Raw genomic sequence first — 70,605 nt, forward strand, 5'->3', positions numbered from 1 at the left:
GCTTGCGTAAGCTCGGGGACTGGTCGGATTGAAACTGCACGAAGACAAAATCCGAGTTAGACCTGAATGACAGGAAAGAAAATCACAAAAAGTAAGAACTACTCCGTACCTAGGTTCCCAAACCTAGTGGGAACGTCAAAGAAGGAACGACCTGACTCGTCCTTTACAAGCCATTCCCCAGAAGCGTAGAACCACTTTCTCACCCATCCCTTGATGGAGGTCGGCCCCTTAACTATACCGCCTGTGCCTTTCCTTGCGCACATATAGAACCGATCAGGCTTCTTAGATATCCTTTTTGCTTCGAAGCACGCGAGAAGCTGGTCTACGTCCAACAGTTCGGCCTCTTCACTATCCCGAGCTCGTAGCCAAAAAAGGATGGCCAAAGCGAAAATGACACCCCACCCATTGGGGGCCACTTGAGCTGGAGCCAGCCCAGTTCGGAAAAGAAACTCTTGGACGAAAGGGTGAAGGGGAAGTCTGAGGCCGTACTCAAACATTTTGAAGTAGAGAGTGACCCATCCCTCTGGAGGATTGTCAGCTCTCTCCCCCTCCTCCGGAATCCTAAGGAGGATGTTCTCAGGGATAGCGACGAAGGGATCCGAGGTAGTGCTCAGGTATCCTAGAAGGGTATTCCAAACCCTGACCCGAGGTGGAGGCATCACTATCCTCCCCGTCATCGGAGAACCTAAAGTTTTCTATCTCCTCGAGCTCGGACTCTAACCTACGAGCTAAACCCTCATCGGATCCTAAGTTGCTGCTAAAAGAGGACGACATGACAACTACGTTCGAAAGAGAAAGTGAGGGAAGATACCGACCTACCAAGGGTTCGAGCTACCTTTAGATCGAACTCCAAGAATTCAGGAAACGTAAGGTATGACCTGAAGGGTTGTGGGTATTTATAGCTTGTCGGAAAATTTCCCCACAGTACACGTGTAATCAACGAGCGGCTAGGATCCTCCCGGAGATCCGAAGCGTCGAAATATTTGAATATTCCGATGATAAATCCACCGCAACGGTTATGTTTTCTCACGAATAGGGAGTCGCCACGTGTCCGAAGCAAATCAAATGAACTTCTCTGCCAGGTCGGGATCGGACCAGACAGAGAGGGGGCCAATGTTTGGGGGAAAGAATACCCTGGACACGTGGAGGACAGCCATTGGTGCCCCAAGGTGACCATGAGTCACGCCTCAGCTCGGACTGCCGAGATCACCACCACTAGCGTTGACAGATGTTAAGTATGAGGGCCGAGGTGAACCTGGCCGTGGTCCGACCTACCGGAAAGCTCGGTGGGGGCCCATGTGAGCTACTGTCAGCGGCATGATTATCGGGTATAACCGTCGGTCCCGAGATTATCGGGTGTAACCGTCGCGAGATTAGCGGGACTACCACCCATAAGTAGAGGACTTCACTCCACGATCAGGTACGATGATTTCTGACCTCGAACTAAACTGGGAATTCGACCTATACTGACTTGATCGTCGAAGTGCTCACCTTTTTGTGCAGGTCCGCCCAAGTATTCAGATCGGTCCGGAGGCCGAGTTCGAGCTGCAATCTGAAATACACTGTTGTGCATATCCTTGCATAAACACATTTAATATTTGGTTAATTAGAAGTTTAACTCTAAACTTTCAAGCTCGTTTCTAATAAGTTCCTACATTTTTAAAGTGTTTAATAAATATTTGAACTTTCAATTTTGTATACAGTAAGTTGTTGAATTAAAAAAAAAAGTCTTACAGATCTCTAAACTTTCAATTTTATGTCTAACAGTATTGATCTATTCTACATTTATTAAAATTCGCTTAATTATCGTATACAAAATAATAAATTTATAATTATTTCTATTAAATGAAAAATTGAATTCAATTTTATATCTAATATATTTATTAATTTCAAAAATGTTGAATAGATATAGAAGTTCAAAAAACTATTAAACACTTAAAGTTTGACAAAATTAAAAAGTTTAGAAATTATGAAGATATTTTCCTTTTTTACGTACAAAATAAAACTTTGAGATTAAATTTGTAATCAACGTTAAGGTTTCATGTTTATTCGGAAAAAGGAAATAAGTGAAAAGGACCAAACTACCCCCAAATTTAATTTGGCTGGATCGGCGGCCCGCAGAATTCGCCATTCTAATTTCCGACGTCACATTCTGATCCTCGTTGAAACCAAGCTCCCTTAAACCCTAACAATGGCGATCATAAGCCCCCAGCAGCAGCAACCTCAAATCCACAGATTTCCGCTATTCAAGTACGTCGATGGCGTTCGGTGGCTTCCATCGCTCTCCGCATTTGGTCGCTTTGCTGTCATTGCCACTTTTGACTCCGATTCCGACTCATCCTCCATTGAAATTCACTCCGTGACTCAAAATCTGCTGGATATAGCTCCTCATTCGACTTGGATATCACCTTCAAGAGTCTCTTCCCTTAAAACCTCTCAGACCTACCAAAACCCTCTCGTTTTTGCTTCGACTTATACAGGTTCTCTTCATGTTTTGTCTGTCGAGCCGATGGATGCGTCGCTCGATTCGGAGCTCACGGTACCCGAGAAGACGTTGCACGACGGACCAATTTCTTGCGTCGATGTGATGGATGGCGGCGGTGAATGTCTGACTGTTGCGGAAGATGGGCGGGTGAATTTGGTGAGCGTTGGGGAATCTGGATTGAATTATCGTCGGATATTCGATAGTAATGGGTTGGTGTCGTATACTGCAGCGAAATGGGCATCGCCTACTGAGTTTGCGACTGGAGGTTGTGGGTTTAGCTTGCAATGGTGGGATCAGAGGAAGCCCGGGGGAGCAGTTTCTCAGTTTAAGGGCGACTGGTATGTGAATTTGTTTACCTCGCTTGGCATCCTGTCATATACATGTGAAGATTTAGCATCTAGGACTTGGTAATTAAATGTTGTGGGCTTTATGAGTTTGCCTTGCTACACATCGGTACGGGTTTAGAAAAGTTTTCATGTGATAGTTGCTTGTTTGTGTAGACGAAAGAATAACTAGTTCTTAAAAAATCTCTGGTTTGTCTACAAAAACTAGTAAATGAAATTTGGTCTCTAATCTTGAAAAGAGTAAGGTGCCGAAGTTGATTAACAGGGGTGCTGAATTTCTTCTTCTGTGTCAATATTACAGGGCTTCTGGTATTGTTCACTGCATTGACATCCATCCTTCGCGAAAGCATACCTGTTTGGTAAATCAGTTGCCTTACCTTCTTATCTTTTCATGGTACTCAAGCAATCTTAGTCACGTGCGTTTCTATTAACTCTGTAGAAGATCCATGACTGCAAGCTCACGGTTTCCTTTAAAACTTTGTGTGAGATATTTTCTTTACTTTCTACCATTCAGTTTGGGTTATAGGTGCGACATGAGCCATATGCAATTGCCAAACTCCTATGAAGTCTTTTTCGATCCAACTCTTTTAGTAGATTACTTGGGCAAGTTATTGAATTAATTAATTTAAAGAAACATATAGTTTTTATTTTTTAACTTTTCGGGAGTTTAGGTCATTAGTGAAATTTGTTTTCCAACCTTAATATCATCATATTATAGAATTTTTTAATGTTCTTCTTTTCTTTGTTTAAGGTTATCACCACTTCATGTTGTTTTATCTTTCTTCTTCTGCCCTTATTTATGAGTTATGATATTAGTGTGCTTATTATTCCCCATGTTAGGCAGGAGGCTCTTTTGGAACTGTTTTTGCCTGGGATTTGAGGTGGCAACAGCAGCCTATTATTCTTTCGGGTCTAGAAAGGAGCAAAGCTTCAAATCTTTCGCCATGTGAAAGTGAGGTTTGGGAGGTTCACTATGATCCATATATAAAGTCTTGCAATATAGGTGGCATGTCATCTTCGCAGATTTTACCTGCCATGATTTGCTCTGAGGATGGGATTTTGACTAGTGTCGAGCAAGGTATGAGTTGATGCTGCAAGCCTTGTGGGGTGGAGTGGCTGAGGGCCAATCATCGTGTATTGAAAGTATTTTTGTTGCTTCATATGCTAATACATAAGTAGTTTTACTTTTGTTTCTGTTATCTAATGACTATTGGTTATCTTCTTATTGCAAGAAAAAAAAGTGAAAAAAACTATTGTCTATTCCATATACATAAACTAGCTCAACTTTTCTATTTATGTGGCTTGTAGGCAAGCAGCCTGTGGAATTGCTGGCGGAACCTTGTGCAATTAATGGTTTTGACATTGATCGTCAACACCCATCAGTAAGTTGCCTGTGTACTTTTTTATGCGAACTTGTGTTGTCTACTTATTTTGTTGTGATGGTAAAATATCCAGTTTTGACTGAAATTGTTGTTCCTATCTGTGAAAATTGTCTTTTCTAAAAACTTTGATTCTTGAAAATGAGTGCTGTGAGGGATTTGTAAGTGGGGGGACTATGTTTTAAGGCTCTCTAAATTTGCTATGCAGGAAGTGATATGTAACTTGGAGTGGGAATCCGTGGCCATTCTGTCAAGACCCTGAATTCCAGAAGTCATCCTCTTTTCTAAATCATTTGGTTTCAATGCAGTATATCAATCCCTTAATTGATGTAAGGCTTTCAGTATCTGTAGCGTTTTACTGCGCATTGAGTGCATGGAATTTCTTAGTTTTAAGCTCATATAAGACTGTATTCAGGCTTAGTTACCTCATAATTAGAACTCATTTTTGATATGGGATCACCATACTGGTCTGCAACCATATGAGAGTGATATGTTGTAATTTTGTCTTGTATTTTATATGATATGTTCTCTATTATTCTCCTCAACTTGATGTTTTCACTTTCTAATTCTGTACCAATCAGAATAACGTAACCTTTTTCTCCCTATTTAATATTGCATAACGTAAAGCATTAAGCTATATTGAAGAATTTCTATTGGTATCACTAGTTGTTATGATTGAATTATAGATTGGCAGACGCAACTATTTTGTTGAGTATTATTTTTGACTGAGTACGAAACTTACCTGCTTATTAGTTATGAGAAATAATAACTTATTTATGATATTTCATATTATCATTAGAATAATCATGTACGATATGCATAATCATTGTGCATATGAATAGAAGGAGATTTTGGAGTTATCCTCTGCTTTTGTGTTTCATTATTATTAATATTATTGATTTATAATTATCGCCATTGCGTATTTTATGATATTTTATTTTAAAATTTAAGAATTTTGTGATCTTCAGTTGCTCATTTTATGTTTAATATATTGTTGAAAATAAAATTTCAGTGTTTCTTATATCATGTTTGGTTTCTTTTCAATCTAATTATAACTTGAAATTTGTTTGGGAACACAAATTTATGTTCATCAAATAAAATTCTTAGTTCATTACAGTTTCTATTTTAGATTTTAATAACTTAACTGTTATATAATTATTTGATCATCGTTTTTTATTTTCTATTTTTGAGAGATAAAATAAGTTTTTGGAGGAGCATCATGGGAGATTATGCATGTGGAGAAAACAGCGAGAGTACATGAGAATAGAATTGGTAATAGAGACCTATCATAAAGAACTAGTAGAAGAAAATATAACGAGTGAAATTAAAGTTTCTTTTAAAAGCAAATAATTATGTTTTGTTAGCCAAGTTTCTTAATTATTGAGATATGTTCTTAATTTAATTTTGTTATTTTGATCCCTGCCAAATTTTCTCTGTGAAACCTGAGGTCAGATTAGGGATTTATATATACATCTTTAACACATTTGAAAAAAGGAATCCATGACTTATAATCTTTATAATTAAAAATTGTCATATAGTATTCTTGACTTGGGAAATTCACATGTATTATGCTGTAGAAAAAACATATCATATAAAAGAAAATCAACGATACATTAAACTTACAAGCAAATAAAATTTCATTTCTCAAGGAAAAAAGAGAAGTTGAAAAGCTAATGAGAAGTAGCTGGAGTTTCTTCATCTTGACCGACCACATGATAATCATATGTACAGTATTTGGTAACATTATGGGCTATCAAAATCCAAACATGAGTGATCAATTCACCACCTTGTCTAATGTGTTCTGAATGGTATTCCATTTCACAGTTACTTGCGGCATATCCCAACATCTCAACCCACATACTACCAATTAACTTCCATTTGTCTTCGTTGGTCAGAGTGAGTAAGCTATTTGCAAGTTCATTTACATCTTTCAGCAGATTCCAATTTCCCACAACTACTTTCTCTGCATCTGATGCGGAAATATGTGGTTCCTGTGACTCATTCTTTGCATGAGAGGTACCGTCATAACTCAAAAGATCATTGCAGGCTTTCTTCTTTGAGTTTCGATCTCCAGTTCTTGTGAACTTCCCGAGCTTCACACACGAATGGTCAAATATGATATCTGCAGTTGTTGTCGATAGCACGTGGGATCGAGTCACCAAAAGGTACATCATGTAATTTGATAGATTCATGATAGCATGCATTTTAGTACCTTCAGTAGTATCATGATAATCAGGGTTGTCATAGAAAATATTTGTTGTGATGTGCCATATGAAGATGCTTTTATCAAAAGGTCTCTCGCTTATAGTTGTTGCAAGTTCTTGGATCAATTTGCTTCCTTCATCTAGTCCGAGTTCTTTTTGGTACCTTTTGATTGTCCATTCACCTCTTTTAGTGAATTCTTCTTGTTCTTTGATCTTCTCTACCTCTCTCAGTTCCTTAACCACAAGCTCTTTCACTTTTGAATGGACTTCAACTTGTCCCAAACTCAATTGCTTTCGGAGTTTCATATCCAAGCCCCAGTATCTAAGAATTTTGATTCTGCTATAATTCCGATGCTTGGCTTGCAAGCAGAAATCTAAAAGATTGAACTGCCCCATTGTGTTAGACCACCTTCTCCAAGTTGCTGATTGAGGGGCTAGAGACTGCAATAAACCCCGAAGGATGGGAAAGGTTTTGTAGTGTCTTACCATCTGCACTATTGCCCAATCTGAGAATGGCAGTCTCAAGATCTGATAAACCTCAAGTATCACAGATGTTGTCAACGCAAAATGGATCAAGCCAATACTAACATTATACACAAATGCATCCTTGAACAAGACTGAAAATCCACATATTGTTGCAATCAAGCTGATCAAGCTAATAAAACGAAGAACTAAACCCTTACGAGTATATACAACGGGTGCCTTAGTGTAGAGCGCATCATACATGAAGCCCAATTCAGAATCTGTAATTTTGAACACCTCTTCATACTCACAGTCTTCAATGGATAGTTTTTTATGATCACAGTCGGCTGGAGGATAGTAAAGCCAATTCTCAAGATGAGGTTTGAGGCAGCAAAATCTATAGTATGCTCTTAGGATCAATCTTGCCTGTGGAAGTTCATCGTCTCCCTGTGGTAGTCTTTCAAACAAACTAGCCACTTCATGATATTTGAAGAAATCTGCTATTGTGAAGCCGAAGTTGCCACTGAGTGCTGATTTTAGAGCCCACGAAGTCTCACCATACTTAATTATTCCAGCCAAAGACATAGGAATGTAAAGAAACGAGGTTTTGAAATCTGTCCACGACCTTATAAGAATGTAAAACATAATTGCCACTTGGATCACCATGCTGAAAACTTGCCTCACTCCTAGTTGATTGTCTTCAATTGAGTAGGCTGTGATTGTATCTGGATTTCCTATTTGCATGAACATCAAAGGTGCCAACAATGTTTGAATTTGGGTCTGCGTGTTGCGCTGGGTATGGCCTATGTCAATTGTCGTGAGCTTGCCCAGAACGACGGTTGCAACTTTAGCAGCAAGTAAGTAGGCAAACCAAACAGATAAGCTGAGCCTGTATCCTGGTGTGTGTCTTCTACGACTTCCATTGAAAGTTAAGACAATTTGGAACACCAAGTTTGCCAATACGAGCAACTCAATGCCATAGTTACTCCACAGGGAACTGATTTTTCTTGGTAGGAATTCATGAACTAACTCAGAGAGCATAGTGCCTTCTGTTTATGATCCTTTTATACGTCAAAAAGAAGTGAATAATTCTCGAAAACTGCTGCAAGATAGAACAGATTTCGGTTATTATTTTTGAATCACATCCTTCCTTCATGAATCCCCAACTCCATCCACACACACACACAAACAATGCTTTAAAAGAAATCGAACAAAACATATACTTTCTATCATTGCAGCGAAAAAACTTAAAAAATAAATCCTGTTTGGAAGGTGGGAAAATATTTGAAATGCCAAGAAAGAAGAGAGAAGCTGGATTTGAAGGTCATACCTGAAGATATAGCTTGGAGGCTTCAAAAAGAAGAAAGCTCCATCTCTAAAACCAGAAAAATGTGTACTAGTAAAACAAAGGTCTGAGGAATTTGAAATACAGAAAACAAAAGTCTTATGTAACTGAGATCAAAGTTTAAAAATTCAGAAGGCAATATCACATATATAAAAGAAAGAAGCAATCTTCCCCGACATATGCTTAAATTGCAAGCAAAATCTGCGACCTTTTAGTTTCATGGGGCTTCTGAGCTGCCGATATTTTTTGAGAAGAATAAGAATTGCTTACCTTAGAGACAACTTTTGGCACCTTATTGTGGTCGAGCAGCATAGCTGTAGCTACAGGTATGTGGCCTGAAAGTTTTTTTAAGCCTATTTTCTCTGTACTGTCAAATCCACGTGGGTGCTTGTGAAATAGGAGCATAATGTTATTGTTTTTGCAGTTATTTTACATTTTTCTTATCTTTAAAAAAATTGAAGATCGTTACAAGGAATATGGTATGACACAGAACTATTTAGAGCAAGCACCTCTTTGTAGCATTTGTCATGCAGGAACCGTAATGTCATCTCTTTTTGGGTTACTGAAGAAAATATAATCTATGGAGAAAAGGATAGTTGGATTTTTTCTTTGAAAATAAAGTATGGAACATATGATCGTCTTTACTTTTTTATAGTTCAAAAAAGGGATAGGGTACAGATTCGAACCTCAAGCTCTTAAGAGAGGTTTATAATACCTTAATCAATTGAGTATGTTCAAATGACTTTCATTTGTTTTTCATGTTTTGTTTCTACAATAAGCTATCATTATTGTTTATACCTTATATTTCCATTACCTAGAAGATCAGTCATATTGAATTAAAGCAGCTGAAAACTCCCATAGCCTTGTTTTACAGTTTTCTTTCATATTTTTGCTGTAAAGATTCTTGGCCAGGCTTATACCAAAGCCTACGGAATAAAGGTAAAAGCCAAGTGATTGCTTAAAGCTTGAATGTTTATTGCATAGGGCAAGAAATACCTTGTTCTTCTGATGAAGTACTCGTATTTTAGGGTACGGTTTGACGAGTGTGGTCGGAATGAAAATGACGAGTTGTTTACTAAATTTTAGAAAACACATTTTATGATTATTGTATGTTTACTTGTGAGGGTTGTTTTACTTTTGACCTTTTCTGATACTCTGATTCTCATAATGTTGGGTGAAGTTAAGGATCGTTTTTGAAAACTTGTCTCTGTATCTTTTCTTTTGATTTAGCTTTGCAGAATGTAGGCAAGCAAGCAAGGAAGTTGGAGGTGATTTATGCTATGTTGCTTCGGAAGTAATACCACATCATCAACTTTTAATAATTTGCAAGTGATTGTTATTTCCTATGAGTTTGTGATTCTCTTTTATTTATCTACTAAAATTTCCTTAGATTTCGTATTTATTTATTGGTTTAAATACTATTTTGGTATTCGTACTTTTTGACTTCCGTTTATTTTTGTCATAGTACTTTGAAAACATATATTTTGTTTATTTTAGTCACTACCAGCTTTAAGAAATCACTTGAGATTTTAGGTTCAGTCTCCAATTTTTTTTTTTCATAATTTTCCTTTTTTAGCAAGTATAATGTTATATTGCAATTTTTTTTTCCTTTTAAATAATTTTCACTTCTTAAAATTTCTTTTCTGTCATAAAATACAATAATTGCTATTAAAAAACTATAATTTTTTTAAATAAAAATAAATTAAAAGTACATTAAGTATAGTAATTATAAAAATACTATATGTATATATATCTAAAAAATATATAATTTTTAATTGTAATTATTTTATTCAAGGAGAGAACAGAGATTTTAATAAATAATACTTATTTCAATTTTAATTTGTTTAAAAGGAAAAAATTACCATTTAGAAAGTTTAGGAGAGATTTTTAACAGGTAATATTTATTCAAATCCTAATTATAAAAACATTAATTATAGTTTTTTGTTTTAAAAAATTATAGTTTTTTAATTGTAATTCTTCTTTTATTTAAAGAGATAAGAAAGATTTTATTAAGTAATACTTATTTATATTTAAAAGGGAAAATTTTGATTTAAAAAAATTGCAATATTGCATGGGAAAAAATGCAATATAGATGATGGAGTACATTAATTATAGTTTTCTTAATAGTAATTATTTTATTTAAGGGGATAGGAGAAATTTAGTAAAATTTATTTTAAAGGGAAAAAAATTGCAATATAACATTTATGTCAATTGGTGAGTGAGGGTAGGTGTCATGTGCTATTTGTCTCTAATAATTTGATTCCCGTTAAAGCAAGCATATTTCAACAGTAATTAACCTATATTTCCAACTAAAAGGTTGTGAGTTTGATCTCCTACCCTCGCATGTTGTACGACAAAAAACCATTCTGGCATAAATTGAGGTTTACCTAGGTGCCACGTACCCTTTGTTTATGATAACTTGATTCCTATGCATCGTTGTGATGCTCTAAAGGGGAAAATGGTATGAATCATAAAGAATAAGGGAGACAATAATCTTGAGGGTGAGAGTTTGTCAATGTTTTTAATCCTCATAAGCGTTGTGTAGGAAAATGCAGCTTTTCTTTATTAGAGTTGCTATAATATGGCGAGAGGGGAGAGTTCCAATAGGAGGTTCCCTAATCCTGAGTGAGGACCATTGACATCCTCTGACTCTTACGGTTCTGCAAATTGGAGGTTTAAAGGTATCCTGAGTGATCCCTTGAGGCGTGTAGTAGGTTTGGGTATAGGGCGTTAGCGCTCGGCTTGTTGGCTATCCTTCGTACGGGATATGTAGGAGTGCTCGACACGTGGATTCCTGACTCGGCCTTCATGACTTAGTGAGCTTTTTGACGCATAACTTTTAGTTTTTACCTGATAACACATTCTATTTGCTAACAAAATATATATATGAAAGCATTGGGTAATTGAATCTAAGATCTCAAAATTTATAGAGTGGATATGTAGTCACTCTAATGGGCACAATTATTTAGAAAGGGCATATGTCTAGAAATGACATAATAATTTTTTTTTTGTTAAAAAAAAAATAACGTGGCTAGCATTAGTTTTTGAATAAGTCTTTAATTAATATTGTTTTTAAAATAAGTTAAATAATTAGCAATATTAAAAAAATCTGGTATCCTCTAAGTTTTTGTTAGATCCATTTTGGCCTTGATTCATTCAATAATTTTAGGTTCTGACCATTTAGTTCTTGTATTTTTAAATACCATGAAAAATACTGATGAGATTTAATGGAGCATTTTATATATGTAATCATTAAATTGAGGTAGAACAAAATGTATTTATAGATTACAAAGACTAAATTATTGTATGATAAAAATCATCACTCAATTTTGATATGATTTTCTATGGTAGAGATTAAAGGTTCATTTGGTAGCGTTTCTGTTTCTTCATTTTTAATAAAGAAAAATGAATTGCAGGACCCAAACTTTCATGAATTCAAGTATGATAAAACAATATTTTTATTTATACTTTGTAACAAATTGGAAACGAGAACAAGAAAGAAAAACTTGTTTTGATTGTTTGCAAAATTTTTATACAATTTTGATAATGTTAAAAAAAAAAGATAAACAAAAAACATAATTAATTGTAAAATACTTAGATTTCTTAAGAAAATTAAAAACAAAAATCAAACTTAAATGCTACTAAACAAGCTTTAGATTGTTATAAATTTTAAAGCAACGAGTACTCGTTATTTCAATGAAATCACGTTTTTTAACCCTTATATTTTCATTTGCGTGTATGAGAAAGTCTACTTTTTGTTTTTTTTTTTTAGTTAAAAAGAAAAGTTATTAAATGATTAAACAAAAAAAAAAGGCGAAAGAATGTAGGGTATTCTTATCTTCAATGTAACAAATAGAACATTTCTTGAAGAGGAGCATGGCAAGTTCTTCAAGCGGTCAAAGACGAAGACGGCGACGGCGACGGCGTTTCCACCAGTACGTTGAATCGCTTTTTCTTCTGCTTGATTACGGACGGGAAACTTTTTGAGCGAATGATTTCTTTTTTTTTTTTCTCTCTTTTAATTGAACATTTATCCTGTTTTTGTTTCTTCCATTTCTTAAAAATCGAGATTGATCTTCTGAATGTTTTTTGGGCATTTCAGTGAATGGAAATGTAATTTTCTGCTCATTCTCTGCGTTTTTCTTCTGGGGATGATGTGCTTTTGATTCTTGAATAGTTACGGGAAACTTATTCAATTAGGGGTTTGTCATCAATTGAAATGATTTTGGTTTTTTTGTTTGCCCTTTTTTTTTGTTTTTTTTTGGCAGGATCTTGTCAAACGAGAAGCAACGTGAGCCTAGTTGGATCTAATCCAAATGAAGCTGTCTCAATCAACTGCTAGTTCAAGCGATGTGGCGAATGTGAAAGCTTCAACTCTTCAATAGTAAAGGAAAATAAAGCCACTGCTGACAAGCTGAAGGCATCAAACTTTCCTGCGTCACTTCTGAGAATTGGAGGTTGGGAGGTAAAATTGATCTCCCTTGTGATTCTAATGATTGGAAAATTTTATAGATATCAAGTAACTTAGGTCTTGTTTGTTCACGGTAGAAATCAAGATATGAAGGTGATCTGGATCCAAAAAGTTTTTGGGTTTAGGTAATTGACAAAATTTCAAAACTTTTTTTCTGATTCAAAAAACTTTTTTCTGATATGTTAGCGAAGGTGAAAGTAAAAACTATCCTTACTTTGATGAAAAAGTGTGAGGTATGGAGTAGAAACACATGCAAAAGCGGTCTTTTTTTAATAATGTTTTATTAAAAACTTATTTTTAAAATTATGCTCGTTTAAATAAAATTAAATAAAAAATGCATTTTTTCAAACTTATTTAAAAAATACTGCTTTTGAAATTATTCCGCCGCATGGTCTCTAGAGACGACCATGTCAACGTCAGCACTTGTCTCTTCAAGAGACGACCATAAGACGTGGCACTTTCTTAGTACTACGTCTGTTTTTGACACGCCTCTAGCTGGATGTTGATTTTTAGAAAAAAAAGTAAAATATTATGTTGTATTAAATATTATGCAGTAGTTTTAAAAGCAAGATAACTCTTAGTGGGTCCGAGTTGGGACTCACACATTTTTCCTTTTTTTAACAATTAATAATATATATAAAAAAAAGAAAAGCCATGCAAAAGTGTGAGGTATGGAACAGAAACACATGCAAGTTTTCAAAAAACGCATTTTAAGAAAACTCGCATAGATTTCAAAAGCATTATTTTTGGAATAAGTTTGAAAAAACACATTTTTATTTAATTTTATTTAAACCAAAAATAAGTTAAAAAAACATTATTAAAAAAAAAGCCCTGCAAAAGTGCGAGGTATAGAGCAGAAACACATACAAGTTTGAAGCAAACTCGGGTGAGTTTGAAGAAAACTCGCAAGATGTAAATCTCTGGCAAGGTCAAAGTTTGTAATATATGTATATTAATTGTTATATTTTTTAATGAAGTTTCCCTTAGCTTGGTGGTTCGAAAGTTCGATTCTCCTTGGATGAATAATAGCATAGGAAGAATTGGGAATTGCCCATTGTAGGGATCGAACTCGAGTGCTCTAAGGTCTGCTGGATGCCAACATGCTAAAGAAAACTCTATTAAAGCATATAACAAATAATGTGAGTGTATATATATCTATATTACAAACTGTGACCTTGCTCAGAGCATCCCAAGTTATGAAAACTCACTCTTGAACCAATGGTTCTGGGGCGAATTTCATACCACTTCGGAGAGTTTTTTTCGAACTCGCATGAATTTTGGCATCTATTTTTTCCCACTGCTTTATTTCCTGGGCTAAACTTCCTTGGTTTTCATCAAGAAACCAGAAACCTCTCGTGCAAATTGGAATCACTCTTCATTTTTTTCAAAAATTAGTTACACCACCACATTCAAAAACTGTCTAAACCATAATCCCAACAACCTTTCAACTAAAAGTCATCGTATAATCTTCAGAAACTACTCTATTCACCAAAAAAACAAAGTAGAAGGAAGGGAAGAAGAAAACTCAAGGGGCATAATTGAATAAATAGAAGAAACTAGTTTTTAAACTTGGGTCAATTGTCCATTTGAAAGGTCACATTTTGAAAATAGAAGAAAGGGAAGAAGAAAACACAAGGGGCATAATTGTCCATTCACATTCCTTTACTTTTCAGGAAAAAAAACTTTTTTTTCCTTAGAAAAATTAGTTTTTAGACTTTGGGTGAATTTCCTAAAACCAAAATTTTTTTGGATGGTCAATTTCTCAGTTCTCAAAGTGTTAATTTTGCTAAGCATGAGCTTGTATGGGAAAATCTTGAAGGTGGATTGAAGAGTAGAATAGAATTCCAGTGGTCTGATCTTATGGCCTCAGAAGCTCACTGCCCTGATAATGGACCTGCTTCATTGAATGTGGTGGTACGCACTTCTTATTTGTGTCTTCTCACTGTCTTGCGTCCCTTTGCTTTGTATTAAATATAATTAGAGAGGAAGAAATAGCTGAATTATCAAATTAAGGAAAATGATTAATATTATAAAATCATTTCAACTCTTTCAATAACAAGTTCAAAGCATGTTACCTAAAAAAAATGTCATAGTGCTGAGGTTTGAGTTAAGTGTTTATTTCATCTTTGAAGTTTCAAAATGTCCACTTTTTGTCTCTGAAATTTGAGTTAAGTATCAATTTTGTTTTGAAGTTTCAAAAGTTATACTTCTAGTTTCTAAAGTTTGGAGAATAATTTTAAATGGTCATTGAGTTAAATTAACGGTTAGTTGAATATCGAATGAGAAAAATTGTTTGGAGAATAATTTCAAAAGTTATACTTCTAGTTTCTAAAGTTTGGGGGTTGAAACACTTCTATACCAAATCTACAAATGAGAAAAATTGAGCTCAAATGCCTCCAAGACATGCCACTTGGAAGAAGAAGGAGATCTTATTGACAAATGGGTTAAATTTTGATTATGGGCTAATTGGGTTTCATGAGTCAATATGTTGATAAAACGATAGACAAATTTTTTTATTAACACATTTTAACAATTCTTTTCAATGGAAGGGCCAAGATGAGAACTTTTAGTACATTGAAGGTAAAAATGAGAGTTAAAAAATGTTACCATCAAACCAGAAAAAGATAATGATGCACTAAACTTACAAGAAAATAAAATTTCATCTGTGAAGGAAATAGATAATGTTGAAAATTTAATGAGAAGTAGGTGGTGTTTCTTCATCTTGACCGCCCAGATCATAATCATAATCATTTGATTTTGAACTGTATTTGGGAACTGAAGATATATGAGAAAGTTTTTCTTCTTATTTCTCAGGACTATAGAATGAAAAATATATACAAGTTTACCTTCAATCAAAAACTAGAAATTAGGTATCAATCTAGATCTACAAGGAAAGCCTAAATCACATAGTATACAAGGAAATAAATTTAAAGTAATTTCTCCTAAATTTCAGCTTGATTTTCTACGCTCCCCCTCAAGCTGGATGATATATGCTCGTCATTCCAAGTTTCGAAATCAATCTACTAAGGCTGGTTCGATGCAATGCCTTAGTTAATATATCAGCTGCTTGTTGTTGGGAGGACACATATCTTAGGTTAATTGTCTGCGTCTCAATCTTCTCACTGATGAAGTGACGGTCTATTTCAACATGTTTCATCCGATCATGATGTACTGGATTTCTTGCGATGGCTATGGCAGATTGGTTGTCACATAGTACCTCTATAGTACTTGAGCTCAGTGAGAAGGCGTTTTAACCAAATTCCTTCGCAAATTCCATGTGCTAAGGATCGAAACTCAGCTTCAGCACTGCTTCGGGCTACAACCGGTTGTTTCTTACTGCGCCAGGTTACTAAATTTCCCCATACATATGAACAATATCCTGATGTTGACTTCCGATCAATTGGAGATCCAGCCCAATCTGCAACAGTGTAGACTTCAAGAGCTTGGTTTGTGGTCTTCCTGAACATGAGTCCCTTTCCAGGATCGTGCTTCAGATATCTCAATATTCTATACACAGCTTCCATATGTTCCTTTGAAGGTTTGTTCAGGAATTCACTTACCACACTAACTGCAAAGCTAATGTCTGGTCGCGTATGAGTTAAGTATATGAGCTTCCTAACTAGACGTTGATATCTGCCTCGATCAACTGGTTCATCTTCGAGATTAACTCCAAGTTTTGAGTTTGCATCCATAGGTGTATCTATTGGTTTGCAGCCACTCATCCCTGTTTCTCTTAGGAGATCTAGCGTGTACTTTCTTTGAGTAACACAAATCCCTTTACTAGATCTTGCGACTTCCATTCCTAGGAAATACCTTAGGTGTCCCAAGTCTTTGATCTCAAATTTCTTTGAGAGAAGTTGCTTCAGTCGAATCATCTCCTCAGAAACATTTCCTGTGAGAATTATATCATCAACATATACTATTAATACAGTGATCTTACTTGGTGAAAAATGTTTGATGAAGAGGGTATGGTCGGATTGACACTGAGTATAGCCATCTTGTTTTAACACAGCTGTAAATTTTCCAAACCAAGCCCGAGGTGACTGTTTTAGTCCATAAAGAGACTTCTTGAGTTTACATACCTTTCCTCTGGTATACCTGTTCTCAAATCCATGAGGTATGTCCATGTACACTTCCTCTACTAAATCGCCATTTAGAAATGCATTCTTTACATTTAGTTGAAACAAGGGCCAATCTAGATTTGTCGCAATAGAAAGAAGGACCCGAATAGTATTCAGCTTGGAAACTGGAGCAAACGTTTCCTGATAGTCAATCCCATAAGCTTGGGTGTGAATCCTTTTGCCACAAGACGAGCTTTGAACCGCTCTATACTACCATCTGGTTTGTGTTTGGTTGAAAAAATCCATTTACAACCAACTGTGCGTTTACCTGGGGGTAAGTCCGTAAGGATCCAAGTCCCATTTTTCTCCAGCGCCTGTAGCTCTTCTAGGGTGGCAGCTTTCCATTCAGGTCTCTGTAGAGCTTCTTGAACTGAGTTGGGAATTTGTATCTGATCTAGTGAAGTCACAAAAGCTTTGAAACATGGCGACAAATTAGTGTAAGATAAGTGATATTGTATGGGATGTTGAGTACATGAGCGAACACCTTTCCTTACAGCAATGGGTCTATCATCTTCTGACATGTCGTGTGCTATTTCAAGGAGATTAGGATTTTGGTTTAGATCTTGGCTTTGCTGAACTTGTGTAGGTTGTATCTCAGTCCTCTCAGGTTGTCTCGCTCTTCGCGAATAAACTTGCAATTCAGGCTTAGGGGTAGATAAGGGAGTTGACTCAGAAGATGGTACAAGTGAACTTTCAGATGATAGATTTAAAGTTACCGTAGGAAAATCAGGAGTGCAATCCCAATTTTGTGATTCAAGATCATAATGCTCCCCCTGAATTACAGAATTGGGATAATATGGTTGATTTTCAAAAAATGTGACATCCATGGTATGAAAGAACTTTTGAGATGGAGGATGATAACACTTGTATCATTTTTTATTTGATGAGTATCCAAGGAAGACACATTTTATGGATCTCGCATCAAGTTTACTACGATGCTGAGGATAAATATGAACGAATGCAGTACACCCAAATATTTTTAATGGTAGTTGGGAGACCAGATGGGATGTAGGATAGGTCGTAAGTAAACTTTGCAAGGGTGTGTTGAATTTGAGAATACGGGAGGGCAATCGGTTTATGAGATAGGTTGCAGTGAGAACAGCTTCACCCCAAAAAGATTTTGGAATGTGTGATGTGAGCATTAGGGATCGGGCTACATCGAGAAGATGACGATTCTTGCGTTCAACGACACCATTTTGTTGTGGTGTGTCAACACACGAACTTTGGTGAACAATGCCATGGGATTGGAGATATGTTCCAAGGGATGAGTTGAAAAAGTCACATGCATTGTTAGTTTTCAGGGATATTGACCTGAAACTGATTTTGGATCATTTTATGAAAGGTTGTGAATAATTGGCTAGTTTCAGATTTTTCTTTCATAAGGAATGTCCAACTCAAACGTGTGTGATCATCAACAAACAGAAGAAACCAACGAGCTCCATTGATATTTTTTACCCTTGAAGGTCCCCAAATGTCTCCGTGGATAAGAGAGAAAGGTTGAGACGGAGAATGAATATTAGGTGAATAATGGGCACGTGTGTGGTTGGAGAGTTGACAAATCTCACACTTGAAAAATTGACTCTTTTTATTGATAAATAAAGAAGGAAACAGACGCTCGAGATAGGCAAAATTTGGATGACCAAAACGATAGTGCAACATCATGATACGACTATCTTTATGATTTAAAGACTCAGAAATATAAGCTGACTCACGATTAGACTGAACCACAAGTTTATTGCATTCATGTGTTGGTGGAGGACTAGTTGCTCTCAGAAGATACAATCCAGCACATAGTTCAGCATTGGCAATCATCTTCCCCGATCCCAAGTCCTGAAAAATACAAGAATTTGCAAGGAATTTAGTTTCGCAGTTCAAGTCTCGATTCAACTTACTTACAGATAGCAGATTATACTCCAAAGTTGGCACAAATAAAATTGACTCAAGAATTAGAGAGCTTGATATCTGAATGCTTCCAATACCGGTCACTTTAGCAGGTGTACCGTTAGCAATTCGAATGGAGAAGTTTCCCGTATACAGTGAAAAGGATGAGAATAAGGATCTATCACCTGTCATATGATCTGATGCTCCAGAGTCCACTATCCATTCAGATGGAAGAGTTTGAGTATGGAGAGCAAGGGAATTTTGGTTACCTTGCTGTACATTCCCAGAACCACCTACTGTTGTTGATAGATTTGTTTTGTGCAATAGTTGTTGCAGCATGTTCAACAACTCTTTAGCATGTGGTTGTTGATTGGAAGTTTCAGATACAGCAGCATTCCCCTTAGTTTCTCGATCTGATCTAGTAGTGTTCGGCTTCCAATTTGCTGGTTTCCCATGTAGTTTCCAACAGGTTTCTTTGACATGTCTCACTTTATGACAGTGATCGCACCATGGTCGCCCTTTGCGCTGTCGATTGTCACCATAGGATTGGAAGTTTCCCCGGGCAGCAAGAGCGATTGGATCATTGGGGTGATCTCGTTGGGAAATGAGAGCAGATCCATTTTGAGTAAGAGGATGTTCAGATGATCCCAACATGACTTGCTTTCGACTTTCCTCTCTGCGTACTTCAAAAAAGACTTCTCGGATACTAGGTAATGGCTTAGTTCCGAGAATTCGACCACAAACTTCATCAAGGGATTTATTGAGACCCATTAGGAATTTGAAAATCCTCTTTGTTTCCACAAATTCTCGAAAGAGAGTACGATCGTCAGAACATTTCCAATCAATAGTTTCAAATAGATCTAATTGTTGCCAATAGCGAGATAAAGTGGAGTAGTAGATTGTAACAGATAAATCACCTTGTTTGAGATCTTGGAGAGTAGTCTCTATCTGGAAAATTTCAGCAGTGTTTTCCTTATTGGAGAAAGTATCACGAACAGCTTCCCAAATCTCTTTGGCAGTAGAAAATAGGAGAAAATTTTCTCCAATTTCGGTTGCCATAGAGTTTATTAACCAGCTCATTACTTGATTATTTTCAGCCCTCCATTTGCGAAATTTTGGATCATTAGATTTTGGTGATTCTGCTTTATCCATGATATGGTCCTCCAATCCACGACCATACATGAACATCTTCACTGATTGAGACCACTGAAGATAATTGTGGCCGGTGAGTTTGTGGCATGTTATCTGAGTGTTGCTGCTTTCACGAAAAATTGGGATATTATTCTGAGATTCTGATTCCGAATCTGCCATAGCGAATCGATCTACGAACAAAGGTGTTCTGGAAAAAAAAAAAACCAGAGGACAAAAGAAAACCAAAAAAAAAAAAGCAGATCTGAAGTGAACAAAGATCGAGTATTTCTGCTTCTATGAGGATGGCAGCGGTGGCAGCAGTGGCGGCAGCGGCAGTATGAGCGGCGGCACGAGCAGCGGCGTCAGTAACAGATCTGAGCAGATTTGAAGATAGTGATGTCGGCGAAGAAAGAATCACGAAAGCCGATTGTGCGGGGACGGATCGCGGAGGCCGGCAGATGGAGACTTGCTCACGATGAAGACCGGCTGGATCTATGCAACTGCCGGGATGTTCGCCGGATTGCGGAGGTCGGGATGTGCTGGATCTGTGCGGGATGAGGCTGTCGGGATGTTCTGTTCGCGATGAAGGCCACCGGCGATGGAGAGGCCGTGAAGGACGTCGCGATGGAGAGGATCGACGGCGACGGAGCTGCCGTGAAGAGTTCGCCGGAGGTGGATCTGATGACAGCTTGGGTTTCTGCCGTGAATATTTCCTGACGGCTAGGGTTGGTAAAACTAGGGTTTATTTCCTGACAGCTAGGGTTTTGAAAAAGAAACTTTATTTCTCAAGCTCTGATACCATGAAGATATATGAGAAAGTTTTCTTCTTATTTCTCAAGACTATAGAATGAAAAATATATACAAGTTTATCTTCAATCAAAAACTAGAAATTAGGTATCAATCTAGATCTACAAGGAAAGCCTAAATCACATAGTATACAAGGTGGGCTATCAATAGCCAAACATGAGTGATCAATTCACCAGCTTGTCTGATGTGTTCTGCATGATATTCCATTTCACACTTACTTGCAGCATATCCCAACATCTCAACCCACATACTACCAATTAAATTCCATCTTTTTTCGTTGTTGGGCAGAGTGAGTAAGCTATTTGCAAGTTCATTTACATCTTTCAGCAGATTCCAATTCCCTATAACCTTTTCCTCTTCTGATGTCAGAATTTGTGTAAACTTAGAGTCAGAAGTGGGATGTTGATGTAAACTCAAAATATCATTCAAGACCTCTTATTTTTGCCTTGTCAACCACATTTGGAGCGTCTTGCTGCAATATTGAAATAAGATATCTGCAGTTGTTGTGGATAGCACGTGGGAACGAACAGCCAAAAGGTACATCATGTAATCTGATATACGCATGATAGCAGCCATTTGAGAAGCTTCAGTAGTGTCCTCATAATCGGGGTGGTTACTGAAAATATTTGTTGTGATGAACCATATGACGATGTTTTTATCAAAGGGTCTCTTGGTTATAGTTGTTGTGAGTCGTTGGATCAATCTGCTTCCTTCATTGAGTTCGAGTTCTTTTTGGTACCTTTGGATTGTCCATTCGCCTCCTTTAGTGAATTCGTCTTTGTCTTGTTTTCTGATCTTCTCTACCTCTCTCAGTTCCTTAACCACAAGTTCTTTCACTTTTGGATGGACTTCAATTTGTCCCAAATTTAATTGCTTTCGGAGTTTCATATCCAAGCCCCAATGTCGAAGAATTTTGATTCTGCTAAAGTTCTGATTCTTGCATAAGCAGAAATCTATAAGATTGAACTGTCCCATTTTGTTAGACCACCTTATCCAAGTTGCTGATGTAGGGGCTAGAGACCGCAATAAAGGCCAAAGGATGGGAAAGGTTTCATAGTGCCGTATCATCTGCACTATTGCCCAATCTGAGAATGGTAGTTTCAAGATCTGATAAACCTCAAGTATCACACATGTTATCAACACATAATGGATCATGCCAGCGCCAATATTATAGACAAATCCATCCTTGAACAACACTGAAAATCCACATAGTGTTGTAATCAAGCTGATGAAGCTAATAAAACGAAGAACTAAACCTGGATATACAACGGGTGCCTTAGTGTAGAGCACATCGTACATGAAACCCAATTCAGAATCTGTAATTCTGAACACCTCTTCATACTCACAGTCTTCAATGGATAGTTTTTGGAGATCAACATTCGATGTAGGAGAGGGATGCCAATTCTCAAGATGAGGTTTGAGCCAGCAAAATCTACAATAAGCTCTCAAGATCAATTTTGCATCTGGAAGTTCATTACCTCCCTCTAGTCTTTCTAAAAACTTAACTGCTTCGTCATATTGGAAGAAATCTGCATATGTGAAGCCTGAGTTGCTTTTGAAATCTGTCCACGACCTTCCAAGAATGTAAAACATAATTACCACTTGCATCATCATGCTGAAAACTTGTCTCACTCCTAGATCATTGTCTTCAATTGAGTAGGCTGTGATTGTATCTGCACTTCCTATCTGCATCAACATCAAAGGTGCCAACAATGCTTGAATTTGGGTCAGCGTGTTGCGCTCGGTATAGCCTATATCAATTGTCATGAGCTTGCCCAGAACGATGACCGCAACTTTAGGAACCAGTAAGTAGGCAAGCCAAACAGATAATCTGAGCTTTTTTCCAGCATTTTTCCTTCTACAACATCCATTGAAAGTTAGGATAATTTGGAACACCAAATTTGCCAATGCTAGCAACTCAATGCCATAGTTAAACCATAGGGAACTGATTTTTCTCGGGAGGAATTGCTCAAGTATTGCAGAGAATATATTGCCTTTCATTTATGATCCCTTTATACGTTGAAAAGAAGTGAATAATACACGAAAACTGCTACAAAATAGAACAGATTTCAATTGTTATTTTAGAATCACCACCTTCCTTGATGAATCCCCCCTCCACATACACACCTCCAACACCACAGAGACACACAGCACTTTAAAAGAAATGGAACAAAACTTTAAATATTTGAATGCCAAGAAAGAAGAAAGAAGTTGGATTTGAATGTCATACCTGTAGAGATAGCTTGGAGGCTTGTGAGGCTTCAAAATGAGTGAAATACAGAAAACAAAGTTCTGAAGATTATGTAACTGGGATCAAAGTTAACAAATTCAGAAAGCCAAATCACACATATAAAAGAAAACAAAGAAGCAATCTTCCCCGACATACACTTAAATTGCAAGCAAAATTTGTAACTTTTTAGTTTTAATGGGGGCTTCTGAGAAATATGTATCTTCTTCACTGCCGATCGTTTTTTACAAGAATAAGAACTGCTTACCTTACACACAACTTTTGGTACCTTATTGTGGTCGAGCAGCATAGCAAGAGCTACTATTTTTCCAGTACTGTCAAATCCACGTTGGTGCTTGTGAAATAGGAGCATAATGTCACTGATTTGTACGGTTGTTTTTCATATTTTTTTTCCTTTAAAAAAATTGATCATTACAAGGAATATGGCATGAAACAACTGTTTAGAGCAAGCACCTCTGTAGTATTTGTCATGCAGGAAGATCAGTCATATTGAATGAAGTAAAGCAGCTGAAAACTCCCTTAGCCTTATTTTACAGTTATCTTTTATCTTTTTTCTGTAAAGATTCTTGGCCAGGCTCATACCATACTATTAGTTTCTTCAAAAGCCTATGGAATAAAGGTAATAGCCAAGTGATTGCTTAAAGCTTGAATGCATAGGGGAAAAAATACCTTGTTCTTCTGATTAGGTACCCTTCATAAATCGAGTACATAAAGTTTAGGTTTTATGGTTCGATGAGTGTGGTTGAAATGAAACCGACGAATTGTTTTCTAAATTTTTGAAAGCTTCTTTTATGATTGTTGTAATTGTTGTTTTACTTTTTACCTTTTTCTGATACTCTGATTCATAATGTTTGGAGAAGTTAAGGATTGTTTCTGAAAACTTGTCCTTGTATCTTTTCTTTTGATTTATCTTTGCAGAATGTAGGAGCAAGTTGGAGGTGATTTATATTGTCTTGCTTTGGAAGTAATCTCACATTTTCGAGAGTAATTTAGAGCTTGTTTGGTACGTTCTGGTTTCTTGTCTCTCATTTACAATTTCATTAAGAAACAAATAAATTTCATTAAGAAACCTAAGTTTTTTTTTTAGAAACAGTTTCAAAATTGTAACTACTTAGATGGTAGTAATTATGTTTGTTGTAACTCAAAATTCTCTCGTTTGTTTAAAAAATGTCTCGTTTGTTTAAAAAATGTCTCGTTTGTTTAAAAAATGTCTCTCGTTTGTTTAAAAAATGTCTCTCGTTTCTTGTAACTACTTATGTTTGTTGTTTTTATTTTCTAGAAACAGGTTCAAATTTGTATAAGTTTATTGTTTCTTGTTTCCGTTTCTGTTTCATCGTTCTTGAATCTATGGGTAGTAGGGATCCATGCAATTCTATTTTTCTTTATTAAAATAGAGGAAATAGAAACAAGAAACAAGAACATTATCGAATGGGCCTTTAATAATTTACAATTGATTGATATTTCCTCTAAGTTTGTGATTTTCTTTCATTTATTATACTAAAATTTCGTTCGATTTTGTTTTTATTTATCAATATAAATAATATTTTAGTATATTTACTTTCAGCTTTGGTCCATTTTGGCCCTCGTAATTTCAAAACGTTCATTTTGGTCTCTGTAATTTCTTGAGATATAGTCATAAAGTTGTATTAAAGGGATTCTATTGCGTATAAAATTTATGTTAAAATTTTATAAAAAGAGATCAAAATGACCACTTTTTAAAGGTATAGGGTCCAAAACAAACAATTTGAAAATATAGTGAATTTAAGTTTGGAAGTATTGGGATTAAATAAACTAAAGTTGAAAATACATGGATCCAAAATCCTTATTTGTGAAAGACAAAGTTTAAATCGGAATTAGGAGTTTGGATAATATATATATTAACTTTTGAATGCAACCACATATGTAACATAATCGACTTGTATAGTTGTCTATCAATGATAGTTCACCTACCAAAGTCTAGTTGATTTAACATTTCTTTTGTATAAATTCTCTAAATTATATAGACTATGTTCATATTATATTTTTACAATATAGTTTTTTTTATATAATAATTGCAAGATTGTCTAGCTTACATAATTATAATCACTATGCTACTAGAATACTTTATTTGAGTTCAAATCTTTTTAGACATAAAAAAGTTATCCCTTTGTTTTTTCTTAATATTATTGAAATTTGTTTGAAAAAGTCATAAAAAAATAAGCACATTAACCTCAATACATTATTTAAATATACTTAGAGATTAAGAAATAGCTGAATTAAGGAAAAAGATTCACTATTAAAAATTATTTTAATAACAAGTTCATTTTGTGGTTGCTTTTGTTCTTTTTCTTTGGATCCTCTGCCAAATTTTTTTTTCTAGGCCCTCAAAATTATATTTTCATTCGCGTGAATAAGAGAGTCTATTATTTTTTAAATTAAAAAATAATTAAATGATCAAACAAGAAAGGTGAACGAATGTATTCTTACCTTCAATGAAACAAATAGAATATTTAATTTTGAAAAAAAATGTGTTACATGTGTTGGGTTGCAAAAAAAAAATAAAAAATAAAAACCAATTGTGTTGGATCTTAACTAAAATACACCACCAATTAAGACTACGAGTTTACAGTGAAAGTCTATAGATTTATAGATTCATTAAATTATAGATCACTTTAATCGATCCAATTAATAGCCCAATAATATAATTATATTAATATGTGGTCTATATTTTATTATTAAAATATGTAAATATTCTAACAACATGGTCTTGTAGAATGTTTAAAAGAAAACTATTAAATTCAAGTATTCCATAATCGTTTTGGGTGACCCAATTCTACAAAAGCGAAAATTTTGAGATCAAATGCCACTTGGAGGAAAAAAAATCTTATTGATGGGTGGGTCCAATTTTGATGATGTATAACAAATAACATCTAAATGACATATTATAATATTAAAATATGTTAATAAAACAATAATTCAATTTATTCACAAATTTTAATTTTCTTTTAATGAGAATTTTTAATACAGTGAAGGTAAAAATAAAAAGTTCAAAAAGTAAATTCCATAAAAGAGTAGAGACTAGCTTCAAGTCTTTTTTAAGAGAAGGGTCAAATCTAAGCATGTCATGATTAAGATACCAATAGCTCCTCGATTAAGTTAATAATATTACAAATTTTATGTTCTAAAAAAGATCGTTCATGAGATTTTTTTAGATTTAACTATAGGTACCAAATTGAAACTCTTAAATCTATAAAGAGTAAAATAAAATTCAGTCAAAACTATAAAAACTAAATTGAAACTTCTAAAACCAACAGTAATCAAATTTGTAATTTAACGATAAAGAAATATGGAAAAGTCAATTGAAACTTCTAAAATCATAGTAATTAAATTTGTAATTTAACGATAAAGAAATATGAAAAAGTCAATTTGATCATAGCCCTGCCGGTTGAGAAAAAGACATTTAGTAAATTTCTTTTTCTATCGTTCGGTGTAGGTCCGGGATAATCCTTTGTCCCACAGTCTGGGTCTATTTACAACTAGCCAATTAAGAATTCTCAGATGTACTAGTACTAGCAAGTGCATCTTTGATGCAGTCATCGATTCTCCCGAGAGGTCACAATTACCGCGAGCAAACATATTAATGACGAGGAACAAAGGTTTCAATTTTTACGACCACATTTGTAATTTTATATATTTTTAAAAAATAATAATAAAGAGAGAGATTCCATTTTATTTTTCAACATCTTTGGACGCACTTTAATCCAAACAAAAACCAAATAAATCCGAACTCTGTTTCTGCTCACTTACAATGATTGTTGATTGGACGTTGAGCTTACGTGGACCAATAACCGATGAGGACCCACCGCACGAATCTACATGACGTCCGCATCTGATCACTTCTCCTGCAGACTTGTCGACCGCCGTCCACGTGGCAATTGTTTCATGGGAATTTGTGGGACCCACCTATATCCATTTGTCCGCATCTGTCTGCCAGCTCATCCTTGCACCACCCAGGTTGCAAAATGACGAAAATACTCCTTGAATATCTCTTTTTCAAGCCTGACTGGCTCTGTCATGAAGGGCATTCTAGGTAACTAGATTACTTTTCCTTTTTCCTTTTTTTCCAAATGGGATAATATTCTAAATTAATTAATTAATTAATTTTTTTCCCTAGATTTCAGTCACTATATTTTTTTTTGTTGTGTTCTATCATCCATCTCAGTAATTTAATTATTTAAAAATATATATATATTGAATTATAAATTTGGTCTCTAAACTTATAAAATCTGTTTTATAGGCTTCTTAGTTATAACAAACCTCTCAACTTTCATTGTGTCAAATTCCTAAACTTTAAAAAATATCTAATTGATGGTTGATTTTTGTGTTTAGACTTTCAATTTTATGTTATCAATGAATTTTTAAAATTATTTTGATACAAAATTAAAAGAAAAATGATTTGTTAAACACAAAAGTCAATTTTCTGAATAATATATCACTGAATTTTAAAAATGTCTAAATACAAAATTAAAAGTTAAAAAATATAGTAAAATTTTTTTAAAGTTTAAAAATCTATTACACATGATTTTGAAAGTTTAATGACTTACACGTCACTTTCTAAAAATTAGAGCCCTATTAGTTATATTTTAAAGTTATGATAGAATTTGTAACCACTAGTAGTTTAACTTTTAAAAAATAAAATGTTTTTTAAAACTAAAAATCTTCCAATTATCCTATATGGAAATTGGAAAAGTTTCATTTTTTTTATGCAAACACATATATGTTTTCGATTAGTTCTTTACTTTTTAAGAATCATTTTAAAAGTTTAAGACCTTTTTAGCCTTCGAATTTTAGTTACAATACTAAATACATTCCTAAAAAGTAGATTTAAAAAATCAGTAAACAAATTTATTTATTTTTAAAAGTAATTAAATTCAAAATATTATTAAATATAGTGTCCTAAACCTTTCCAACATTAGTGCAAAATTGAAATCAGATCAACAACATTTTATTTTATGAAATCAAGGATGGAAAGCTTTAACCCAGCCCTATTGGCAAAACAAGGATGGAGAATTATTACTAAACCCAACTCTTTGGCAGCTAGAGTCCTTAAATGCAAATATTTTAGGAATTCATCCTTTCTTTAGGCATCTTATAAGCGAAATGCTTCTTTCATATGGAGAAAAGTCTTATGTGAGGGAAGGATCTTTTACGCACTGGGATAAGATGGCGTGTGGGGAATGGGCAGTGCATTTCAGCATTGTACGATCGGTGGATCCCTAGTAACTCGACCCCAAGAATTCAGAACAGGGGGAATGCGAATGAAGACTTTCTGGTGGCCAATCTTATCGATGACAACAGGCAATGGAATGTGCCCCTGCTCTGCAAATTATTTGAGGAAGAGGAGGTGGAGAGAATTTGTAATGTCATCCTTCCAAGAGGTGATCAACCTAACAGATTGTTGTGGTAGTTTACGAAAGATGATAACTTCATTGTAAATAGTGGTTACCATGTGACCAATTCCAGGAAACCTAGGGCTAGTTTTTCCGATACATCACAGAATGAGAGTTGGTGGAAATGTCTCTAGAGCTCTAAGATCCCAACGAAGATTAAAATTTTCTGGTGGAGACTTTATAAGAATTTTAAAATTTCTTCCCACTAGAGAAAATTTGAACAAACGAAAGGTGGATACTACTAGTAGATTGATAACTCTCCAAAGAGAGTTATTCTCGTGATTATTTGGGCGAAAATGTACATTAAAATGACAAAGTGTGTTGGTTTTAGGTCATAATTAGTATTTAATTGCAAATTTTAAACTAAATATACTTAGTCTTGAGAACTTTGGCCAAAAACAGCATAAACTCTCGAATTTGTGGTTCTTTTGCACAGGTTTTTAAAGAAAGAGCCGAGAAAAGAAAGAAGTGCTGAACCAGAGAGGAAAAGCCAAAGCATTGTCAAGTCAGAGCATATAAAAGCTGGAGAATAACGATATCAGGGCATGGGTGTCCGTACAGTTAATTCAAAAACATGAGATTCACTTATGTCGGTACAATCCCCCCGAGAGGATCTAGGGCTTGTTTTGCACGTGGGAATTCATTTAATTTGATAATTGTGTTGTCTTTGTTTGTTGTTTGTTTGTTTTCCCAGTAAAAAAAAACATTTTATTTAATTTACGTTTCATTATTCAAAATAGAATGTGTAGTGTAGCTTATGGTACTTATTTTAAAATTCTACTTATATCAACCTGAACATAATTTATTGATTAAGACATATGTTATCGATCAGAAGGTCGTGGGTTCGAATCCCCACCCTCACATGTTGTTGTACTAAAAAATAATAATTAAACCAAAACATTCCTTAAAGCATAGAAATACAACATTTTACAATGCAAATAGGATGATGAGGCATCCAACTTGTTTTTAATGCCCTTTTGAAACATGAGTTTTCTAGATTTCCATGTCAGCGTATCTTCTCATTACATTTTTTCTCTTAATTATTTCTTTTAATATTTTTTCATCAATTTTTTTATCTTTAATTTTAATTTTATAAAAAGGCCATCAATTATATAATTTTCTTTTGAGAAAAAAATGGAAATTAAAATTGGAATTAACGGTTAATATTAAATTTTTTAAAAAAAAAAATCAAATTAATATAAATGAATGTAGTTTACAAATAATATTTAACTTTAATATAAATTAAATTGATTAAAAAAATTTAATAAAGACATAAAAAAGGTTGTTTGGAACAAATATATAACATTTGGACCATCCCAAACTAGAAATTCTACAAAAAAAAAAAAACATACAAGGGAATTTAGTGAGTCCTAGAGATAGGATGGTTTCAGAAAGAATATTTATCCAAACATTAATTGGTCGTATATTAGCGAACGATATATATATATGGGGTCGCAATGCATTGGCATTAGAAATCAAGACATTGGTATTGGACTTATCATTCGATTCATAACCTTTCAAACACAATCAATATATATTCAGACTCCCTTATATATTCAGATTCCCTTTACTTGTAGGAGTACATCTTGGATTTGCCGATTATGTTACTATTCAAATATCCTCATACATCATTATAAATTTTTCTATAAAACAAACGTGGTTATCTAAAGATATTAGACATCTATATTGTCAGGTATCTAAACATTCGAGATCCCTAAAACAAACTACACCCAAGTGCTTTAATTTATCAAAAAAACATTTTAAGTGCTTTTGATTTATTTTTTTTTTCAAATTGCTTTTATATTACTTTGGGAGTTATGATATCAAGAGATAATTGGTTTAAGGCACGACAAAGGTACCTTAATTCGATTTGTAAAAGAACAATCTTTTTGTAACATATTGAAAAAATACCCTACCCATTGGTTCTTTTCAATTGTCTTCAACTAATGTTCTACACTTGTAATATCTTAAAATCCTCTCATCTTAATGCAATATCCATTCATTCATGAATCATTTAACTAAAAAATGTGTCAGGAGCTACTCTTTATTCGTACTTCATCTAGCTCGATAATATAATTTGTGAATATGACACGGTTTTAAGTTCAACCAAAATAGATAAAATTTGAAAGTTTTAAAAGACAATCAAACTTATCTCGATCATGCATGTCTATTATAAACATCTATAAGGACCTTTTGTTCTTCCCAATAGGATACATACACAATCATCGGGCTCAATGGTTAGGTTCGACTTTGGTCTCATCGGACACTTAATGGAAGACTGACGTTCAATTACGAAGCGGACATGTATATGAGATGAAGCACACTCGATGATAAGACTGTCTCAACTCTCGTTAAGCCATAGTTGGGGTACACTCGAAACATAGTACGGAGGGATTAAGACGACTCTCTGTAGGAGACTTTATCCATACTTTATGTAACAACCCACGACTATACAAGAGGTAAAAAAGAGAATTTCATTAAAATAGTCTAAATGAATGCACAATTTTTTTTTAATTAATTTTTTCGCTGTAACAAATTTACAAATATGACCATTCACAACTAGTTTTAACACCCATTATAATTCTTTTCAAAAAAAAAAAACATCCATTATAACTTATCAATACATACATGTATATAACAAAGGCGAATTATCTATTTATAATCCGACCGCACGTGTCACCACACGTGATCGCCGTCAAATAAGACACCGCCAACGCGACCCGATCCCTCATCTGAACGGCGTTAAGATTTTCCCAAAAATCTCTCTTTCTATTTCTCTTTCTCTCTCTTTTTATTTTTTAAAAAAAAACAAAATAACAAGAAAAAATTGAGCTTTCAGAATCTCCGTCGTCTTTCGCCTTCCTATCCATTTTGGTCACAGATCGTCGTTCTAGGGTTTCGTTCTTGTATTAATTTTGGAGCTGTGTTTGGATTTTCGCCATTGATTTCAGTTTTTTCTATCTGGAAAAGGGGGAAAAGAGGAAGAATTTGATGGTGCAGTTGATGAAATCCGGGAACCGTCCTCTGGAGCCGGAGATGGCGTCGTTTCGCGACAAGATACCGGTGAAGCTGGAGATCGAGGACTCTCTTGAAGAGGAGCATGGTCCGTTCCGCAAGCGATCGAAGACGGCGACGGCGTCGGCGTTTCCACCGGTACGTGGAATCGGTTTTTCTTCTAATAGGTTACGGAGAAATGCTGCGGGAGGGAAAATTTTTCAGCGAAATATTTTATGAAGATGAATGGTTTTTTTTTTAATTGAACATTATCCTGTTTTTTATTCTTCCATTTTTTTTAATCGAGATTGGTATTCTGAATGCTTTTTCGGCATCCCAGTGAATGGAAATGAAATTTTCTGCTCATTCTCTGTGTGTGTGTATGTGTGTGTGTGTTTTTTTGTTCTTTTTTTTTTTACTTCTGGGGAGCGAGATTATGTGCGTTTGATTATTGAATAGTTACGGAAATTTTTTTTAATTTGTGATTTGTCATCCGTTGAAATGATTTTGGTTTTTTTGTTTGCCCTTTTTTGCTCGATCTTGTCTAACGAGAAGCAGCAGAGTGATGGAACCGAAGATTTTCCTGTACCGCCTTCACAATATAATCCGCTTGATGAGCCTAGCCCTCTTGGCTTGCGATTGAGGAAGAGCCCTTCACTGTTGGATCTAATCCAAATGAAGCTTTCTCAATCAACTGCTACTTCAAGTGATGTGGCGGAATGTGAAAGCTTCAACTCTTCAATAATAAAGGAAAATAAAGGCACTGCTGTTTCGGGCTCCACTGACAAGCTGAAGGCATCAAACTTTCCTGCGACACTTCTAAGAATCGGAGGTTGGGAGGTAAAATCGATCTCCCCTGTGATTCTAATGATTGGATAATGTTGTGGATATCAAGTAATTTAGGTCTTGTTTGTTGACAGTATAAATCAAGATATGAAGGTGATCTGGTGGCAAAATGTTATTTTGCTAAGCATAAGCTTGTATGGGAAATTCTTGAAGGTGGATTGAAGAGTAAAATAGAAATCCAGTGGTCTGATATCATGGCCTTAAAGGCACACTGCCCTGATAACGGACCTGGTACATTAAATGTGGTGGTACGAACTTCTTATTTCTGTCTTCTGCTTGACTTGCGTCCTTTCCCTCTTTATGCACGAGAGTTTGTGCATTTTTATGCAGGACTTTTTGTATATGTTGAGTGAAAGCCTATTTTCATTTGTTGGTTATATTTTCTGTAGTTGGCTAGGCAGCCCCTTTTCTTCCGGGAGACAAACCCTCAGCCAAGAAAGCACACACTATGGCAGGCAACTGCTGACTTTACTGATGGCCAGGCTACCATACACAGGTAATGCTTGTGATTTTACAATTTTTGAAGAGTATCAAATTTTATGATCAAACACTTTAGTTCCCAATTGAGATCGATGGAAGCTAGGTTGATTTAAGTTCTTTTCTTTATTTGCACAAAAAAAGTTCTCTTTACAACTATGGATATTCTTGATGTCTTCCGTTAATTTTTTTTAGTAGAGGAAGTTCTGATTTGTTATATTGTTTCTGAGATTCACGAATGAGAGAATTAGATTTTGTTATCTTTTCATTTTCCTTTCCTCCCAAATTTTTTAGTGCCGACTTGAGTTTCACTTCTTGGGCATAAAGAAATCTGTCTTTGACCATGGAATTTTCTTGTTGCTGGCAACTTTCCATCTATTTAGAATAACTGAAACGTAGATCCTGATCCACTGAAGGCACATATGGTTTAGAAAATCAACTTTCAAGATGAAATGATTTTTAAGAGGCATTATTTTCTCTCCTATTCTCTACTTTTTTTTCTTTCTTTTTTTTTTTTTGCTTGGATGAGGAGAATAAAATATGCCTTGCACATACCTGAACATATTAGATGCATTAGCATACGCATGCCTAATGTATATCACTTGGATAGATACAAAACACTCATGATAAGAATGAACTTACACTTTAAATCTTCTCCAACACCCCCCCAAACACCCCCCCCCCCCCCCCCCCCCCACCAATTAGAATCAATTTAAAAAGATCCTTGAAACCTGCCCTATATGTCTAGCACTATTTGGTAATTATCATAATGGAAAATCTAATTTTGTGATTGTTAGGCAACATTTTCTGCAATGTCCTCAAGGACTATTGAACAAGCACTTTGAAAAGCTAATCCAGTGTGATATGCGTCTTAACTTCTTAAGCCGACAGCCAGAGATAGTTTTGGATTCACCATATTTTGAACGAAGGGTTTCTGTTTTTGAGGATCCAGAACACCAAGCAGAAACTAGTAAAGGATCTACTGTATCTGTTCTGACAGACGGTGCCTCACCATCTACTCAGCAATCATCCTTGAAGATAGAACAACAAGACTCTACTTGTACAACTGTAGAACATCACTCTCAAGAAGCCCCATCACCTTGCTCAGGTGACAATTTATGGAACTGCTGTTGTTTTGTGCATTTTGGTGGATATGTTTGACATACTTTTTTTTTGTATTCTGTAATTATCTGATTGTTTGATTAAAATATTATTGAATAAGTTAAGAAGTAATAAAAAATGGGGCCCGGTAGAGAGAATCTCTTCAGCTATCGCATATCATCCCTGCTTGACAACTGAAGACTTAAATGGATCTTTTGCTTTCAAAGGGAAGATATGAAGGAAAGATGATACTGTAAACATATGAGTTTAGTGAAGGATTAACATGCTTTTTACATACCATATTTCTGCTTATGAGTTACGTGTATTATCATGGTTGAATGATGTTTTTATTCGTCCGTGCTCTTTAATTGAAAGGACAAAAGGAAAGCATGTCTTTTAGTTCAAAGGTTCTTGGTGCAAAATTGTTCTGCTTGCCAAGTGTCCTGTGAGTTCAAAAAAGTCACACGGTGTGTACGTCATGAGTTGAATGGTCAAAATATTCCTTGTCATTGATTTTCTTTGTAAATTGTGTTTGTTATCTTGGTGTTGTACCTTTTTCTAGGATTCTGCCCGGAATCAGTTGCACGTTTGTTTGTATCCTGCGTTCTTCTTCCTTTGTTTCTGATAAAAAATGGAATCTTGTGCAGCCGAAGCAAGTGCAAATTTTGAAGTTGGTAGTTCTAGAAGCCCAAGAAATTGGGAACAAATGAAAGTTCCTGGGCTCCACCCGTCCATGTCGATGAGCGATCTCGTGAATCATATTGGACACTGTATTACGGAACAGATGACAGCGGCAAATCCATCATTTGCCAACCAAGGACCAGAATACCAAGACATTCTAGAGGATATTGCACAATATCTGCTTAATGACAATCAATCTACAACTTCTGATGAAAAATCTCTCATGAAAAGGGTGAATTCTCTCTGTTGTCTCTTGCAGAAAGACACAACCAATACCACGACTCAGAATTCACTGTTCAATGATGAAAGCCGTGGCGAGGGACCCAATGACAGGAAGAACGATAAAGTCAGTAACATATTGAGAGGTGATGTTAAAGCTTTTACAGATGATGTGAAAGATAGCTCGGGTACCAAGCAGGCAGTTGGTATGACTAGGAAGGACTCGTTTGGTGAACTGCTGTTGCAGCTTCCTCGAATCGCTTCTATCCCAAAGTTCTTGTTCAACATCTCAGAAGAAGATAGCGAAAGTTAAGTCTTTCTGTAACTTGTTACAGAAACTGGGGACTGGACGGTTTAAAGGCGGATGACGAAAATCCTCATGGGATTCTGAAATATATATTGATGAAGAATCCTGTATGTGTAATTGATGTATTTAGGCATTTTATCTACATCTACAGCTGTTTTAATTCTTTCCCCTGTAACGTTATGAGACTGTCAGTCTTACATAAGTTGTAAATTGAATATCCGTTGGTCAATTAATCTATTTTAGAGTTGATACAAACTTTGAGATATATAAAATGAGCTGCACGTTTTGGATCCTACCTAGTCCCTCCAATTTTAGTTCTAATTTGGTTTTTAATTTGACTGAATCTCTGAAATGCCCCTATCACCTCTGTATTTGAAAATGTTCATATTTTTAATTTGATTCATTGTATTTTTATATTTTTAATTAATAATAGGTGATAATTTTGATTTTGACCATTTTAATTCCTATATTTTTAACTTTTAAAAGGTGATAATTTTAACTTATACACAACGAACCATTTAATATAAAATTATGTCACATCTCAAGAAATAGAGAGAGTATAGTCTATGTTAAAAATAAAAAATAAAATAATGGGTCCAAAACAAACCTTCCAAAAGTACAAAAATTAAAATAGACAAAAATTGAAAGTACAAAAATTAAAATGGATATTTTAAAATACCAAGTATTAAAATCGACAAAATTATATTTGAACCTTACATAAGTGTGTGTGTAAACAATGTTTGCATTTGACATGCTCATTGTCTCTGTCGCATTAAAGCCAAAAAAAAAATGTCTTTGTTAACATTTGATAACAACATCAAACACTTGTTCAAATTATAAAGACTCACTGCCGAAAAATAATTACAAGATATGTCTACATTTAGAAAAAGAAAAATAGAACTTTAAAAGGTAATTAGTTGAATTTAATTTCACAAAACTCTTGTTCTTAACATTAAAATATCATTTTTCAAAACAACTCCCAATTCAAACTAGATACAAAATCCCTACAATTAAGAAGCTTTCAACTTCTTAAATAGGCAAAAGTTGAAGCTTTAGAACCTAAAAAGAGGACCTGTGAGAAAATAAGATTGCTGCAAGGCATATTATCACAAACTCCAATATTGACATTTTGAACTAATAAACTTCATAAGTTCTTTATAATATATATATATATAGAAGTCAAGTAGAGAGTCAAACTAAGGACTAAGTAGCAATAATATTCACAGTTTCCACACTGTACCGTTAAATATATACAAAGAGAGAGATGGGTATAAAGTGAGTGTGAGGGGTTAAAAAAAGACTCATTCCACCATCAATTTGTACAAAAGGAAAACTGAAAAGTTCACCTCCCAACAATTGTTCTTCGATGTTATTGATATGTACACTTGGGATCTTCCATCATGTCAGTCTGTTGAATGCCAGGGATCAGGAAGCTGTAGAATGAATAGCAGTATCGGGTAACATCGCTACGGTCACTATGAAATATTCACATCCGACCGGGAGACTGTATGGGTTCGAAGATAAACCTGAATTCAAGGTCAACCTATCAGTCCCTGAATCGGAGATCACACAATCAGTTTGATCCGCCCTACCGTGGTCAGGCCGAGGAGAAGGCGGTGATGGCTTCACGGTCTGGCGTTCAATGTGGACAATCTGCCCAACAATGTAGTTAGATCGGGTAAGGAGATTGTCTGCAAACAAAGCCACGGATTCGGCAGATAGGTAGTAATTCGCACAGTTCCGATTGATTGCCTCATAATGCCCAGCTGCATTCCGAACAAATGCAGCAATCTCATGGACTTCCATTCGACCAAAAGAAATTTTCTCCTTGTTTGCCTGTTTCAGAGATCAATGTAATGACACCGCAATTCAGCTAATTGCTCGAGACAACGTAAAATCCAAAACCAATCATAAACCAACAATATATTTGAACAATGACCGAGGGTAGATCATATAAACAGTTCTTAAGACGTCCATAATTTTTTAGAGGAATGCTATTCCATTATCATAAAGGAAATTTACCTGTTTCTCGAGTTGATGCTTTGCGTACAAAGTTTGAACAAGCTCTTTCTTTTCTTCCAATTCTTTCATAAGTTGTTCATTAGCAGCTTCAAGCTTTGGGTATTTCTCAAGTAATTCTTCACGATGTTTGGCCAAAAATCCAACTCTATCCGCTATGGTGCAGATGCATTTGCGGAATTCGATTGTACCATCATTTTCATTGTCACTACCAGAACTAAAAGAATTCTAGATTAGTTTCATAAATCAAATAGATACTCACACAAGAAAAATCTTCTGAATCCAGAATTAGAACTAGATGGAAAATAGAGAGGAATTACATTTACAAGTCCAGCCATCTCTCTAAAGTTTTTCCTAGAATTATCTCACAAGTAGGAGGATTTTTTAGGGACTTAATAAAAATATCCGAAAATCCTTTTAGGGAAGTCATTTGTTCAAGTATCAGGAAATTAGCTTTCTAAGTTCCGTATCTTTATCTACTTGATAGCAAAATTAAAGTTAATATTGCTGCATGAAGGACTAAGAAAGCAAATATGTTGGGATCAGATTCATCATCCTAGAATCCATTAGAATACTAGCGCACTTAAAAATGCATGTAATATTAAAAGAGAAAAAAACTTGAAACAGGAGAGATTCATTCATTTGTGGGAAAATAACAATAAAATATAAACAAATTTTAAATCAGTATACAAGACAAGAAACAAGGTGCATTTATTTCAATGTGGGCAAGGTCAATGGTTCGGAAACCAGCAACTGTGCAGAAAACGAAACTAACTTACTTTGCTAAAGATTGCGCTAACGTGCGCATTGAATGAGCAAAACTGGCAACTCCGCCCGAAGCATAAACACAACTCCTTAATCTTTCGAAAAGGCCCCGCATTTTCACAGCTGATGCACGAAGTGCACTATACTCTGAAGCCCTACGGTCAGCTGCACAAAGATGTGTTTGAGCTTCTTCCCTTGCTTCATGTAGGCAATTCTCCAAGTGGGCACAATTCATCTGCAAGGATGGATAGAAAACAATTTACAACAAAAACCAGAGAAAAATTACTGGTCACGATGATAAAAACTTAAAAAGAAAGAAAATGGAAAACAACTCTTTCACAAATCATAGGTAAATATGGTAGAACTAATATTGTGTTTCCACCGTAAGCAATGCACGTCAAAACTCGAGGAAGCTGAAGACTAACAGTCAACAGAGAACTGTGGTAGTTCAAAAGGAGATATCATTTTGCCTCAGCACTATATACCAGAAAGCATAGACATAAATGATGAACTTGGATTCTAGATCACATTAGAACTCTTAGTTATTGAATATCTCATAACTGATTCATTTCACAGGGAGATGGAGGTCACTTCCTGTGCATCAGAAGAAATGGAAAACAAGTACATCCATATCCATATCAAGCTAAGCTGAGCAGAGCATAGCTCAACTGGATAAAACATATAGTATCGATCAAAAGATTGGAGGTTTGATCCTACCCTCACCTCATATGTTGTTAAACTAATAAAAATAATAAAATAATGAAAAAAGTACATCTGTATCAAATCAACAAAGATAAGTTTCTTTAACAAAGAGTGTACTTTACAATAATGAATAAAAGCGTTCCAAGAAGAACAGATTGTTGTGAGTGAGTAGACAGTGAAAAAGGATTGGGATGGAACTTGCCATTCATGAAGATTGTTGACAAGGAAAATGTTAACGGAGGAAATGGAAGATGTACTACTTGAACCAGCCTAGTAGAGAGGAAGGAGGTGCCCTTTCATAAACTCCAAAAGGGAGACTCACAATTTCTTTTTTATTTTAAGATAAGAAACGATATATATAAACACGAGAAACAAAAGAACAGCCTAAGGAAGCCCCTGCCAGCAAAACTAGTGAATAAGATCTTTCCAATGTATAAGCAATAGGTGCAAAAGAATTTCTTGTATTTTAAACACAGATATATCGTAAGCTATACACCATTTCTAAAAGAATAAAAAATGGATCTTACTCCCCCAGAAACTCTGAGATTTCTCTCCCCCAAAATGGTTCCATGCATTGCTCTTGAAACACATCTCCTAAAATCTTTGCTCTAGCTTTTAGCAGCCACCCCTTTATAACCTCAAACATCTGTATATAACTTCTCATCTTACCACAAAAGCCGCATTTCCTTTCCAAAAAACTAGCACATACTCAGCCCAAGACAGACTCCAAATGAGGGGAGCTCTTATGAAGGAGGGCAGGGAAACACATCTTAGTAAAATTCAACTAAGCGGCCTAAAATTATATGATTCCCGGAGACCTTTTTTCCCTTTTTTTAAAAGGAAACACGGCACACACCTCAATTCAAAACAACAGGCACACCCTAATTACAACGGATGATCAAGAATCAACCCAAAAGAGACAAGGGTTTGCAAAAAAATCCTCTAATTGGTTTTAATAGGAAAAAGAATTCTAGTTTCAATAAGTTCTCTTTTTAATGAAAAATCAGCTTTAATTGAGAGAGAACTTTGTAGTTCCAAAAATATTATGAAACAGAGTCTCAATGATCAACTTTGAAAATCACAACGATTGCCAAAAATTCATCCAAGACAGAGGTAATGACAATAGTAACGACCAAGTATGTCTAAGATAGAGCACTTCAATCCTTCAAGTCTTGATTTTGAATCGGCCTTCTGAAGCATGAGTTGGAAACTTGGAATCTCCTTGGTCTTCATTCGAACAATTAGCAACAAACTCTTTTCTCAGAAGCCCCCTCCTCACCAGTGATCCTCCGAAAAAATAATTATATGTTGTTTCTTAGTATGAACACAGAGTTGAGATCAAATCCTTCTTTCACCATGACCCTTCATCAGTTCATGAATAATGTATCCTTGTGAACCACAATTTTCAGTCTCATACTTGCGACAAATGGTTTAGTGCCAAAACAAAGCAAGTTCTCTCAGAAACCTCCAACAATATGGGTTTATCCAATCATTTGCAATTCTTAAAGGAGGCAGTAGTGAAGCTCTTTCCTCAAGTTCCATGCAATTTAAGAGTGGAGATAGTTCAGGACACTCATTTAACTGAAGTTATCTCACCTCGACAAGAACTAATGCACATTTTGGCACACCTCGCCTCAGCTAGCGATAGTGATTAATCAGATAACTCACTATCAAAATCAGAATGAGATTCACATCCAAAATCAGAATCCTCACTATCAAGATTGGAATCTTCCATTGTATCCTCATTTAAGAAGCTAGCATCTTTATCTGAATGACCCATTCATAACCGTTTTAGTTCAAAGAATCAAAATACTATCAGAAAAACCACCATTTTTCCCATGGCTTCCAGCTGCCAAACGAATTGACTAAACAGACAACTCCGCTAACATTTATCCTCACCCCAGGAAAGAGAGTGTAGTAAAGCATATCCATTATCATAAAAAATTATACCTAGACTCAAACAAAATGCTTCTAATAAATGTCCCCAAGAAAGCTAGATTTTGGTCACAAAACATAGACAACCTCTATAATACTGCTAATTTAATATGGTTAAAAGAATCCCTAAAAGAAATTAGTAAAAGACGTTCTAACCTATCATCATATTTTTCTAATAACCCCCATCAGTGGCTTTTCATATATTGTTCATGTAAATCGTACTCAATCACATCAACACAAAAGGCTAAAGGATCCGTGCATATAAAAAGGAAAGGATGTAGGATGGATAATAGTGAGAAACATATAAGAGAAAGCTACAAGTCACCAAAACGGTAAAAAATGGAAAGGAAAGGAAAGGAAGGGAAGGCTGTCAAAGCATTGGTTAAGTTATAAACAAAGTTTCATGGGAGGAAAATCTTCAACGGAAAAAAAAGAACAATCAAATAGTACCTGAGATTCATCAAGAAGCTTCCTACTGGCTTCCAACTCCCTCTTCAGTACAGCAACCTCCTCCATAGCACCTTTAAGTTTGGTTTCAGTTTCACTCAACAGAGTAGTCTTGTCTGCAAGTTCATTTTGCAACTCCAACAGAAGACCATTCTCAAGATTAGATTCCAAACTGGGATCCTCCACTGTTTCACACGGTAAAACATTCAGAGACCGAGGCATGCTCTCAGCTGTAGAACTGTTTGTCAGAGATATTCCCATATGTCCTACCATTCTATCTCTCACATATTTATCGTTTTCTTGAAATTCTTCACGATTTTGCTCCATCATTGAGGAATCCAAATGAGGATTCTGATCACCACGGGAATCCATCATATTTTCATCAACTGCTTCTGCAGCTCTACCAGGCTGTCCAGCAAAAATCCCCAGCTTTGTATCCAGGGAATTTGAGATGCAAGAAACCTCATCCATTGGCTCTGTAGTTGATATATAAGGTGCAGGAGCTTCTGGACCACCTACGATTTGTGGCTTGCAATTGTCACTCTTTTCAGCCAAAACTGCAAAATCACTATTTGAGAGATTTTTCCCTTGCAAATACTGATCTGACAGTCTTTGTTCCAATTCCTTAATGCGTCTTTCATATGATTCACACTGCATCTGCTTAGTTTTAAGCATAAATTGAAGTCGTCTTCCATATTCATCCTTAAGACGCAAGGCTTCAGCTGTTTTTTCAGCAGCATTCTTTAAGATACTGTCTGGTTTGCTATCACCCAATGAATCATATTCAAGAGAGAATGAACAAATCATAGCCAAAGCAGAAGCAAGATCAGCTTTCAATTTTGCATTTTCAACCTCCATCTTGCTGGTTCCAGCAATTTCAACTAACTCAGAACCTTCGACAAGCTCCTCGGAATCATAACTCTCAAAGGTGTCCTTTGAAATCTCTTCAGCCTCAACTGAACTCGAAGTTCCAACCAAGTTTAGAGAGGAATTCTTGATTCCTTGCTTCTCACTCTTTGAAGGGAGTCCTAACAAGTACTCAGGAGCATAATGATCAATGTCTGAAATATCAACGTCAATTAAACGGTCATCATAAGGAGTTATATGGACATCACACGGGTTAGGAATATCATTTAATCCCATAGATTCTATTACATCCCTAGGAAGGTATGAACCATGTTCTGTCACAAACTCCTCACGTCTTCTAACCTCATCTTCCCTCTTTCTTGCAAGCCTTTCAGCCATTTGACCAGCCATACCCATGTAAAGCTTCATGCAAGCTTTCCTTCTCACAACTTCAGAAAGGCAAGCTCTATAGGCTGGACCAATCCCTCGCACTAACTTCAGGTCCATAAACAGGTTATCTTGACGCCCCATTGCCTCTTTAAAAACAGGAAACTGTAATTTGACATCCTTGATGATGTAAGAGAAATAAGCAATCTTTTGCATGTAATGGTGCAAGAAGTTGTTCATTTGAATCTTTTTATCCTTACAAAAATCAAGTAGCTTGGAAACTGCACGATCACAAGCTTGCATTCTTGGCAGGTGATTTTTGGCATGGACATCATACATAGGACCTAGGGCTGAGACTGCATCATGAGGGCGAAGTGAGGAAGATAACTGACAAGATACGCAATCATCCACCAGTTTCTTTACAGTATCAACGTCTTTGCTGCATTATTATGCACAAACAAAATTTTAGAGTCATTATGAACACACTTCAACAGTTAATAACTACTGTGTAATAGACATGTAAACTCGCACATATTCAGTTAGTACCACAGCAATCTAGCACGTATTGAGACAATAAAAAGTGAGAAAATAGGTTTTGAATACACAAAGTGAGGATTAAAGGAAAAACAAAAACGTGAATTTTTTTATTTGAGAGGAGGAATTCACACCCCCAAGACAAAACCAGATGGTAGTAGTAAAGCAGGTCTGATGCTTGAGCTATTGCAAAAGTAAACAGAATCTAACCTCAAGGACTGCATTATACTTTTTTGTTCATTGATAAACCGCTGATGCTCCTTAATATTAGCTTCCAAACTTTTTACAGGAAAAGAGGTCCTGCTGGAAAATAAATCCTCAACTTTACGCTTAACATCGTTAAACATCAGCTTAAATTGTAAAACTTTGTTCTCAAACTGGGTGTGCGAACTGCCGCAATTTTCTGCTGACTTCTGCAAACTATCCTCCTTCACAAAATCCAGTAAGCACTTGCAGCTGGCTGTTTGTAAGGCAGGATGAAGCTTAACCAATCTCAATTTCTCAATATCTCTACGCCAATTCACTAACAGATCAGAATGAACTCGGTACTGCTGCAAATAACGCTTCATGAAATCTGTGTAGTTCTGATTAATCATTTTATAGTACTGATCCAAATTACCCCTTGCAACCTCTAACGCTCTCTCTTGAACCTTCTGCTCCCTCAAAAGTCTCTCGCAGTTATCCAATTTCATCACCGTACTACTGAATATTGTATGAGCCTTGTGATAGTGGTAACGAAACTCCCGCTCATAAGAAGGCAAAGCCTTCAAAGCAGGGTCTGAGGCATTATCTAAAGGATGAGAATCTTGAGAAGAGGAAGGTGATGGTGGTTCAACAACCTCAAGAATATCAACCTGCTCCGGCGGAGGTGGGGGTGAATTGCTTTGTAGCCGGGTTCGATCAAACAAGAAAACTTCCCGATCGTCCGCTGGAAGCTTGTAAGCTGAAAGGGGTCTCTGTGATTCCAGTCTAACATCCAAAGAGAGAATAACCTGATCATTGCAGTTAATCCGGGTGACCGATTCAATCAAGCGCATGACATCCTCAACTAGCATACCCTCATTGCAGTCAAGCTCGAATGAGCGCCCATTCTCAGAAATATGAACCAGTAACTTGCCGCCATTAGGGATAGCTTCTGTCACGCTTGAGCTCATCTTATACACAATGAATAATAATATCGACCAGAGGTTCCCAGCCAACAAGATTACACAGCCAAATTAGACCCCTTTTTCACGAAAAAGAAGAATCAATCCCGAAAAGTGATGAATACGGGAAGACCAATCCGTAGTCTATGGCTAAGACACCGCAAGGAAAGTCAAAATCAACAGTTCGTCCAGATTACGTTCCGCCCTTTCTGCTAGACTTTGAAATTCCAGCATTAGACCTTAACCCCCTACTAAGATCCCAAATCTGCAATCACCACTTCACTCCTAAAGTAGCTTGATCTATAATCCCTAAACAATTAATATCGTCTGCAGTGTTCGGTGACCTTCAAAACAAGTAAATTCTAAAGCTCACCGCCAGCCGTACACCAGCTTTCAATCTATGATCCCAACCCCAGCAACTACCCACCACGAAAGAACTTGCAAAATCGGCCCGATTCCAAAGTATGTCCCGGTAAAACCCTACTTCATCGCCGACCCAACCCACCACCCACAAAATCCAACGCGAAAACCAAAATTTTCGGCGAATATATCTTGATTTCCGTCCCAAACTTCCTCGGACGAAGGCAAACAAAAAGCGACGCGGAAAAAGGAACGAACCAGCGGAAAGTGACGAATCAAAACCAAAAGGGCCTAAACTCTAGGGTTGAAGCAAATGACTAACAACGGAAGGAAATAAGCGGAGATGATCGGAAGCGATAACGTAGGGATAAAATTTATTCTCAGCATAAGACAAAGCTTCCACGAAACCTTGCTGCAAAATGTCATACTCGTTACATATATATATATAAAAACATATATATTATGCGAAGAAGTTATAATCTACGTTTTTGTGTGTGTTCCATAATCTTCAACGAATTTTGCTTCTGGTTATGTCTCTCTTTCGCTTGAATATTAAAAAACCTTGGAGGAACCTTCCATGGCAGCCACCACCGTCTAGCAGAAGACCTCCTCTCTCTCCCTCTTCAAATTCTCTTCTCGCCGTATGAAGCAAATAGGCTTTCGTAAATCGTAATAATGTTGTAGGAAAATGCAATTTTGATAAAAATGTGAGGATTAACTATTAAGTTTGGATTTAAATATATATATGTGAAAAATAATAATAATAGTTATATTACAAATTTTGGTTCTATTTTCGAATTTAATAATTTACTCTAATTCCTAAAACTTCACAACGTGTCCCTAAACCGTTTTCTATCAACCTGCAAATTTTCTTATTGGAAAATATATCACATATTTGACTTCAATCATAAGGATTAAATTTTTTAATGATATAAATTAAATTAAAATTGTACTCCAACGATGAGGACTAAATTTATGATTTAACTTGGATAGAATCAAGAGATTTGGTGGTCAATACATTCTTCAAATCTTAAATAACTTGAGTTTATTTATTAATATTATATTCTTTTTCTTTTTTGTTAGAATTAGATAGATTTACACTCTTCAAATATCTAAAACAATTTGAGTTTATTTATTAATAAACTTTTTTACTTCTTTTAAAAAAATTTCATTTTTTTTATATATTTATCGCATAAAAGATATTTATATACAAAACTATTTTTCTTTCAATTTAAAATGTGAAAATAAATTGTTATAGATTTTAAAAACCTTTATTTCCACTGGTTTTTTTTTTTTACAATTTAATGACCAAAAAGCCAAACCATTATTTTTTTTAGTATAATATGTAAGGTGGAGATTAAACTCACGACATTTTAGTTTAAGACATATATGTCAATTATCACTGAACTATATTCAATAGCCAAATCAGTATATATATCATAGTGGGATTATTTGATCACATTTAAATTATGTATAAAATATATGTAAATTGTAAACTCAATCTAACTATGAGATGTTCGTCATGTGGAATTGTCCAATTGATTAAGTATTCATTTAAAATTCCATGTGTTAATATTTAATAAAACTCTGATATCATACCGAACATAAATCTACATTTATGTCCTAAAATATTTTTATTAAATGCAAAATGACAAATTTAGTGGAGAACCCTAAGAAATATCTACCTAAAGGTCAAATACTTAAATAAAATATTTTAATTTTATCTATATATATTTGAATTTATTAAGTATCTTAAATATAAAATTAGCATTGTCATTATATTGTAACTTTTTTTCTTGTACAATATGACCGCTAGCTATACTCATTTTGGATGTTATTATGTCGTAATTAATTTATCCAACAAGTCATATCAGTCTTAATTATCCTATACTAATGCTACAAATATACATGTGGATATAATTGAAATAATATAAAGTTAATCAAATTATATCCCGATCTAACTATTTTATATATTTATGATTCATATGGTACCAAATTATGTTATTAATTAATAGTTAAAATATTATTTGAACTCTTTAAACTTCAAAACTTATCATTTTTAAAGTTTGTCCCGGAACTTTTTCCACTTTTTATTTTGGCCCTCCAATACTTTAAAACTCGATTTTAGTATCCCTACCTTAATTCATTAATCTTAGTTTAATTAGTATCGTAAAATTTTGATTATAAACTACTGAAAAGTTTGATCAAATAGTTGTGTGTATCATACTCAAATTATTATTTTAATAGTAGAGGTTAAATTTATTATTTAATGAAAATCGATGAACTAAAGTTAGAATTTTAATAAATTAAGCAATCGATCCAAAAAGATTATTAGATAAGAGATTGAAGTTGAGAGTGGTAAAACTTTATAAATCAAAATGAAACAAGTAAAATAGCAAGTACATTAAACTTAACTAATTTAATGACCTTTTTTAACAGTTAACTTTTTCTTTTACTCTCAAGCATATAAAATTTTCACCCAATTATTCATCAACCTATTATAAAAAAGTTCCTATTTGACAACATATTTAATTTTAAACAATGTAACGGTAATTATATATAAAACTTTTTATGGAAATTAAATATTCACTTAACTTTTACGAGCTAAGTTCACCCGTCAATTTAAACATAGCTCATTTTAATCTCTACCTTCTCCAATTGCTAGCTGAAGAAACAAAATTATCGACATTTAAATTAAATACATATATATATTAAGATACAATCAATGCCACATGCCACCCAACTAAAAGAAAATGTTTTTTATGATTTCATTCACCACAAAAATATCAATATAATTTTTTTTTTGTGCAATTATTGGGTAAAGCTAAAATTTGATGTGTTATGTTCTGACGAATCACTATGTAGTAGCTTTTTTCTTTTAAATGATTTCAATGTTACATAAAAGTCCGACTTGCATTTATTTTGAGTGGTTTGATGTAGCTATTTATCGTCGTACAAAAATAATTATATCATCTATTAAAAAAAAAGAAATGTCCAAAAAATATTAACAATATGGAAAATTTTTATAACATTCCGATATGTTTGATCAGAAAAATGATTAAGAACGTCGGATCGATAGGATAAGTTGGAAAGTAAACTTCGAAGACCACGAGGAAGACCTGCAAAACAGAGTGACCACTCAAATGTCAAAGTTAGTAAATGTCCAAATTAACTCAAGAGAGAAAATTGGATGTTCGCGTACCTCAAAGTGAAGCGGAATAGTTCTATTTATAGGCAAAGTCTCCGACAACATTCCCAACAAAGCCTCAATGACTCTTTAAGATAACCACGAAACACGACGTGGTGTTGCGGAATCTGTCGAAGAATGGATTGAGCCAAAGTGGAAGCAGATGATTCATCAACTATCTGGAAATATAAATTGGGACTTTTTGGTCGGCTCAGCCGTTGAAGAAGGTTGGCTCGGCAGGAGAAGTCATGACCGAGGCGAGTAAACTTGGACTTCTAGAAGAAGAAGCCACGTGTGCCTCTGAATATCCAATAATTACATGCCACGTGTGACAACGTCAAACACGTGTCGGGCCCACTTGAAAGTTGAAACATTCACATGGGAGCATGCCTAACGGTTTGATCGAACCCGCAGGACCCACCATTTCTTGTCAATGAATTTCTAGTGGGCCCCACATTAGTTCCATTGTTTTCTTTCTTTTAAAAATATTTCATATTTTTAGTTAAAAAATTTATTTAGTCTAGTGCTTGTAGTTTTTTGTTTTGTTTTTTCACCAAGGATAGGTTAAATAAAAGGTGGGGCATTCCGAAAATTAAACTCAGGACCTCTCGCACCCTAAGCGAGAATCATACCACTAGACCAAATGCCCAATGTTTAGCCTACATAGTTATGCTAAAGTAATAATTTAATTAATGTATTTTAAAATTAGTAATAATTTAGTCTCCAAAATGCAGCAGTAACAATACAGTACATATAATATAAAATTTGTAACAATTTAGTTTCAACGATAAAAAATTCAACAAAATTAATCGTCGCTTTATCATATAATGATTTAGAATTTGTAATTTATTGACATATTTAGTTCCTCATAATTTACCGATTTACATATACAAGAAACTTAATAAAAAATTTCACGAACGAACTAAATCGTTACAAACTTTAAATTACAATAATTAAATTATTACACAATAAAATTCAGATATTAAATTATTATCAATTTAAAAATAGAGGAACTAAATCATTGTAAATTAGATTTGAGGGACTAAATCGTTATTTAAATCCAACTAGATGGAACAAAAGTGTTTTTTAACCAATTATTTATCTAATTTTATTTACCACTTATGTCATATATTATCGTAGAATATTAATATTGAATATCTTTCAATTTTTTTAATATCTAATTAATCGAATAAGTCAATATTTAATTAAAAAAATATTTTTTTGCAGAGGAATTTAAAATTTTTTTTCATCGTATTAAACTTACAATTAAAATAAATAACAAAATTACTTCCTTTTTAATATTTATTTATTAGGAGATTTGTGCTATATATTTGCTTCTTTGTAATTCGATGAGACAATTTCTTGAGTGTATAGGTGTGTTGACTTTATTTATATTTTTTAAGATCAAATTTTATTAGCCTTTTCCTTTTAACTATTTGGGATAAAGATTCGAATCTTTGACCTTTCTATCAAAGTTATGATTTTTTCGACTATTTGTTAAAAAACATAACTTAACGATTTAGTCCCTCAACTTTAGTTGGTAACGATTTAATTTATATACTCTTAAATTGGTAACAATTTAGTCTCTGAATTTTAGTGTGTAGTCACTGTAGTGTAAGATTTGTAACGATTTAGTCTCTATTGTAAACTTTTTTTAGTTTATTATATATGTAGATCGATAATAGATATCAAATATGTTTATAAATTACAATTATTAAATCATTATATTGATAAATAAAACCTACCCTTAATTTCGATGAGATTTTTTACCTACTAAATTATATAAATTTTAAACTATAGAATTAAATTATTAATTCAGGGACTAGATTATTATCAATTGATACAAACTAGAAAAAAGTTTGGGGACCAAATCGCTGAGCTTAATTCTTTTAACTTATTTTTAGGAACTATGCTAATTTCATAATTTATTTGTGTTTAAAATATATTTTCACATAATTTTAGGACTGACAAATATTTTGATTCATTAAATTGGTTTTCTATTTTCTTTTTCTCTCTCTAATTAGTTGTTTATTAGAGAATTTTAATTTTAAAATGTTATTAATTATCATAATTTATTCAAATTCAGAGAGAGATCAGAGTCATATCCTGAAAAAGCGATTAAAATAATGAATAAACTTTTGGCCATCCATATTTGTCTAAAATTATCTTGATATTATATTATTCATTCCCCATTCCACAAATTGATGATCATGTGCTAAATTATTGGTGGTCACAAGTTGAAAAACTCAACAACTTCGATACACTGAACTTGGTCATCTGATTTTTTTTTTTTCTCATTTAAAATGTGGCGAGTATGAAAAATAAACTAAACTGGGCATATATTGTTGGCAATTTTTTAATTTTAGTTTTTTATTTTTCGCCATTTCAAATTGACAAAAGCATGTTTGTTAATGAGTTATTTTTATTCAAGAAATTAAGTCTATCACCGTGAAAATCAAAAAGAAAAAAAAAACTTCGTATTTCAAGCCTTTGGTTTTTACTCTTTACAATAAAGAAATAAAGACAATAGTATGAAAATTAAAATTATTATGTTATCATTCTAATCTAAAAATTGAATTATTGATTTTTTTTATAATAATTATACTATACTAAAGTAGCAAAATTAAAATTGAGATCTTTATTTCAAAATATGGCATGTGTTACATGAGGTTCAAACAAATTATTGAAGTGGACCATACGTAAAGGGAGATTTCAAAAAATTTGAAAATTTCCCAAATATTATATATCTTTACATCTTCCCTTACTTGTAGAACGAGTTGGAATTCTTGTCTCCAAAAAGAAAAAAAAAAGTTGGCATTTTAAAGCTTCAAAGTCAAAAAGAAAAAAAAAATCAAACTACTATACTCATTATTTATTTTTATTATTTGCTATTTATTTTTTTCTAAATCGAGAGGTAGTGACATTTGGTGTTAAGACTTGATTTGCTGACAAATTTAAGAGGGGCCATAAATAATGTATCATGAATGTGGGGCATTTTTTATATGTAAGTTTTATGCAAGGGTATAAGGGTTGGGCCCAATGGGCAAGCCCATGGGCCTCAAATTTGCAAACTCTATCTATTAAGAGATAATATCTTGGGAGAGCTATTTTGAAATTTTAATTACATGAATGTCTTTAGGTTTCAAAAGTTACACTTTTAGATAATTGCAGTTAGGATTTTATTTTAATACCGTTTCTACCCTTATTTATTGCTTTTTATTTTATTATAATTTTTAAATTTTAAAGATTTGAATCATTAATTTGTAATTATATTCATTTAATTCTTGTGGCCCCATTCAAAATTTCAACCTTAATTCCTCAAATCTCTCTTTCAAAAGAGATTTTTTTCTCCCACCAATTAACAACTTCCAATTTTGTTAAATGAATATTTTGGCTGCCGATTCTCTTTCCTCCTTTGGTGCCGATTTTCTCCAACCACCGTGCAAAGCCGTTTTTCTTCATGTCTTCGTTTCCAAGGTGCAAAGACATGGCTGCCAGACCTTAATTTTCCATCTTCAGACCTTCATTTTCCATTTTCCAAGGTGCAAAGAAAGGTATTCCATCTTCGTCTTCACGTCTTCGTTTCTTTTGGACGTTTATTCCCGTTCATTCCCTTTGCCGTTCATTCTCGTCGACATCTTTGCAGTTATTGATTTCTTCTTCCCCAGACACGTCCAAACCTTCAATTTCCGTTGCTGAATATACTTTCTGTCGACGTCTTTGGACGTTTCCGACGTCGTGTAGCGTGTTCCTCGTCTCCTGTTTATACCATGGGTAATTAATAGTCTTCCGTTCAGTTTGGTATATATTGTGATATATTTTATGTAGGTGTATAGAAAGTTGAAGCTCTTAGAATTAACATATAAGTATTCATGATTATATTCGTATATATGAGTATATACTGTATCTGTGTATATAACTTATATGTGTATATATCTCTTAGTTATATATAAGATATATACACATATATCTTATAGTTTTGTAGAATAGGTCCTCCAAAATTGAAGTTCTAAACGTCTCATGGTCTAGACGGTTATTATAAGATTTATATTAATATATTGAATATATCCCCATATATTCAATATATTCTGCTTCAATTAACGAAACCATAAATCAGAAAACAATTGGAAATAACGCAGTCTGCACAACCTAAACTTTGGATAAAGTCATTCCAATGAGCATGAATACATAAACACAATTCATATTCTATAGGCAAATAAACGATCTTCAATTAAGTATACAAGTTATACCTCATATACAATATATTCACATATATACAAACAAATACTTCAAAATCATTTATGTTCATAATTTAATCTACAACAAAGAATATCCAATCCCCAAATGAACCAGTTTATAATAACAACTTGACAAATTTATAAATCATATGAAAAGAAGCACCATTGACACACCTTCAAGAAATTACGAAAACAACAAATCATTTTAGAAGTTCCAGAAAACAAAAAATTTGAACGGACTGAGATTGTTAACATATCTTATATACTAGTAACTATAACATAAATACAAATATAAGTTATATACACATATATACAATATATACGCATATATACAAAATCGATTCAGAATGCATCACCTTACTATTGGAATGTCGCCTGAAAAATGTCGTTCTCCGACGGTAAATGAAGGTCTGAAACCTACGAATACGGCAAATGGGATATAACTGAAGCATTTCAACAATGACGGAAGTACACATACGTATTATGAAGACGGAAATTGAAGCAGACGAAGCACAGATGACGGCTGGAAACTTACCGATACTGCGTCCGACGAACGTGACGAAGTCAGACCGGAACAATCACGGCTGACAAGGAAGACGACGGCCGACGAACGGTTACACAACCCATAGACTACCGCAGACGGAGGAAGCGTAAAATGCGAAGAAAAATAATCGTGGGACTTTTTAGACGGGATTTGGGGATTTTTGGGGGGTTTTCAAATTTAGTTAATTTAGGGTTTTCTTTTTTATTTTTTAGTTTTTAATCTATTTTGGAAAGTATCATTAACCTAAAATTATGGGATCCAAATTATAACCTTCCAATTAATCAATTTTGCATCTTTAAATGAATTAAAAATTAATTTGTAGATACATTAGGGTATTTAAGTAATTTATGTGATGGGTACCCTCATAAATAAGGTTGATATAAATTCTAGACATTCCATCATTTTATGTAATTAGGATCTTAAAATAGCCCATCAATGTACTAATCCCATCTATTAACAACTTTAATTTATTTTGGGAAATCCTTACAAATGGCTACACATAGGTTATTGTTAAGAAAAATGGCCAAAGTTTTTTTAAATTACATGGCATGGCCAAAATTGGTTTCCTAAAATTTGGGGAGGTATATAATTCCTTATTTATCCCTCCACACATTTCATGTCCATATTGCTCTTGCAATCTTTTTCCATTTTACCCATCCACGTTTTAGGTCTCCCACATTCCCTTAAATCTGTCCCTAACTAGCAATGTTATAGACTTAATATTGAAACTACCTTAACTACAAAATCTACATAATTCCTAAAATCTTTCCACCAAATTTAAACCACAAAATCTACCTATATCATAGTTAATATTGAAACCACCTTTAACTACAAAATCTATATAATTCCTAAAATCTTTCCACAAAATTTAAACCACCAAATCTACATATATGATTCAAACAAGTTTAAAATGTGTTTAATTTTTTTAAACAAACCTAACTAATTGGTTTGAACATTCCACTGTAATCTACCGTGTTTCTTTAATATTCTTACCCAAGGTATCATTAATCCCCACCCATTTCATTTTTACATTTTTTCATGAATTAAATCAATCAATGCGGGAATATTATGCGATCATTGTTAGCCACGGTTTTAGTTGGGAGGAGCACAACAATTATCAAGGGTTCATTACCGAGCACGTTTCAATTTCATTCGATTCCACCCTACAACAACTCTGTGAATGTATCTCTAGAGATCTTCATTTTCCAGAAGGAAAAAAAATTACACGTCTTTTACTTTTCAGAAATGGTGCTGGCAAGTCGATAATTATGAGGCTGTTAGTAGATAGGGACGTGGCGTGTGCCATATCCCTGTTGGCGGATGTCAGGTGCAACGACTACTACATAGTTGTAGATACTAACCTCGTATATAACACCATCTATAGAGGTAGTGAAAGTTCAGACGTCGAAAATAGATTGAAAACTATCTGCAGAAAATAGTCATATTTTGCATCACATAATCTTTCTTTATCATTGCATTGGAACAAAGATCAATGCATAAAATATGGCAAAAAGGTAACCAAAACCAACAAAATCAAAAATGCATATTAGCAATCAAGGAAACATATATTAATATTTACCTAAGGGGAGATACGATGGGTGTATAAATATATGGCTACTAGAGGTTATCTCACAAAATAAGCAAGAGACGTCAATACAACGGGGTAGATATAGGATTCCATAGAGTAGATGGCCATTTTGACTGGGTTGTCCTTGTCCATCAACATTCATGACTAATATGCCACGATTATTACATTCTAAGAAGCTGCATTTTAACTCTTGGTATATGAGAATTAGTCATCGAGTTACTAAAACATTACTCGAAAGAATCTTTCTATTGCAGCAAACCCAGTTCTTAGAAAATTAGATTATTAACGAAAAAAGAAAACTCCACAAGATTCAACCATTGAATCAAGCCCAAAAAAAATTCGTCTGATAGAACCAACAAATAAGAATGCGTATTCCTAATATTGTTAAAATATCAATTAGTACCACATATTATATTCCTAATGAGTATCAATTAGTTCTACGGGAATCTAATTGGATGTTCTTGATTTTTTTACAATAAATTTTAAATGTTTAACAATAAAATGGTTACATTGAGCTAAAAAACATCAGAATTCACAAGTTCCAGGTACTAATGATATTTATTGAAACATCAGAATTGATGTATGAGTTTAAATTTATTGAAATTTGAAATTTAAGATGAGATTTAAGATTGGAAATTTATTTATTTATTTTTTTTGCAAACTAAACTACCTGACAATCTAATTTTAACAATATTTTTATTATTTAATCTAAACTATAATTTCAATATAATCTCCCCAACTAACCATATCTACAAAGTGTCCTAAAAACAGGTTGTGTCCAACAAAATCCGTTGAATATCGGAGGTTGCTAACAAATGGTCAATTATTTAAACCTCGTTTATTTAAACAACATTCAAAATCGATCGATGAATACTCTTGTTGGATAACAAAAACAATGAGGTTTGGAGTATTACAAAACAGTAGATTACAAAAAAAAAAAAAAAAAATTGACTACTTACCCTCGAAGGAGGAACGTCGAAGTTTGGAGGATTTCAAAAGGAGGATTTCGATGGAGGATTTCAATGGATTTTGTACCCGAAAGCTTCAAGGGATTTTGCCGAAGGAATGCAAGAATCTAAAATTGGGATTTTGTACCCAATTTGAAATCACACAGGATTTCAATGGAAGCTTCAAAATTGAAATCACACAATCACCTAGAATTTCAATTTTTGATTTCAAGGGATTTTGGCTAAAGCTATCCGCCCATTGAAATCAATGAATTTTGATTTCAACTAGAGGAATCAGAGATCACGAAGCTAGGAGATTGTGTACCCCAAGAGGGACACCGAAAGCTTACCCGGAAGAAGTTCTTTAGGTTCTGGCCAGAGTGGGAAGAGGGATGCCGAAGATTGTGTATGCCGAAGAGGGACGCCGAAAGCTTGAGGCGCACGAGGCCTGAGGGGCTTGAGACTTGATTGAATCAAATTTTATTTGATTTTAGGAAGGAAGAGTTAGAGCAAGTGTGGGAAGAAGGAGTTAAGGGCAAAAGTGGGAAGGAGTCATTTGAGTTGTCTTCCCTTCCATAATGGATCCTAACATGGTATTAATCTTCAACTACTCTATCTATATTTTTAAAAACAGTACTTTACAGCTTCAATTTTTATTTTTCCACTTTTCTAATTTGATTTTACGTTTTTTTTAGTCTATTTTACACTTTGATTCAATCTTTTTTTTATTTCAAAGTATGCATTCAATAGATTTTATCTTACATTTTTTTAAATTTCTAAATCTAGATGTTATTTAAAATTTTTGAACGGTATAATTTTGATTTACTATCTTGTTTCCTATAATTTAGGTGTACTAAAGATTTTGATGATGGGTATTTTCGTCACAATTTTATAGGGTAGTGTCAAGATAAATTTACCTATTTTGACTGGAGGGTAAATTTATCCACATAAAATCTCGTAGTTCAATTCTAACTGCCTTTTAGCCATTTTCGTGATATCTGATTATTTTGACCATTTTCCAAATCAAACTATTAAATATAGTCATTTCTGTAGTTGCCCATTTATTTTTGTCAAAAAAAACAGCTTTAATTTCTTGAAAGCCCATGGGCTTGTTGACTTCTTATTGGGTTGAGAATAATAGTTTCTAATAAATAGTTATTAAATATTTGAATTTTTTTTCTAAAATATATTATTTTGAACACAATTCATCCCTATTTGAAAGGAAGTAATAGTTATTATTGTTTTTTCATTTGGTACAAATAATCCTTTTTTTGGTACGACATGTGGGGTGGAGGATCGAACTCAAAATCTCATAGTTGGAGGTATATGTCAATTATTATTAAACTATGCTCGCTTTGACTTGTACAAATAATCCTTTTGGTATCTAGATATGTTGTTTATTTTTATTTTAATATTGAAATTTTAAGATATACTATTTTAGTCCTAGAACTATTTTATTCCAACTAAAAAATCTATTTTAGTCTATGTCATTGATTACTGTGTTATGTTATTAAACATAAAATTTATAAAGCATCTTTTGTAATTACTTGATTAATCGTTATTGATATATTTGAAAATCTAAAAGAGTAAATGATAAAAATTCGAAAATCAAATTTCAAATTTTTTGCCATTTTTAGTTACCCATTACAAATTCACTTAAAAAAATCCAAAAACAAAATGGTTGTTAAACGGGACCTTAGTAATTTAGATTAACGTGGTATAAAGACTTATTAAGTGGCCGTTTATTTTGAAGGGACTTAGATATCAATATTATTGGATGCGTTAAAAAATATGAATGTCAAACATCTGTAAAAGGGTCATATTTGTTTTGTAAAAAATAAATTATAAAAATATAAAAATATTTTAGATATTTGGTTTACAATATTTGTGCAATAAAATGTTTATTTGTGTATTGTTTGTACAATGATCATGCCAACCTTCGTGTAATATATGCATTAACATAATATAAATTGAGTTAAACTAACAAATTTATTTTTGTTACTTCAATATTTTTTAATACTAGTTTAAGGTTTTTAAATTATATGTTACTTCAATATTTTTAACACGAATGTGTTTACATGTTACATTCTATTTCTAAAAAGAAAAAATTAATCCCAAATGATGGTTTTATATACTTATTCAATAAAAATTATGGTTAAAGTGAACATTTGATTTTACCAAGTATGAGAGACAAGATTTTTTTTAGTACCAGAACCCAATAGAGTAGAGGTTCAAAGACACGACTGTTTGGTCACAGATATACATCTTAACAAGTTGAGAATATCGAACACTCATTTTTTGGGTTAATAATATATATATTAATCTAACAGTTGAGCATAGCTCAAGTGCTCAACTTGACTAGTTATCTTCATTTTATCTATAGAAAATACTTAATAGGTAGTTTTTAGAAAAAACAAGCGATCGAGAAAATACTTAATAGGTAGTTTTTAGAAAAAACAAGCGATCAATTTTTTAGCAGTGATCACCTAGGTGGATATTTTGAATTTCCCCATAACAAACAATTATAAAAAAATTTGATGCATTTTTATTTGGGATGATTCGACCCTCAAGAATATATATTTTATATAAATATGTTAAGGTTGGCAGCATTTGTATTTTATCTGATTCTCAAATTCTCTTCTTTCTAAAACACATATATTTTTCACAGTTCTATAACATAATTGTCAAGATACAAATTTTATTTTTGAGTAAATACGTGAGTGTACTTCCCAATCCCATCACATGCAATTTGCAAACCATAGAAATTTCTCCCCATAAATGCAAATCCAAAATAGGGGCTCTCTCATCCGTTCAGTGTTCCAAATTGCCGTTTACACCAACGAATCACAGCAAATTGAAGAAATAAACAAAAATGTCACATCGATGCAGTTCATGGGTGAACCAGCGACGCGATCGTAGAGAAAAAGAGAAAAAAAAGAAAGAAAGAAAACCCAACAAAAAAAGGGATGTGGAGGCGATCATTGCCCTCGCTTTTTAAAATTCAATCCATTTCCGCATTTCAAGGCACTCCTTCTTCCGCCATCGCAAATTCGAAGCGATCTTGCTCAGAATGGCTCGACCCACCTGGGTTTTTCTCCAGGCCTTCGCCATTTTCGGCTTTCTCCATCTGGGAATCAGCGTTTCAACTTATTCGGATAACCCACTTCTCCAGCAGGAATTGGATAGGGTCATTGAGCTTCCGGGCCAGAAATTCGATGTGAACTTCGCGCACTATTCTGGTTATATCACTGTCAATGAGGATTCTGGGAGAGCGCTGTTCTACTGGTTTTTTGAGGCTACGGAGGACTCTGCCTCTAAACCTCTTGTTCTATGGCTTAATGGAGGTCCTCTACTTGAACTATCTCCTCTTGGATTCTGTTTTTAATTTATTTGGGCTGTTTAGTTGTTGAATCCATAGGATGATTGAATAGCATAATTGGAAATGGTTTCATGCATTTATAGTAGTGAATTTTTAAGATAATTGGTATTGGTTGTATGGTATACTGAGTGAATGAGTTTTTAAATGTTGAGTTGTTTCTGCAGGACCTGGATGCTCATCAATTGCTTACGGTGAGGCAGAAGAAATTGGCCCATTTCACATTAATGCTGATGGGAAATTCCTTTACTTGAACCCTTATTCTTGGAATGAAGGTAAGATTTATATACAATAAAAAAATAAAAAAAAGTTGAATAACATCTCCCTTTCTTCTTCCGACGTTTCCCCCCTGTTTCAGAAATTGACTGATTATTTCACAAATGAGTAGGTAGAGTGTACCGATACTGAATTTAAAATATTAATTTATGAACAAAAAAATTGTTTTAAGTCTAGTTTTTATCGTCAGATGATGGAGAAACTGTGAGTTCTTAATCTATAGGGTGTCATAGCAGTTGTCCATCCTTGCAACATCTAGATGGTCAATAAATATTAGATTTATTTTATCAAATATTCTATCACGAGTAGTTGAATGCTCTATTGGGGTGTTACTTCAGTATATTCTTAGGCTTACAATAGTAAACGTTTATGTTAGAAAGTGCAAAAAGGAAAATGTACCCTCTGATAGTTATTTTGCTTAGTACGTAGTTTTTATGTATAGTCAGGAGTATCATGAACGAGGCTAGAAAGTATTTTGTGGGGAACTTATATTATGACTTCTCTTACCTATCTACATGATCTCTACAGTTGCCAACGTTATATTTATTGATTCCCCTGTTGGAGTTGGTTTTTCATATTCAAACACATCTTCGGACTTGCTGAATAATGGAGATAAAAGGACTGGTAATACTTAGACAACATGTTCTACCCGATTGGACCTATTATGTCATTGCGAAGCCATCTAATTTGATTATGTTTCAACTTCAACTTCCTCTTTGTTAGCTGAGGATTCTCTAGCTTTCCTATTGAAGTGGTTCGAACGCTTTCCCCAGTTCAAAGGAAGGGAATTTTACATTACAGGCGAGAGCTATGCGGGTAAGGAGGAAATCATCTATTTTAAGTATTCATGTCAAAATGTCTGGTTTCTCAAAGGATGTTATCCATTCCTTACATCTACTATTTCTATTCATTTTTCATAGCTGCTTATATTGTGCTCTCCCAAATTAGTTTTTGTATATCTCTTTAATTTTAAATAGGGCTTAACTTCATTATCGTAGTAGTTAGTTAATGAAATGAAATTAACATGTAGGACATTACGTACCTCAGCTAAGCCAAGCTATTGTAAGGAACAACCTTCTATTCAAAGAAAAATCCATCAATCTGAAGGGTTATATGGTATTTGCATCTTCTCCTCACAAAATTAAAATTTTATAGTAACATTATGTTATACATAAGGTTGTCATATTCACTTTTATACATTGCTCATATAGGTGGGGAATGCTCTTTTTGATGATCATCATGATCATGTTGGAGTTTTCGAGTTTTTGTGGTCAACTGGTTTGATTTCTGATCAGACATACAAGCAGCTTAATCTACAATGTAGAAATCAATCTTTTATACATTCCTCTGAATCTTGTGACGAGATACTAGATGTTGTTAACAAAGAACTTGGGAATATTGACCCTTATAGCATCTTCACTCCTCCATGCTCTGATGGTTCTTCAAATCGGCTTTGGAAGCGAATGCATGTGAGTTTAGAAATATTGATCAATATTCTAATTACTCGATTTTAATTGGTTGCAATACAATAATAACTCGAATGAAGGATTGGAGGTAACAAATAATTATCTTGAAAATAGATGTTATAACATTCAGATTTTCCTGTCCTGCTGCACATGATTGCTCATCACGCACAGTTGCCATCGAGAAGGCTTCTCATGTGCTAAAAATTTAAATCATGCCCCAGTGGAGATACTTGTTAATCTTCTGCTTCAATAGATTTTACAATTATAATCATAGCTCAAGATTCTGCTAAGTAAACTAAGGATCACTTTGTTGGAATTTCCTTAAACAAGCTCAAGGTTATAGTATAAGCTCTTTTTTGAGAATCCATATAAATGAATTAAATTTACCCAATCTATCAGCTTAAAGCTTTTGAGTTGAGTGGTGGTTTATTCATCTTTAACATGGTACCAGAGCGAGAATTCTTGTGTTCGAACCCCCGCATTCTTGTTTCCTCCCAATTTCCACTTGTTGGGCCTTGTCAATTATCCAAGCCCACAAGTGAGAGGGAGTGTTGAGAATCCATATAAATGAATTAAATTTACCCAATCCATCAGCTTAAGCTTTTGGGTTGAGGGTTGATTTATTCATTAACACTCTTATAAGTACTTGTGAAGTTATGAAATCTTCAAGTACCCCTTCAAATTGAACATTGAAAAATTCATTTGCACTGGACAGTGCTTCTGTTAATATTATTGATTCAAAATTTTACATCCATTATGTTACCGTTACTGTTTTTCTTAGATGGTTGGGCATGTTGCTGAGCGTTATGATCCTTGCACTGAGAAGCACTCGGTCGCATACTTCAATCTACCTGAAGTTCAGAAGGCGCTTCATGTTGATCCTAAGCATGCACCAGCAATGTGGGAAACCTGCAGGTATGACATTAAAAACTAGTATAAAACTTGTGGTGGCTTTTATTGCATATTTTTCCAGATAAACCAGTTATTGTAAGAAACTCTATTTAGGTGTAAATTTCACCAAGTAAATTTAACTAGGAGCTTGACAGAGGCTTTGCCCACTCCAAAATCAGCTTTGGGAAGCAACAGAGGTTTTAAAAATTATGACATTTTTCACTACGGGATCTTGGAGGATATCTTCAAAATTTTAAACAATTTTCTATTAGACGTACTTATTCCCTTGATAACATTATTTTAGATTTTCAAGCAAGGATGTTCTTCTAGTGTTTGATGAAACTCTTAATGCTGACAGCGAGCTGATTAACACTAATTGGAAGGATTCTGCTGGCTCTGTGCTGGACATATATCGGGAACTGATACATTCAGGACTTCGTATTTGGGTGTTCAGGTTTGTCTTAGAATTCGAAGTCTTATATTATATCATAAAAAAGAAGCAATTAGTCTATGCTTTTACATTGGTAAACAACTTCTAATTTTTTTTAACAAGAAACAAATTTTTTAATAATATATAAAAAGGAAAAAAAAGTTCAAGGATACAAATTTTGAGAGGGAGCATAAAAAGTACTTTTGGTGAAAGACTCCTTTTATAAGAACTCTTGGAGTGCTTCTAAAAACACTTTGCAGTGCTTTTCTAGTATTTTAGAATTTTTAAAAGGAAGAAGCATCATGGAGACCACAATTTATAAAGAATAATTTTCTTATGCTTAGTTCATTTGCAGCCCCCTGTAACGTTTTTCCTTACTTCTTCCTCTGCATATCATTTCTTGTTTACTAATTACTATCATTCTTCCTGTTTTTCATTTGTTGGTTTTTTACTGGTTGAGATAATAGCAAACGAGTGTTTCCATTTAATATTTATACAAAAAGTAAAACTAATCTCCTCAAAGAAAAAAAAAAGGTTAAACTAAAGACTGACTTTATGTTAAAAACTTAATATAAATAAACACAATAACTTTGACTTTATAACTGAAAGTTTTGGATTAGTAATAATTCTTCTTCTTGTCAAAATTAACGATAATGTATCATTTAATTAGTGATAATTTTTCGGATGGAAAACAAATATTTCATTAGTGATATGAAATACTACAAAAGGTGAGCCAAACTCCAAATTGAGGAGTGTTTAAGAAAAACTTTCCAATTGGCCAAAAGAACATTGAGATTATAATCAATAAAACGAGTATTACATTTACACCAGGAGAGTGCCAGCAAAAAACTGAGTTTATTAATTATTCATAAATATTTTGAAGTGCTGGTGAAGGTTTGGTTGTAGGGAGTTGTTCAGAGTTCAGATGTTAATGTTGTTCGACTTCGTCATTTTTAGTTGTCTACTTTTCTATATTATGAAGCTACTCCACGCCTCTATTAATGTGAACTTCATGGCATTTAGGAGAAACTTTGGGCGGAGGTTGGAATAATGTGGCTGTCGGTTTTCCATCACTGGATGTATGAGAGAGACTAAAAATTAATAGTTTAACCATACATTTTATAGTAGGAGGGGGCAGACACATTCTGATAGTCACATTTAATAACTCTCCAGCATTTAGGGGGCTGTCACGTTAAATTTGAGCTTTACAAAGAATCGAAGCGCGTTATCCTCTCTAGTTTTCTTTGTCGACCTCATCTTCCTTGTGTTCTTCTCTCTTGATTTCTCCTTTGTCCTGCAACCATTATTAATTTGTTATCTAACACCTAAGCTGACTCTTAACCCGTTTAACTGATGGCCTATCCATTTTTGACTTGCCCTTTTTCTATTTGTTATTGATACTAATTCGGTTTAAACTGGTTTGTACAAAAAGTACATTTCATTGGGCTTGCACATACGCTAACCCACAGTTTCAGTTTTGGTAAAATGAACCAAATCAATTCCGCATACCCATGATTATTTTGATAATGCTAGGGCTTATTTTGTTAGATTGGAGTCTCCTTGTCTAGGTTGGCTCCTTTTGCTTGGACCATCTTTTGCATGTCCCTTGTGTATTCTTTAATCTTTCTTGCCTTTTTTTTTTCTTTTTTTCTCCAGTTCCTGAATCATCCATCAATGTTTCATTTTACTGAATTAAATTATTGGTTTCCAATGACAGTGGTGATACAGATTCTATACTCCCAATCACATCTACCCGTTATAGTATTGACGCCCTTGAGCTTCCACAAACAGGACCTTGGCATGCTTGGTATGATGATGGCCAGGTAAATCATTATCAAATATCGCTGATTTTTCGTTTTTGTTATTTGTTTTCAAAAAATGACTTTCAGTAGTGAACAGTGATACCTTGAATTTTTTTTATTAAGACAATTTTTAGGATTTATGTTCTTATTTTCATCGACCTTTGATTTTTATAGGTCGAGGATATATGATACCTTAGAAGGCATTTATGAGGGAAATAAAGCAAACACATCATAATATGATTTACAACAACTTTTATTACAATAACGAAAGAAAGCACTAAAAAACATCTGAATATCATGTATGAGTGCGATTTTTCTTTTCTTTAGTAAAGTTTTTCTATCTTTGGGAGGAGAGCAGAAGTTTCTCGTTTAGGAGATTATTTCCAAAATAGTTTTGTCATTTCTGCTTGTTTTCAAAATCTCAGGAATATGATGTTTTCTTAAGGAGGACGACTTCAATTATTCTAAAAGATAATAAGTCGTTCGAAAAACGTCTCAAAGGCTCATTGGAGCCCTTGTATCTATGTGAATCCTTAGCTGTGCATAATCATAGTTTTAAAGAGATTGAAAAAGGACCATACTTGATTTAGAGTTACATACGTTTTAGAGCTCCTTAGAAGCCCTCGCATTGGGCATGAACTTGTCACATAGAGATCTTGGGAGGAGACCTAATTTTGGCTAGGTTTAATGCTTTTATTTGGACTTCGGTTTCTTCGGACTATTGTAATTACCGGGTCTCATTATTCTGGATTGGAGCCACTTTTTGTGTAGTTAGTTTTGGGCTGTTTTTGGCCGAGTATTTTTTTGTACCACTTGGCTTGTTCTTTGATTTTTTATTTTCTTTCATTCCTTTCTCAATGAAAGCTTAGTTTCTTATTAAAAAACTCCTCTATACCCCACTGATCTCGAGACAATGAGTTCTGTTGGCGGGAAAAAGGATTGTGCAAATTAAACGAGATTAGTTATTGTTGTGTACAGGTTGGAGGATGGATTCAAGAATATGAAGGGCTGACCCTTGTGTCTGTGAGAGGAGCTGGCCATGAAGTACCTCTGCACAAACCCAAACTGGCTCTCCAACTTATCAAAGCCTTTCTAGCAGGAAACTCACTCCCATCCCTTCAACTCCACAGTGACACTTAAAAAAAACAACACTTCAAAGTTTTCCTTTTATGCTCTTTTTTTTTGGTTGTTTTTGAAGTCAAAAGTTGCACAAAAATGTTTTGTTGTTGGAATGGAATGGAATTCTTAGCAAGGCCATTGCTTTTTTCAACCTCAACATTGATTCAGGTTATAATTAATAAAGATGTCATTGGTTTGGAAAATGTGACTATATTGGGATGGTTTCTTCTAGTTTGCTTTCTTTGGAACTTAGAAATTTTTGGGCTAAGCTCGATTGTTTGATCGATGAAATGAAATTTTAGGACTAGTTTGATACGATTTTGTTGAGATTTTTTTTAGTACAACATGTGGGGTTGGAGATCAAATTCACAATCTCTTGGTGGGAGATGTATGTTAATTACTGTTGAGATATACTTGCTTTTGCGAGGTTATAATTTTTTTGTTTCATAGAATTTGATCGGATTGAATTAAATTGTTCTTCAGATTAAGATGGTGGGAGGGGTTGAAAAAATAAAAAGTAAAAAGATAATTTCATTGTGTGAAAATAAGAGCATGCTTATTTAAGCAAATTTCAAATATTGCCCTTAACAAATAATATAAGAAAGAACTAAGAGATTCAACTGTGATATTGTAAAAGTGGTTGAATTGATATTTGATTATGGTCTAAATACTATTGTGGTCTTTGTTTTTAGTTTGGTTAATTTTGACTTCTATATTTTTAAAGCTTTTCCTTTTGTTCGTTGTATTTTTTAGTTTGGTTAATTTTGATTTTTATATTTTTAAAACTTTTATTTTGATATATGTACTTCCATTTTTTTTTAACTTTCAATACATACATATTGGTTCCAATAAAGTAATCAATTTAGTCTCTATTTGTAAAATTCTAATACAAATTTTATTTAGCTTTTTTAGTGCAACTAAGTTCTGATCTTACGGTTCAAAACGTGTTACGGTTAAGATCAACTCTATATCAAATTTGAACAAATCCTATCATGTTAAAATTAAATAGGGAAAAGAATTAGTTATTCTCGATTAAATGGGAGAGTTTCGTAGGATTCTTTTTTATAATCAAGAATTGGAGCTTTCCTCTCCCATATTAGGGACACCTATGCCTAGCCCACTAGAGAGCTTACCGCGATTGATATCATATATGCTAGTAATCAATAGAATAAATTCGATTAATTTACAGTCATATCAATAAACATGAACCATGGTAAACTAAAGTAGGAATAATTTAGGCAAACATAATTTTTTGTTTCTCGTTTTTAATTTTTTAGAAACATTGATGCTTGATAACAGTTCTTCATTTCTAAGAAGTGTTTCTCAAAACATATATAAAAACATTATTTTATCATTTTTATAGTATAAAAATGCAGCTTAGCTCGACGGTAATTGACACCTATTTCTGACCAAGAAATCGTGAGTTTGAATCTTTCACTCCAATTGTTGTACTAAAAAAATTATAAAAATACATAATAAATATAAAAAATTAAATATAACACAAAGATGTTGAATATTTAATTTGAAAATTAATTTTCATATAAAATTTTTATTTTTTTAATTTAAAATTTTAAATAACAAGAAACAATAATAATTATCAAATATATTTCTATTTTTTTATGATCGAAAAAAAGAAAATGGTACCAAACACAATTACATTTTCTATACTGCTTTTTTCTTGATTCTTGATTGAAAAGAGGAAAGCTGAAATAAGACCAAAATTGAGTCCAATGAGGAGTATATAATCTTGTAGGGGTTAAAAAGATCTCTTGCTTTAATTATTGCAAAGAATAAAATATAGAGTTCACTAAGGAACCTTATACACAAACACAAAATGAAGGCTTCTAATAAATTACTTTTCCTTTCTATTTGATACAAAGAAAAGTTTATACATGAGATGTGGGGGAGAGAATACTCATTTGCACAGGCTCAGCATGAAAATGAACCCTCAGTCTGCAGCCAAATGAAAAATGTTGCAAATTACAAGGCGCCAGCTTGAGTCTCGGTCTCGGTCTCTGTCTCAACCGTTATCAGCTCGTAGATAGCATGAATATTCATTGAAATTAGCTAGAAGGGCGACCCGAGCAAACCTTCATTTCCTTGACAAAATGATATTTAGAGTGCGCTGATAGGATGGCAGAGTGGGAAGAGGCAAGCAACGAACTGAAACGCTTTCGCGATTCCTACTGAAATCACCCGCTTGCTTTCACGATTCCTGCCACAATCGACACGTCTCCAGGCTCGCTCTGTTCCTTGTATCAACTTTACATCTACATTTCAAAATTGTTTCCTGTACAAGTTTTTGCCAAACTTTGTTTCTGCAGAATTGTCATGGCTGCTGTGGAGCCGAGAAGAATCAGTTGAAGAAGTATGGCGAGTTGAGAACCTCTCGCAAGTCAAAATCGCCTCTATCAGGGAGGGAAGGGAACGTCAATCCTGGATATGTCGTTTCGAAGCCTTCGAGCAACTGGAGAAAACAAAATGGTTTTTAAGGTTAATAATGTATGGCAGTATGGGAAGCCTTTCAAATCAATTCATGTCACATACATATCAGCAGGTAACAAAACTGAATTCAGAAGTGCTCACTTGTAGCAAAAGATTCTATCATTTGATCATATCCAAATCCAATAAGTCCAAAAATTTCAAACTCACTAGTTAAAAACAAGTATGATCATATCAATTTAAGACAAATTCAGACAAATGTAAGGATATTTTTGGTTAGTGATCTAAAAACAGAAATTTAAAGAAGTGATTTAGAACACAAAGTTGTATTCTATAGTTTCACTGTTTTTGAACAAGTAAATGTTGTTTTCAAAACTTCCACTTTCTAGGTCACATAATCTCCAAACACTTTTCAGAATTAAACCCACCACACCGAAATCCATATTCAACATAATGTTTTCAGGACAGGGGTCAAAATATAAATTTTGGAAGTATTGTGACTGAACTGAAATACACCAACAAACATGTAGGGATAATACTGGTACTCTCAAAATAAGTTTGGCCTCCTAAATAGACTGAATTTCATAATTGCTGGTAGTTCTACTTAGCATTTAGAAACTTAATTACAGGATACTTACACTTTCAAGAACTGGCATATTATAGAGCTCCACAAATGTTTCTCTTAGTATCACATTCATTTGGTCCACATCACAGGCATGTGTCCAGAAGGAGTCATGCACCCCTGAAACACAAGTACTTGGCTTGGTGAGAGAGTGCATCAACAGAGTTTATTCCTGATAGATATTATTCTCCCAAACCATTTAGAAGAAAAAATTAATAAAATCATCATGTGTTATGCCAAAACATTTTACTTTAAAATAATAATTTATTTCGTAACCATGCAACCACATAGTTGTGTGTGGCCAGCTTACACCTAATCCTACTACATTTAGTTGTGTGAAGGATGAATAAACTATCACTCAACCCAAAAGCTTAAGCTGATGGGTCACTTGTGGGTTTGGAAAATAACGTCAAGACCCAACAAGTGGAAATTAATAATAAATGGGGAAGAAACAACAATGCAGGGGTTCGAACACAGGACCTCCTGCTCTGATACCATGTGAAGAATGAATAAACCACCACTCAACCCAAAAACTTAAGCTAAGTGTTGGGTAAATTTAATTCATTTATGGATATCTAATAAGTTATAAAGAAACTTGTAGAATAGTTCTACTACTCATTTTCTTTATTGGATATTCGATTTATTCGACATCAAATAATTTATTGATAGATAAACTGTTCGAAGAATAATTCAATCAGGTCCACAGTACTTAAACAATCTATCAATTTTTTAGTTGAAAAGCATACCACAGAAAATTGGGGTTTTTAGAATTGGAGTTTTAGAACTTATATATCTGGAAATGAAATATAAGTACACTTAAAATCGCAATAAAACTTATGTATTGTGCTGGTTATTGTCTCGATGAGTTTGCTTCCACCCCCTCAAGTATGAGCTTAATAGTATGAGGAATGAGCGTTGTAATATTTCAGGGAATTCACGCCTTAGTGTAGTCTCTCCATAATATGTTGCTTCGTAATTCGTACAGTTTTGAGATAGAACCCTCGGATGTTCCATAAATTTGATGCATTAACTGGAATTCATTGCCATGAACAGGAAAAGATTCTTAATCCAAGAATACTGAACGTCCAGTAAGATCTATCCTAAACGTTCATGTTAAAGCCTCAATCCACCAAGTTTATGCTAGTCATTTCTTCCAAGTTATTTCCATTAAACAATTGACAATTTTCTTTCCCCATTCCAAAGATTTATTCAATGGTCAAAGCTTTGTTTCGATATAGACCAGAAAAACTAACCTGCAAAACGTAAGCCAGCATCCCTACAGGCAAGAGCAGTGAGCATCATGTGTGAGCCATCCAGTGAGTGCACGAAATTGGGAGGAAACGCAGTTCTATGCTTTCTAACATCCACCTGGAATTAATGGGATATTCAAATAAGTTCTATGAAAATCTGAAGAATATCAAGACCCGTGCCCAGTGACATGAGCTTACCGAATTACCCTCTCTTCGTAAAGCCAAAACTTGAAGAGATGTTCTAATCTGCAGCACAAAAATAAGAATAATTACTGTCTTCCTTTAAAGAGTTGTATGAACTATTAACAAGGATGCATGCAGTAAGATTGTAAATAATTGTCTACCACAGTTATTTTATTTTTATTTTTTCTTGATAAAATGTCTACCACAGTTATTAGTGTCAGTATATAAGTAATAAGTATACTCATGTACGGTCCAACTAATAATTGAATTCTGTCCCATTCAACCCATATATACTGAGACTACTGGGGAACACACCATGCCCATTTTGAAACAAGGGAAACTTATGCCAGGAGTCCCTTAAGAGTGTGAGTCACTTGTTCTTCACTCTTCAGCTCTAAAGGTACCTATAGATGTTGGAATAAGATTTCTCATGAGTTTGATTGGAGTTGGTGCATGGCCACTCAATCAAATTGATAGAGAAGAGAAGACCCGCCCCCGTACGCACGTAAAAAGAAAGGGAGGAAAGCTATAGAAATTAGTTAGCGTGGGAGTGTGTTGCATGGTGGGCCCTAATTTTGTTATAGGACAGTGTACAGCCTTAGGTCGTGCGAGGAGAGGTTTATCAGGAGGGTTTTTGGAGTGCTTTATCCATCTTTTGCATTGTGTTTTTTGGCTTAGACTTGTTCTAAAGAGGAGAGTGCCGGGCAACTTTTATGCTCCGTTTGGGTTTGATATTGTGAGTGAAACATTGAGATTGGTCATCTGAGACCCAGCACAAATGTCTAGCATATGCATATCCTACGTGGTACAACTTTTAAAAGAAAGCAAAGGTGAAGAGGTCATGTGCAGTGAAGGCACAACTTTGAAAGACTTGGTTTCTCATCTTTATGAAGGAATTAATAAGAGTTGGAAGGGTATTCGGGGTGATGTTAAGTTTTTGGGGTCTCTGTGTACTCCCTCTCTCATTCTGAATAGTTACAATATTTTTTTTTAAATATTGTTACCAACTGAAGTGGGCTTTCATAAGCTCCTTTGGGTGAAGGTGCTCCCACCTCTTATCTACTTGTACTGTCAATAAAAAGTTTTTTTTATTTCCAGCAGCTACTCACAAGATGCCGTTCGCTTTTATAGTAAGGTTGTACCACAGGAAGACCAAGCGGAGTGGTCCAACGCACAGGCTGATTATCTGCAGCAATTACCTGGCAAGAGTGTCAATATTTAAAAATCAGAACTTATAGTGACAATTAGAACAAAAGTTCAAAGTATGCCATTTCAAATAGAAATCAAGTAACCTACTGCCCAGAACATGTCAGAATGGCATACCTTAGCACAATCACCAAGCCAACTCATTATCCCACGTGCAGCTTCAAATATCTCTCCAAGTGCAGCCAATGTCACCTATAGAAAAGGATACAATAATATCATACATGGTCACCATTTTTTGGAAGTAAACAAATCAACCTCATTGACTAAAGGAAGGGTAGAGAAGAAAAGACCAAGGAGAGAAGACATCTGCCAACCTCAACCTATCCACAGGGCTTTAAAGAAAACATCCCAAAGGTTAACTAAAAAGAGGAAAAGTCACAAAAACCCTCCACACAATACACTCCAAGTGGAGGCAGTATGCTACAATATATATTTATAAAAATAAATTTTAAAAAAAAAAACTCCATTGGACCTAAATGGATCTTGAAATATTCTGTTATCTCTCTAACCAAAGAAGAAAAAACCTTAGTGCTGCTTGCATTCCTTCAAGTAACTCTCACTTTACCACAAAAACACTAAGCAGAGCGGATCTTGGGGAGCAGAGCATAAGGATGATTCAAATAGTTAGGGATAAGTGAAACTTCCCAGAAAGTAGTCAGACCAACAAGGAGAGGCTAAATAATAATGGATGAGCAATGGTCAAGAGTCTTTATCCATGTTATATGTAAGGGAAATTTGTGGAGACAGGTATATGTATATATTCTTTATAGCCCAGGTCGAGTATCCAAACCATTGTAAGCTAGAGACCAGAAAAAAATTAAGATTGTCGATGTTTTGAGCAAAAAAATTTAAGATTGTTAACTTATATTCACTCTTCTTTAGCAAAGACGAGGTTCAAATAAAGTTTAATTTTTTATAGCGCATGAAATAAATTCTATTGCCAAAATAACAATTGTGATCTCTCAG

At 34.2% G+C, this 70,605-nt stretch overlaps 6 protein-coding genes and 1 pseudogene across 19 annotated transcripts in view; 3 read left to right on the forward strand and 4 right to left on the reverse strand.

Annotated features, from left to right (window-relative positions):
• Window positions 1-2,104: 2,104 nt before the first annotated feature.
• On the forward strand, window positions 2,105-24,070 carry LOC111024694 (Transducin/WD40 repeat-like superfamily protein). 6 transcript variants are annotated; one of them, XR_015792591.1, is made up of 9 exons: window positions 2,106-2,823; window positions 3,131-3,188; window positions 3,670-3,907; window positions 4,138-4,211; window positions 4,417-4,537; window positions 5,858-5,945; window positions 6,033-6,104; window positions 6,255-6,373; window positions 9,450-9,757. XR_015792591.1 is itself a non-coding variant. In XM_022302443.2 (5 exons), the coding sequence occupies exons 1-5, from the start codon at window positions 2,192-2,194 to the stop codon at window positions 4,468-4,470; spliced, it is 1,056 nt and encodes a 351-aa protein (XP_022158135.1). In that variant the 5' UTR covers window positions 2,107-2,191; the 3' UTR covers window positions 4,471-4,753. The 6 variants fall into 6 exon arrangements, 1 of the variants encoding a protein (XP_022158135.1); XR_015792590.1 differs by having other exon boundaries at window positions 5,858-5,933; XR_015792592.1 differs by lacking the exons at window positions 5,858-5,945; window positions 6,033-6,104; window positions 6,255-6,373; window positions 9,450-9,757 and adding exons at window positions 20,845-20,919; window positions 21,000-21,167; window positions 23,797-24,070.
• Window positions 5,692-9,074, reverse strand: LOC111024697 (uncharacterized). 2 transcript variants are annotated; one of them, XM_088126924.1, is made up of 2 exons: window positions 8,205-9,074; window positions 5,692-7,973 (listed from the first exon to the last, which is right to left on the reverse strand). In XM_088126924.1, the coding sequence occupies exon 2, from the start codon at window positions 7,913-7,915 to the stop codon at window positions 5,879-5,881; it is 2,037 nt and encodes a 678-aa protein (XP_087983050.1). In that variant the 5' UTR covers window positions 7,916-7,973; window positions 8,205-9,074; the 3' UTR covers window positions 5,692-5,878. The 2 variants fall into 2 exon arrangements, with proteins under 2 accessions (XP_087983050.1, XP_022158138.1); XM_022302446.2 differs by having other exon boundaries at window positions 5,692-7,976.
• LOC111024693 (uncharacterized) lies at window positions 15,119-22,343 on the reverse strand (annotated as a pseudogene).
• A 6,986-nt stretch (window positions 24,071-31,056) lies between the features above and the next one.
• On the forward strand, window positions 31,057-35,227 carry LOC111024711 (uncharacterized). Of its 3 annotated transcripts, none has more exons than XM_022302477.2 (6): window positions 31,057-31,460; window positions 31,863-32,141; window positions 32,222-32,395; window positions 32,537-32,643; window positions 33,422-33,732; window positions 34,373-35,227. In XM_022302477.2, exons 1-6 carry the CDS (start codon window positions 31,299-31,301, stop codon window positions 34,936-34,938), a joined length of 1,599 nt encoding a protein of 532 aa, XP_022158169.1. In that variant the 5' UTR covers window positions 31,057-31,298; the 3' UTR covers window positions 34,939-35,227. The 3 variants fall into 3 exon arrangements, with proteins under 3 accessions (XP_022158169.1, XP_022158167.1, XP_022158168.1); XM_022302475.2 differs by having other exon boundaries at window positions 31,058-31,460; window positions 31,857-32,141; XM_022302476.2 differs by having other exon boundaries at window positions 31,058-31,460; window positions 31,860-32,141.
• An 808-nt stretch (window positions 35,228-36,035) lies between these two features.
• Window positions 36,036-44,759, reverse strand: LOC111024698 (autophagy-like protein). Of its 3 annotated transcripts, XM_022302448.2 has the most exons (6): window positions 44,557-44,759; window positions 42,778-44,484; window positions 40,804-42,472; window positions 37,731-37,951; window positions 36,955-37,168; window positions 36,036-36,768 (listed from the first exon to the last, which is right to left on the reverse strand). In XM_022302448.2, exons 2-6 carry the CDS (start codon window positions 43,719-43,721, stop codon window positions 36,358-36,360), a joined length of 3,459 nt encoding a protein of 1,152 aa, XP_022158140.1. In that variant the 5' UTR covers window positions 43,722-44,484; window positions 44,557-44,759; the 3' UTR covers window positions 36,036-36,357. The 3 variants fall into 3 exon arrangements, with proteins under 3 accessions (XP_022158140.1, XP_022158141.1, XP_022158139.1); XM_022302449.2 differs by having other exon boundaries at window positions 36,955-37,159; window positions 42,778-44,759; XM_022302447.2 differs by having other exon boundaries at window positions 42,778-44,759.
• Window positions 44,760-57,416: 12,657 nt separating this feature from the next.
• Window positions 57,417-64,139, forward strand: SCPL29 (serine carboxypeptidase-like 29). Of its 3 annotated transcripts, XM_022302453.2 has the most exons (11): window positions 57,421-57,920; window positions 58,120-58,227; window positions 58,757-58,852; window positions 58,952-59,044; window positions 59,259-59,344; window positions 59,440-59,697; window positions 60,476-60,609; window positions 60,944-61,039; window positions 62,733-62,838; window positions 63,243-63,287; window positions 63,384-63,629. In XM_022302453.2, exons 1-11 carry the CDS (start codon window positions 57,647-57,649, stop codon window positions 63,405-63,407), a joined length of 1,320 nt encoding a protein of 439 aa, XP_022158145.1. In that variant the 5' UTR covers window positions 57,421-57,646; the 3' UTR covers window positions 63,408-63,629. The 3 variants fall into 3 exon arrangements, with proteins under 3 accessions (XP_022158142.1, XP_022158145.1, XP_022158143.1); XM_022302450.2 differs by having other exon boundaries at window positions 57,417-57,920; window positions 63,243-63,629; XM_022302451.2 differs by lacking the exons at window positions 63,243-63,287; window positions 63,384-63,629 and adding an exon at window positions 63,796-64,139 and having other exon boundaries at window positions 57,432-57,920.
• Window positions 64,140-65,657: 1,518 nt separating this feature from the next.
• The window catches only part of SCA3 (DNA/RNA polymerases superfamily protein), a 15,752-nt gene continuing 10,804 nt past the window's right edge, over window positions 65,658-70,605 (reverse strand). Inside the window, exons 14-19 of one of the 2 annotated variants that reach the window (XM_022302459.2) lie at window positions 69,757-69,831; window positions 69,543-69,632; window positions 68,449-68,496; window positions 68,254-68,368; window positions 67,017-67,120; window positions 65,658-66,403 (exon numbers count right to left, since the gene is read on the reverse strand). In XM_022302459.2, coding sequence (XP_022158151.1) covers window positions 66,293-66,403; window positions 67,017-67,120; window positions 68,254-68,368; window positions 68,449-68,496; window positions 69,543-69,632; window positions 69,757-69,831 — 543 coding nt within the window. In that variant the 3' untranslated portion in view covers window positions 65,658-66,292. The other variant, XM_022302460.2, reaches the window with a different exon arrangement.

This window comes from Momordica charantia, assembly GCF_013281855.1.
Source record: "Momordica charantia cultivar OHB3-1 chromosome 8 unlocalized genomic scaffold, Mcharantia_2.0 BLBB01000008.1, whole genome shotgun sequence".
Taxonomy (NCBI): Eukaryota; Viridiplantae; Streptophyta; class Magnoliopsida; order Cucurbitales; family Cucurbitaceae; genus Momordica; species Momordica charantia.

Excerpts from the sequence above, each read along its gene's own strand:
- LOC111024698 (XM_022302448.2), bottom strand. The coding sequence starts at position 43,721 with ATGAGCTCAAGCGTGACAGAAGCTATCCCTAATGGCGGCAAGTTACTG. Across the intron at positions 37,952-40,803 it reads AGCTTCTTGATGAATCTCAG|ATGAATTGTGCCCACTTGGA; the intron begins GTACTATTTGAT and ends CCATCCTTGCAG. Across the intron at positions 37,169-37,730 it reads TTAGCGCAATCTTTAGCAAA|TTCTGGTAGTGACAATGAAA; the intron begins GTAAGTTAGTTT and ends GAATTCTTTTAG.
- LOC111024694 (XM_022302443.2), top strand. The coding sequence starts at position 2,192 with ATGGCGATCATAAGCCCCCAGCAGCAGCAACCTCAAATCCACAGATTT. Across the intron at positions 2,824-3,130 it reads TCTCAGTTTAAGGGCGACTG|GGCTTCTGGTATTGTTCACT; the intron begins GTATGTGAATTT and ends TCAATATTACAG. Across the intron at positions 3,189-3,669 it reads CGCGAAAGCATACCTGTTTG|GCAGGAGGCTCTTTTGGAAC; the intron begins GTAAATCAGTTG and ends TCCCCATGTTAG.
- LOC111024711 (XM_022302475.2), top strand. The coding sequence starts at position 31,299 with ATGGTGCAGTTGATGAAATCCGGGAACCGTCCTCTGGAGCCGGAGATG. Across the intron at positions 31,461-31,856 it reads CGGCGTCGGCGTTTCCACCG|CAGCAGAGTGATGGAACCGA; the intron begins GTACGTGGAATC and ends TCTAACGAGAAG. Across the intron at positions 33,733-34,372 it reads AGCCCCATCACCTTGCTCAG|CCGAAGCAAGTGCAAATTTT; the intron begins GTGACAATTTAT and ends AATCTTGTGCAG.
- LOC111024697 (XM_088126924.1), bottom strand. The coding sequence starts at position 7,915 with ATGCTCTCTGAGTTAGTTCATGAATTCCTACCAAGAAAAATCAGTTCC.
- SCPL29 (XM_022302450.2), top strand. The coding sequence starts at position 57,647 with ATGGCTCGACCCACCTGGGTTTTTCTCCAGGCCTTCGCCATTTTCGGC. Across the intron at positions 57,921-58,119 it reads TGTTCTATGGCTTAATGGAG|GACCTGGATGCTCATCAATT; the intron begins GTCCTCTACTTG and ends TTGTTTCTGCAG. Across the intron at positions 61,040-62,732 it reads CTTCGTATTTGGGTGTTCAG|TGGTGATACAGATTCTATAC; the intron begins GTTTGTCTTAGA and ends TTCCAATGACAG.